The sequence below is a fragment of the Clavelina lepadiformis genome, chromosome 6, assembly GCF_947623445.1.
Source record: "Clavelina lepadiformis chromosome 6, kaClaLepa1.1, whole genome shotgun sequence".
NCBI lineage: Eukaryota > Metazoa > Chordata > Ascidiacea > Aplousobranchia > Clavelinidae > Clavelina > Clavelina lepadiformis.
In genome coordinates this window covers 93,415-144,508 of record NC_135245.1, presented here as the reverse complement: position 1 = coordinate 144,508, position 51,094 = coordinate 93,415, and the positions used below count along the sequence as shown (strand labels likewise).

Sequence of the window (51,094 nt, the reverse complement as noted above, 5' to 3'; positions counted from 1 at the left end):
AACAAGTAGCACGACCACTAAACCTATAATTAGTTAAATCCATAAAACATAAGTTGAAAAAGCAAAAATTAAGCAGACAAGCAGGTGGTGTGTTCAAGCAACTGATGAATGAAAATTGCTTCAATACTGTACATCAGTAGATGGGAAAAGAAACCCACTGTAAAATAAACCCCATCCCGGGCAAGAGCCCAATTTTTGGTTGCCATAGCACTAAGGAAGGGCGTTGTTGATTAGCCCGAGTTTGTACAGCAATGATAAATATTCTTTGGAAGATGTGATAAAAATACTGCTCGTTGCAAGATGGAAAAATCTCTGGTACATCTTCAGTGATGTACGGAAAAAGATGCCAATGCTGTCCAATAGATGGTATTGCTGAAAGAAAACTCCTCCTGGTCCGAAACTAAAGACTTGAGTGGTGCTGGTGGTGACGTTTCAATCCAGTAACTGGTTCCAGTCTTTTATTTTGAAAATATTTAAAAACGATCTGCAGTAATTGCAGTAATTATCCGAAATAGTTGTGTAATAAGTGTTGTAAGTTTACAAGTTAATAAATAAACAGACTGACGTATAAGGTACCTGTACCAATTAAGGCCCACCTAACACTTTTTTGAAAATAACTCAAGAACCACAAATGAGAATAGACTGAAAAATCGTATTCTATTAGTAAGGGTATATGACTACAACATATTGAAACCACAATATCTGACAATCCCCAAAAAATTTTTATAAAGAAATTAAAAATTTCAAAAAATGGGCCTTATTAGGAGCATAGGCTCCTAATAAGGCCCACCAATTTTGTGAGTATTTTGATTCAAAACATAGCTGAAAAATCGTATTAAGCAAATAAAACCACCAATTTGTGTAAGACAACGACCAACAAACGTGGGTTGAAAAAAAAAAAGTAACCGTAACAACTTGCCAACTGATGACTGGAACCACTCTTGAAGTCTGGAAATCAATTAGCCAAGCATCTTGCATGGGCCTTATTAGGCGCATGTGGCATCCACGAAAAAAATGTCACATTTTTATTATCAGAAAAATTTTAGCAAAAAAAAGTGCATTATCCTTTTCAATACTAAGTTGGTTGTTACATGAAAACTTCAACCGGCTGACAACAGTTCATTTAACCGGCCAAATTCTCACTTACTTTTTTTATAAATTAACAAAACCACCTTAACTGCAAATATCAAATTTTTGTTGTGCTCTAGCGAATCGGTTGATCACGTGACAAGGATGAAATCTGGTAAACCATCATGAATTTATATTAGTTTTTATATAGGGTTACAATTTTTCATTTATTTTGCACGGGTTTGCGAAATATGAGCAATGGGCCTTATTTGGGACCGGGCCTTATTAAGCACAGGTACCTTAGTTTTCTTAATCCGATTTAAAATTTCCAATAACATCATCTTGTAATGAAATGGTTGTTTATCGTTACTTATCCTGTAAGGATGACCACTTCAATTACAATGTTTGTCTGTTGAATTGTAGTCCTCGATAATAAATGAGTCTCAGGTCGTTGTTTCGCTTCTCTTAATCTTAGAATCAATTGTACACCTCGACAACTGTATAATCTGGTTATATTGGAGTTTCATTGAACGAACAAATCAAGATAGAACATTGTGACAGCAACAGCACAAAGACATGTTGCGGCGTTGAACGTAAAAACCAAAAGGGACTGAATGAATCAAAATGCACGCACAGTAAGAGGGAAGCATCGATTACGTCACGCAGTGTTATGCTTCGCTGATTCGATAGACGAGAATTCTATGTCGTACACAATTTTATATTATATTAAGTGATATATTTATCACATAACCTTCCGCAAGAAAATTTCGTAAGTTTTGAAAAAACTCACGATATTTTCTGATCATGATAAAAACAATTCTCGGTGAACAATAATTAAAACAATAGTGTTGATAACAAAAGTCAATATAACACGTTAAATGTAGATCACATAACAATAAACGTTGAAACATAGTTACAATACAATTCATATTGGCAGTACATTCGCAAAAAGATAGTAATATGTTTTCTGTAACACATAAGGCAAAATTAGTATACAAAACAAACAATGATGACATTTAGACTATGTCACGACTTTAAACAGAAAACAGAACGCAGGATGTCATTTGACACATCACGCGTATGCTAGCTGCGGTTTCTTTGCGCAGGATAGCAAAATGAGGAAACGTCGGCAAATTTTTCATCTCACATGTCGTGACGCCGATTTCCGTAAGCAACTTATAGTACAAAATTCTCTTATGCTCACGCGATTTCAGCATCTGGTTTTACCAGTATAGCTGTGTGAATATTTCACTTGGAAATACGCGTATTACGAAACATATATATAAAATTAGTCAAATACGTATTGTAATTGACATTCAACATAGTGTATCGGTGTTAGCCTTGGGCATTTGTTTAACCTTCGAAAACAACCGCTATGTTTTAAAGCATAACAAATTAACACAAAGAAAAATTTCTCTCCGGCATTGCTGAACCGTTAGAGAGTATGGCAACTAAGCCACCATCAATTAAGGTAAACTACACAATAACGCTATGATATATACTATATAGAGAAAAAAACAAACAAAAATCATTACTGAATGTCCAAATACCGACAAAGTGTTTTCACTGGAGTGCTTTGTTCGTCGGTCATTCTTGCATTTGAAGTTGGTTGAACAAGTCCAGGCGATTCTTCGTCACCGTCGTTGTAGTTCATTTGTTCGAATGTCATATTGTCGAGATGTCCGTTGGCTGGATCCAATGAGTGTTGCATGGGTTTTAGACGATACATATCTTCGAAACTTCTAGTCTGAGATCACTAGACTTCTCTCAACCTCAAATTTAATTGTTCATAGGTTGCTCAAAAAAGAAAAGCGTAGTTCTCAGCGATTTCGGCTCCACCACACTTGTAATGGAAATGTCTTTTTTTTTATCGTCAATTCGTCCTCACTCGGGGCACCATTTTGTAATGAAAAGTGGTATATTGATCCCTTTGCCTGTAAGGTTTACCCACTTACACTACAAAGTCTGTTTCCTTGTGTATAACTTAACAGTGAACTTTGATAGACTTCAGCAATAATGACACAGGAATGACTACTGTATAATCTGATTATATTTGAAGCTTCTTTGAACGAATACATCAAGATAGAACACTGTGACAGCAACAGCACAAAGACATGTTGCGGCGTTGAACGTAGAAACCAAAAGGGACTGAATGAATCAAAATGCACGCACAGTAAGAGGGAAGCATCGATTACGTCACGCAGTGTTATGCTTCGCTGATTCGATAGACGAGAATTCTATGTCGTACACAATTTTATATTATATTAAGTGATATATTTATCACAATCTTATCAAAGTGCTTTATCGAAAGGTAGCCTACTTGCCGTGCGCATGCTGGATGCTTACTGCCTATGTCTAGAGTTTGGCAGCAACAAATTTTGTGGCATGTGGTTGAGGAAAGCTTTAGGCTAACTATTTTGAAGTTTAAAGAAAAATAAAGCAAGTGAACTGTTTTTAAAAATTCAGTGAAACCTCGTCAATATAATTACAGTTCCAGTATTACTAAATGCTGCCTACACTCAATAACAGAATTTGACTTAAAGCCAATAAACATCCATTAGTGAAATACAATTGAAAATATGTAAATAATAAAGAGAAAAACAAGTGCATAGTGCAATAAAATGTACGAAAGTGCTTGGTGCTGGAGTGCAGATTCACACAGCGCATAATTGCAATTGTCGCATAGTGTCACGCAGTGTGATGATGAAGCAAAATAACTTTTTAATTTTGATAAGAAATTGTCTTATTTTCCAAAAGTTTCGAATCATTAGGCAGAGAAATCCAAAATTTTGTTCCAATATGTCGAATAGTTTGTTGGATTAAGGATTTGCATTACTGGATTATCTAAATAAATTTTGGATATTAAGCTTATTTGTTTTCCGATCGTGAACACGCAAAGTTAACTCATCCTGCTGAAACAAATTAAGTCAAGAAAACATCTTCAACATCAGTTACGACGACAACTTGACCGATCCATAAAATAGTTGTCGTGAACAAAGTAACCGAAATTTGTTTTCTCTTCACTTATTCATTCATATGAAGTTTATAAATATCATTTTAATTTGCAGAGTTGTAACCAAGTCATTTTTTTCTGACTCGAGTCATTTTGAGTTGTGACTCTGTGATAATATTATGAATTAATGTAATATAAAATTGTGTAAAACATAGAATTCTCGTCGTTAAGTGACGTATCAGTAAAGTTTAACTCTACGTCACGACAGTTTCCTGATTGCCGCTGCAACTTATGCGATCATATTTCGTCATGCCTTTTTTCATATGTATTTTGGCCTGCTGTAAAAAGTCGTACAGTTGCATTAAGAATTACCAGCAACCAGTAACTTAATACAGTTGAAAATAGCTGAAGTCTACTAGTCTAAATGCTATACGGTAGTATTAACTGTTGAATGAAATGCTGTTGATGTGCCAATGTTCTGTCAATTTGTAATCGTTTAAACAAGAAACAATATAACCAGTTTATACAATCAACATTCTTGTGCAATCTACTGATGAATACAAATTAAAGAAGTTCAGTGTCAAGTTAGACAACTTTGCTTGTCGGCTTCACAAGACAATCAGCTTTTAGCTGAACAATCGGTCTAGGGTTGATAAAGCAATTAACGACCTTGAGGCTCATTTATCATCGAGCGCCATAAACATTAGGACAAACGAACATTGTATTGGAGTGACTGGAACAGTCAAGTTCAACAACAACAACAACCAATCATTCCTTTACAACTCTAATCAAGTTAAGTCAATGCCTTTAACGTAAAAACTATTTTCACGTCACATTTTGCTTTGCATGAAATTGGTTAATATGACTTCATAAATGTGTACAAACTTATCTGGTAGATAGTTTTTCCAGGGAGTTGCAAGGTTTTAGAAAGATATCCGTTTTTGTTACCGAAAGTTATCCTTCTTGCCGTCACCATTGTCATAACGTAACTAGAGTCATTTTAAGTTGAGTCATCAAAAAATATGAATCGAGTCCAGTCAGTTTCTCGAGTTATTACAACACTGGTGTAGGCTATTAATATTTGATCACGTATAAATTGATTATGACACGTATATACATCTTTTATATGAGCATAACAAGGTTGATGTTTTTTAGTGAAATTCCAGGTAGGCTTATGTGCTGAGCATTTTAGTTTGGTCAGCCATGTTTATTTGCACGTGCACTTATAAGTATTCCTATTTATGCAAATACACATACCTGTCTGCCAAATATACTTTCACATCCTATTCCGTGGTAATTTTATTATTTCTGTTACTGTATGTGCGCAAAGTAAGCCTAAACGCCTATGGCACACTGTGCAATAGAAATAGTCACACCTACTGTAACTCGAAAGAAGGATTCGTTGCTTTTTTCTTTAATCTTATTAATTCTTCAAAAATTTTTACTTTCTTTATAGGCCTACAATTGGTAGGTTTAGCTTGTTAGATTACGAATGTTACCAGCATACATACATGCATGCATGCTTACATTATACGTTTTTTTCAGAGTACACCCGAAGAAGCAAAGTTATGCTTGCGAAAGCTCGTGTTGAGAAATATAAAGTTAACCTTAAGAGCGCCAAACTATATCCTGTTTCATATTTTACTTGAAGCATAACTTTATGATGTAACGCGACACATGCGACTTACTCGCAATACGCGCCAGCATTGGTGACGACACCGACAATTTCCCGCGCCACTAGGCATAAAAATGTGGCGCGTGATAGTAACTGCTGTTAGACTTTCCAGTCGGGCTTCTGCCCCGACAACCCAGCATAGTTCAAAGAATGCTGATCACTCATACATGCTAGTTTTAGTTTGCCTTGTCTGATGATAAAGTGTGGCGCGCACGTGGTTGACGCGTGCCACATTTTCGACCTTGATTGACTGGTCACCCTGTTAAGACTTTATTTCAAAGAATATAGAGGTTGAAGAGAATGTGAACCTTACAACGATTTATCGAATAAAATTGTGATCTTCAGATATTTTGCAACATCTATGACTGTTAACTCTAGGAACCAATTTGTGATTTTTCTAAAATGGGACTTGCAGAATTTCTGAGAGCAGCAGTTCCAATAACTTTGGTTGGTGTAATCTCGTATGCTTATGTTACTCAAGAGTCTGTCCAAAGCCAAATATCTCAAGAAATACTGAAGGGACAGAGATTGTCTTCCAGTGATCTCAAAGATCGCCAGAATCAAACCGACCAGTTTGCTCAACTTATTGGATTTAAAAAAAATAAGTAAAGGCAAAGGAATAAAAAGAAACATCCCAATATTTTGTCAGAATGTCGGAGAGAGCAAATGCTGTAAAATGCCCCATGTGCTTTAAACACTTTTCATCTCCTCTTATTTTCAGTCACGTGCAACATTGCAATGGAACAAAAAGTAATGAGACCAGTAGTGGGCATGCCACTGAGAAAACAAGTGCACCAAATCTTCTTAAAAGATCTTCACCATGGAGCCAATTCCCTAATTCTAGAAAGTTGGGCAAGAAAGAGGAGGCAGAAACATCGAGCAAGAATGCAGGCGTGGGCTGTCATGGTCCGAACACTCTGAACGTTTCAACAACCAGCAAGTTGCAAACCACAGGATTTCCCCGACCTCTGGCTGAGATGGCCCGGCCTGCCACGTTGGAAGAATTTGTAGGTCAGGTCAAGGTGGTTGGAAGAGAGACTTCTCTTTTTCAGTTGATCAACAACAACATCACTCCATCGATGATATTTTGGGGACCTCCAGGATGTGGGAAGACCACGTTGGCAAATATTATTGCCTGCAAAGCTCGCGCTTCACCCAATAAGAATCCTGTTCGGTTTGTGAAGTTGTCTGCCACAAATACAGGCAAAGCTGACGTGCAGGCCATCATTAGAGTGGCAGCAAATGAAAAAAAAATGTTTCAACGTAGAACAATATTGTTCATTGATGAAATCCATAGATTTAATAAGCTTCAACAAGACACATTTTTGCCCCACGTTGAAAATGGGACGATCGTTCTTCTAGGGGCCACCACAGAGAACCCGTCATTTTCCCTCAATTCAGCTCTCCTGAGCAGGTGCAGGGTGGTTGTGCTTAACAAGCTGTCACCATCAGATGTTGAGTCTGTTCTTACAAGAGCAGTCAAAATGCTTCTTCCAAATGCTGATGTGATCTCTCACAAACTTACAACCGACGAGATCGATACGGGGAGCGATAAGGAGATTGTGATTTATCAGTCAGCACTTCAACTACTGGCAAATGTGTGTGACGGTGATGCTCGCACTGCCCTTAATGGACTGCAAATCGCCGTTGAATCCTTGAAATCAAGTGACGGAAAACAAGTCATTGATGATGCTCTCATCAATAAAAGTTTGGAAAGAAGTCACGTGCTTTACGATCGTTCGGGTAGAAGCATGTTGTAACTCTGAATCATATAATTGAGGTGTACAAATAAGAATATTACAGGTGACCAACACTATGAAGTAATATCCGCCCTGCATAAGTCTATCCGTGGCGGTGATGACAACGCGGCTCTGTATTGGCTGACGCGCATGATTGTTGGAGGTGAGGATCCAAAGTTCATTGCCAGGAGGTTGATTCGAATCGCAAGTGAAGACGTTGGTGAGATCATTCACTTCAGCTCCAGGAAAATTTTTTGTCAAACTTATTTTGCTTTTTGTGTTGCAGGGTTGTCATGCTCAATTTGTTTTGTGTATTTTTAATATTACCTTGACTGGTGTTATGTGGTTGCTTTTAATGGCTGGTGTCCTGGCTTGAGATTTTTTGTACCTACATTCCAATAAATATCAAATAATTAATTTCCTTGAAAATATTTTTCAGGTCTTGCTGATTCAAATGCTTTAAACCTGGCAGTCTCTACCTACCATGCAGTCATCTACATAGGGCTTCCTGAATGTGATGTAAGAGCTTAATTTATCCAGTTCTATTTGCAAAGCACACACTAATCACTGGTGTATTGTTTCCATTAACAGGCTTCACTTGCGCAATGTGTTGTTTATCTGTCTCGTGCACCAAAATCAGTCGAAGCATATTTGGCCCTAGAAAAGGCAAAATCATGTATAAAAGATTGCAAGGGAGCTATTCCAAGTGTAAGTGTTCAACGTTTTCTCCTTGATATTCCCGGTAGCATGACATTGATTTCTATGTTAGGTTCCGTTACATTTAAGAAATGCATCAACGAAACTGATGAAGGACCTCGGTTATGGGGCTGGATACAAATATGAATACGACCCCGACCAAACTTATCTTCCCGCTGAACTTAAAGGCGTTAATTTCTTTGTCACTGGATGATTTCTCTTCACAAAATGTCTCCATTCTGACTTGTAATAAAAATTTCCGCTGCGACCATGTATTGACGCAAGGGCTTAGTATTTTGACATGGAGCTTGTTTTCCAGTCAGCTGTGCTTCAACTTTATCAATGATTAATTACAGCCAACTATGTGGTGATGGCATCAACTAAGGAATACTATGATAGAATCTTACCGGCTGTTCTACCTAACGCAACTCATAAACTCAGTTTCCATTATTTAAGAGAATCTAATGTTTTTTCTTTCTATTGTATCTGTATTTACACAAATACATGCATCTGTCTTGAAAATAATATCCTCGAGTAATAATAATATAGTCCTTTATAGTAATAATCTTAATATTGTTGATACTTTATCCTTGCTCTCTTTGTAAAATTGATAATTTTAGCAGACTGCTAAGCATAAGCCAGCTCATAAAAAAATGTACTTGAAATATTTCAATGTTATTACAGAGATGTTTTACTACGCAAAGACGCACATCGTTAAACAATGTTTGGGCAAAATTTAAAATGAAGAAACTGCGGCAGTTTTCTAGCCACAAGAATATCTTTAAACAAATGAACTGGCAATTGCAACCAGTTTAGACATTGATATGGGATGTTTCTTTTTTGGATCGTAACCACGCAACCAAGCCGGGATCGGAACGGTGATTCTTGTTCCCTCAGGATTTCCATCTTTATCCAAAATTATGACATTATTTGAATCCATTCTTGCTTTCAATATTCCCATGCTCTGCCTCTGTCCCACAATGAATGCTCTCTTCATGGCTCCATTCTTGGTGATGAGGCACAAATCACCAACCCCCCCAACGTGTCTTTTTGTCTTCGTGTAGATCTCAATGATCCTAGCGGAACGTATTACCGGCTGTAACGCAGTTGGACCGTTGTCAACAATACGAACTCTGGTCAATTTTTGGAGAGCTCTCGTCTGCAATTTCTTAATGTCTCTGTCACGGTTGCGGATGTTGCTGTGTCCTCGCTTGTACCCAATTTGTACATTGTCGTAAAATGTTTGGTTGTCGTAACGCATGCGGTCTGGAAGCCAACTGCACTGCGTGGTGCTGAATGCAAACCTAGAAATACAATGCAACCTTATTGTTGTAAAATCTTGTTTTGAACAATCAATGCTCAGACTGGAAAGTTTGCAAAGTGTGTGACCAATGTTTATCCTTTTACCTCAATGCATATATCAGATGGATAAACAATTTTATTAGGTTTTTTATTTTATATCTGGTACAGCGAATTGCTCAAATCTGAAACAGTGCTCTAACCATATTGCTACAGAGCCAACAAAGCATGCCAAGTTATAATAAATCCTTCCCAAATTATGGCCACCATTTTTAGTGGCAATTTTTTTTCTATTGTCGATATAAAGTTAACCATAGAAATTATCAACCCACTTAGGTTCTTTTTCAAAATTGCAACTGTTTTGGCGTGGAATTAAAAAGGTTTCACCCAGATGAGTTTCTCTTAGAAAGTTTGTTTTCATTGCGCTAGATGAATATGCCAATAAATCAAATGTAATGCCAAAATTTGTGTCACACAAACACACTGCTAATGTAATAATACATATAGAAAATATTGCAAAATGGCAATTTTGCATCAGGAAATTTGTGCATTTATAAATCAGCTTTCTGTGAAAAACATTTTTCAGTCTTTAAATTGAGTGCACAGAAGTTTTGTCCGAGTCATTAAGTGCAAAATAAAGCAGGAGTGCGGCACTGAAGCTCATAAAAAGTCAAATTGGAAAGTTTGCTGTTTTTGGGTCAGAAATCCTCAGTGCAATCAAAACGAATGAAAAAAGAAATGGTGTGCAGGTTAAACCATGAAAATTTCCACATATTTTAGTGGCATACCATACATGTATATAACATACAGGGGCTTGTTAAAGGATCAAAACCCACACCTTGAAGTGGTTGCGCTCTTACTGTGCATATTTTCTGCACTGAAGATTCTGTCAAAAAAGAAACTTTGTTTTTTTCTAAAAATACAGTCTGGCAAAAAATAAACAAGACGAACGTCGTCAAAATGAGCAACTATTATATCACGCACAATGCAAACTTTGTAGTGTGCGCATCATACAGTATCAATGCAGTCAGTGAAAAACAGAACCTCTGCAAACGAAGGGAACGAGGATGCACGGAAGCAGAGCTGAATAAACAGAAGTTCCTCAACAAAATTTCCATCCTAACCTACGACATAAACCCTGTGATCAAGTCTATGGAAACAGCTGGCGGTAACCGCACCTTCGAATACCTGAGAGTGAGACCTAGCCAAGAAAGTTTACTTTCCAGTTTCGACTATTGCGCTGCACCTACGGCCACGAACAACTCATTCCAGAGAAGCTGGCGTGTGCAAATTGGCCTCACTTAGACATGTGGCGTGTTAGAAAAATACGACGCATAAGAATGTTTGCATCAATCAATCATTTTATTTTTCGTCAAAGGCGCGGTGGGGTCGAAAAAATCAAGCCAGTTGTTACCAGCACGGACCAGTTGTTATTAACAATGAACGGGAAATTTGACAAAACCAAAAAGGCTTAAAATGTGCTCAAAAATAATTAAGGTTATGTTTGCTGGTAACAACTAGCACGGCCACTAACCCATAAATAGTTAAATCTATACAACATAAGTAAAAAAACTTAATTAACAGACGAACAGGTGGTGTGTTTAAGCAATCATTGCCAGAGTTGTAACCAAGTCATTTCTTTCTGACTCGAGTCATTTAGAGTTGTGACTCGACTCATATCGAGTCAATTTAAATTGTGATTCGAGTCAATACCTTGCAACGTAAAAATTATTTTGACGTCACATTATGCGTTGCGTTAAATTGGTTGCTAAAAGGTAATAACTGTCAACAAATTAGTCTGGTTGATATTCTTTACGAAGAGATGTAATATTTTTGAAAATGCTCCATTTTTGATACATAAAGTGTCCTTTCTAGCCGTCACAATCGTCATAACGTGATTCAGGTAATTCTGGACTTTGACTCAATCTAAGTCGAATCATTTAGGACTTTTGACTTGAGTCAAACCGAGTCATCAAAAAACGTGACTCGAGTCATTACAATACTGTTAAATGCTGTACATCAGTGGATGTGAAAAGTATTTGTGTGATTGCTTTACAGTACAGTTTATTTCTATGTTGTGGCGATGGTTGGGATTATATTAATGTTTTTGGACGACACAAAGCCAAAGGCTTTAATTGCTCGTTTAGAACTCCTTTTGTTTATTTTACTTTTGACTCCGTTGCTTATGTTATTTCTTCTTGCTTCTTTAAGTCAGCACAACGTTCAACACAACTCAAAGTCCAAATTATTTTATTCCAAAATGTGGTAGCAATCACGTCAGAAGAAATTATTATGTCATTCCCAAAAACACACTTGTGAAATAGACATTTTCATAAACCCAGATTTTCCCCAAAAAAGAGCTTTTTTTCAGAAGAGAACGATTAAACCAAAGTCAATTCTAGTTATCCTTTTGCTACAGCCAATCAGCTAAGGTCGCCCCTTCTACAAATCGACGTGCTACAAAAAAACTCCTTTCTAACCAGCAACAATTTGACAACACTACTTACGTCACAAAACTATGTCACAAGAACACTTATAACTTCGTAACACTCCAAATGCACTACAAGCACTTGAAAAGCATTTCCCAAAACCATCTATTGATTGAAATACGGAAACTATTTACGTTTTTAAGAATTAGCCTAAATGTTTGAATAAGATGACTAACCAAAGACAGTACAACTTTCTTAATAATATGCACAACTTGTATCATTACAAATGCCACAATGTTATGACTTATGTGACGGTTACCACGATTATGTGGCAATTGTATGTGGCCTTGCTTGTGCCTCAATCGTAACCAGTTTAGTTTGCAAACTCCGAGCACCAAGAAAGAGGACAATAATAAAACATGGTGACAGCCCTTTTTCATTCGCTAAGCTTTTGCGAGCACCAGGCCCAGGGAATACAAAATGGCGGGCAATTTACCGGTTCCTTCACCAATGGTGACGGTAAAGTTGTCTGACGGGAAAAGTTTAGAAAAATTGGACTTGCTTTAAATAGCAGTTGTGGGAAAATTATGAAATTGTATCTGGGTTGAAATAAAAGAAGCTGAAGTTCGAGTAGCAACGTCCGAAACGTCCCTTGAAATTCTCCAATGGTCTCTCAAAAATAGTTTTTTTGCAAATACAGCAGAAAATTAGCAATTACCGCATAAGCTGGAGTATTAGCTCGCCCCTTGTTCCAATTAAAGGCAACCTATTGGTGGTTCGGTGTAATCATTACCTTCGTTTTATCGTGGCTACAACTTACTCTGCCACTGTACGTTAAACTCATCTTTTATTCAGGCATAAAAAGGAAAAGAAAACGGCGATGACGTATGGGAATAGGCAATCTTATCACGCACAGGGTTGTCATATTGATATTTTCCTGCCAAACTCTTCAACGTTGGCATATTTATGACGTTTGGCATACAATGTTTTGGCTAAGCATTTCGACGTTTTTTGGGAAAACGTGTTTCAAACCAACTTTTTATTTGAAAGGAACGCATCGCATGGATGGTGCTGATTTTAAAGGAAAATATTTCAGTTTTAAACTTGCTAACTAAAAATTTGTTATCAGTGAGTTGTGGTTTGGTTTATCTTTAATCGATGTTCGGCGGCGAATTTCACTTTACTAAAAGCCGTTTTGTAAAATGTGCACTGTAAATAAGAAATAATGTATAATTATTAATAAATAATTCGTTTAGGCAGTAATATTTAATTTCAGTTCATTTCCCTAAATTGCATAATATAGAAAGCATAACTACGCTCTCTTAAAACTTTTTAGCGGTCGCCAAAGTGAAACTTTAAAAAACCTGCGTAAACAAATGAATCATTGCTCCAAGTCTTTAATTCCAAATATGCATAAAGGATGTTATCTTGATTCCCACTCTGCACTCGAAGGCCTTAGTTTTGTTTTTATAGCTGTTACACAATGAGTTTTGATCTTTAGTTTCTTTCACTTGTGCCTGTGCTTCATTGCCAGGCCTGGGTCGTTCATCGTAGGCTAACCTTCCCGACACTGAGTTCTTTTTGTACCAATGTGGTTGCGACTTGTTTGTAGGCTGCATTTGTTTCATGTTTGGTCTTTTCTGCATGTTCATAACTTCACTACTGATGCAGGATTTTTATTTTATTTATTAAGTTTGCTTTCTTCGGCTCAATCGCCTGTAATGCCGTTTAATCTCACTTTCTTGCACATTACTTCATCCAGCAATTGATTATTTCCAGTCACTGCGTTTTTTCTCATTTCACTGTGATGACGCCGGTTGCACGAAACAGTTTCCCTTCTCTTCCATCTCTTCCCATCGGTGCTGAAAGTGTTTGAGTGAATCCGACTGCAAGTGTTGGTGAAAAGTCGTTTTGAGATTGTTCTTTCATTCCATTTATTTTGTTCTTCGTTGTAAAATGGTCTCCAACCTGTCATTTGAGGGCGCAGTTGTCCCCTTCACGTGGACAGTAGTTTTATAGCTACAACCAATGTTCGCTCTAAGCTGCGCGCGTGCGCAAATGCGCGCGTGCGCAAATGCGCACTGCTGACACGGTCTCCGCGCACAGAAAATCTGTGCTGCACACAAGAAAAAAATCCAACCTGAATTAAAAATGAAATAAACGCATAATAATGACCACAGTGCGTCTGAGGTTACTCACAGTGGTCCAAGAGACCGCTCAGGGAGTTAGTGTGTTTGCTCAGACTCGTGAAAAATTAGAGGGAACGTTGGCTACAACACATACTTATAGGCTCTTATACCGTATACAATATCTAACTTATCCCGCATTTTAGAGATTTTAGTGAAGCTATTGCCTATTTTTGTGATAGCTTTCAAATATATGAGCAACACTTATTCGTTGACTCTGCTGTTGCTGTTCGCTGTCGGAGAATGATATGATATCTTGGCATCACAGTCTACTGTAGGCCTATAACTTAACCTCATTGATGGTTCTTCACAGCTCCCGATTACCGAGCTGGCGCTGGTGCCAGTTATGATGGTGCCAGTTATGATGGGGAGGCTACAGCTTGAGACATTTTTTTATTTTATTGTGTAAATTATTGACCGAATTTGGAACTGGGTTATTCAGGGCCGCTGAACAAAATCAAGCGCTGCCGATACCTTACGCGACAGTATTACAACGATAGCACCACTAGGAATCGAACCCGGTTTTCATATTTAAGAGTCATGCAATTCCTATAATCGCATTGCTGTTGACCCTTCTTGACACCTGCGTGTTACGCAACATATGAGAAGCACATTTGTTTATGCCTGCACTATAACGGAGATAATGATGTTTCTATGCCTTTCGATCATTTAGTTTTATTTTATTTACTTCTTTTCTTACTAAGGATTCCATAAAGGGGTTGTCCACCAACGCAATATTTGCCGCAAATGCCAACGCAAGTTTCTCACGCAATTTACTTTACAAATTCAGTATTTCTATACTGACGTCATCATTTCAATTTGGAAATTCGTTCAAACTGAAGGATTTTTTTGGGCAACTTGCTGAGCTCAATTTCAGTTGAATTACGCGGTTTAAGGCAGCTGGGTTGGAAGAAAAAAAGAAAAGGAATTAAATTTCGTTTATAGGCCTATTAGTTGAATTATGGTTTGAATATAATTAAGTCATAAACATGGATTAGGTTGAAGTTAGTGTGTGATTAGTTTCAGTTTAAATCAATATTTCCGCGAATACTTTTTGACGCTTCCACGCTCATAACAATATATTGAAGAATAATTTTGACAGAATTTGTTGCTGCATTTTGTTTTCGAATTCTATGATTATTCACTTTTTGTAAACTTTGTATAAAATTAATTTTATCAGAGCCAGAAAATCTTCGATGTCAAAAACCCATGATTATTATAAAATCAATTGTAATTTCTTGCACATGAAGAAAAGTTTGAAACACACAGTTGGTCGAGACCAGAGCAGAGGAAAACATCAAACTTGACCCTCCACAATCCTTGGAATACTGCTGCTGTTGCTCTCCTCCGAAGATTTGCGTTCAAATGTGAACGAGATGCGCTGTAGTGCGTCCCTTATAGTGTTTACTTTCGTTGAAAACTGAAAATCATAAATTAGGTTTGATGAATCGCGGGCATATACTTGTATCTGCAGTGGGAGATTCCCCTCCAGTAGTTTCCCAAAAATATAACTGTGGCATCTTTCTAAGTGAAGTTCACTCGCATGCTTGTACCTTACCTTGATGCTGTAAACTCTCTTCGCTGTTTTTCGAAACCTGCTCCCCAGCAAGGTGTAAATGACGCAGTTGACTAAGCTGTTTCCATACAAGAACACAGAAGCAATAAAGGCAAATGAATTCTGAAACGAGAACACAACAGACCTAATCAACGTCATCGTGTACCCTCGATATTTTAAGCAAATCGTTTTCATTACGAGGTTCTGTCCGCTGTCGTCAGCAGCCCCGTAGAGTTACCTGGAATAACTTTAAAGGAATTGAGTAACGCTCTGCTGAGTAAACGTCGGTTTGATTTGCAAAAATAATGTGAGTGACCAGACTGAGTATGGCCGGGAGAACCCCAATTGTGAAAGCGATCACCATTCGTCGGATTATTCTGGACATTCGTTTCGTCACATCCTCTTCAAAGGTGAAAACATGTTGTCAATTGACCCCGTTTCAAAATTTAAAACTATCCTCACCTTCCATTGCAAGGTTCTTGTTCCTGCTTGCGCCATCTACCGGCACCATAATGGACGGTCTTGGGCTGTTCTCGTTTCTGATCGGACATGTTGGAATTGCCACCGACATGGCGCGGCGTCCGTGGTGGACAGGATGTGGAATTGTCAAAAAATTTCCACTACTCAGCTTTGTAATCACGTGATCTTCAAGTTTTTGGATTCCCGCCTTCCTCTCGTCATCAGCCAGCGCTGATTTGAGACTAGATATCGAGCTGGATGACGTAACACACTGTGATGAACTGATTGTGGCGCCGCTAAGACTCTGACCTCGATTCCTGGGGTCGACCGAGTGGCGTTTGTAAGCGGAAAAATTGTTTTTCTTCTTCTGCCGCTTGAAAGATCGAACGAGGCAGCAGTTGACGATCAGCACAAAGATGAGGGGAACGATCAAGCAGAGGAAATACATGGACAGGATCAAATACATCCCCCGAGAGCTTAACGACGCCCGGAAATGACGAAGGTTGATTGACGTCATTTCCTCTGATGTTAAGTTGTACAGTTGGGTGTAGTTTTCTGGAGTAATTATATAATAGCGACATATAACTAACCTATATGGCATTTGACAGAAGTAGTGATTAGGTTAAAATCATGTTCTCAAAGTCATTATCGTTTCCTTCAAGACGGAAAATCCGATTTAATAATCTTTCATTTTATTTCGACCATTTTACTGTCACGTGGTTGTAACTCACTTTTCATCGTTTCATTGCCATCGACGTCACTCGCTGATGATGTCACATTAAAAAAACCTTTCCACGAAAACGTCGGTACTGACGTCAACGATATTTCAACCTTCTCCGTCGCCAGCACAAAACTTGCTGAATATAAGGGTAATCCCCTTTAGTGAGAAGTTTTTAACATATCAAAAATAATAGCAATTTACCCGAAACAACGCCGTAGGTGGTGGATGATGACGCAATAGGAAAGATGGCAAGTCCTGATGACAACAACCAGATTACCATTATGACGCACAATGCTCTTTTTTTGGTCAGAAGCTTTTTTGCTTCGTAGCTAAATGGTCTCGTGATCGAAAAGTATCTGCAAAACTTTCATTGTTGCGTCACAAAACTTCTTTATGAGAAGAATAGTCCCAGCATCATACCTGTCCAGGCTGGAGGCGACAAGGCAATAAACAGAGTTACTGAGGGTTAGAATTGTAAAGAACCCGATTGTGACGTAAAACGGTTCCCGGCTTTCGTAGACGCTCCTGGAAATTGTTCCGGGCGATCTGAATGGTCTTGGCGCAAAAGTTATCCAATGAAGATGATAGATCAAGGAGGGGACAACCAGCAACCCTGTCAGTTAAGAAATAAAAAAAGCTTCGTGCTTGATAAAGTTTGAAGTAATTACGACGGTTATTAGCGATCTCCTCAAGCAAAATTAGCTGAAAAGATTTGTTTTGCTATTTGTCAGAAAGTAATTTTATAAAACTATTCAACTTTAAAAAATTGCTTTCGACAAAACTTGAAAGATTTCTCGCCCATGTAGGGCGGTGACGCAATTACCATTTTAATGACTCGGTGCGAGGTATTTTCTTGAAATTTCCCAGCCAGCGTCATTTGAAATGTAATTAATGGCGCAGACCTGACAATTTCTCTTGTGACTAATTAATTTATGTGAAATAAACGTGTCAGAAGCGAGACGCGTGAACCAAAAATAAGATCTTAGAGTGTCATAGCCTCGAATCAGCAACCAGAAACCACATCAAAATATAGGAGTCAGATATTTTCTGTCAAGTCATTCGGTCTCTATATAAATATAATGACTATCAGTCAGTTCTTTGTCGTGATTACAATAATTATCTCTGAATCCGAATAAAAATAATGTTGGTAGCAATTATGGTGTCGCATTGCAAATAAAATCACATCAACCACTGATTAAAACGTGCAATCGACGCGTTTAGGAGTTCACGAAGGAGTGCTCTATTCAAAATGATTAATTATTATTATTACGTGCTGATGTGCTAGAGCGCGTGTCGGTGTCGCCCTCAGACGAGCTGACGTCAACACAAAACTCACCAACCAACAAGTCAGCGACGGCAATCGACGCTTTAAAGTATCCGTAGGGTGAGTGAAAGTATTTGTCGCGCCGCACCACCATCAGCACTGTGACGTTGGCGAATACAATCGCAATACAGAGGAAATAAAACAAAGAAATCGCAAAAAGCGTCAAGCTCCTGAAAGATAAAACAAACATTTGAGGCCATGCTGAACAAAAAGTAAAAACCATCACGTGTGAAGGATCGGGCCAAGTAGGTCAAAATCGCCTAATCGCGGATGAATACGGGTCCACAAGGAGGGGGATGGTGGATTGGGATCGGGGTCGGCCAAAGTGGATCCACACAAAGATCAATGCGCGATCGCTACTCACCTACACACGCTCGGCATGTTGTTGTACGGTGACGTCATGGCGGGATCGACATCATAATAACTTTTGCTAGCACCAAACGCGTAAGTTGGGCAAAACGGAGACCAGCCAATCAACCAATCATCGTATTCCACGTCACGGTTATATTGCAAGACTTGCCCACACATACGAGCCACGTCATCAAAATGGGATAAGTCACTTGCATAAAAATAACCGGGTTATACGTCACTGGACATGACAAAAGCTGAGTTGTTAACTAAACTCGAGTATGAGGTCATCAGTGTAAGCGTTGTACCTCTCGGCGTCGTCGCAGATTTGATCGAATTTCGAAGGAGAACAGAATTTGTCGTAAACGAGCCGGTGGTAAGGGGTGATTGCTTGATCACGATCCTCGCATTCTTTGAAAAACTCGGAGCATTCGCAAAATTTCAAACCTGCAGGAAAACATGTCGCGTATTAACGTGACTGCCGTGTCAGGGTGCACAAAACCACCAAGTCACATCGCGATATTTCACGCTTTTCATCGCTGTTTAAATTGTTAAGATTAATTCATTGTCCATCTTACATGTTTCAGCAGCAAAATGCAGTTTTCCATTAAATTTGGCAAATTTAGTTCTAACAAAGTTTCACAACAACAAAAATTAAGCTCACATTGAAATTAAACACTTTCTTGTTTTACCGGGAATCAGCAGAAATAACTGAATAATGAGAAGCGATTTATTCCTGCAAAATAGTTCAGTGATAACGAAACTTACCGTCCAAGTACAGAGGCAGGGGCGTTGAAATGAGGTTGAAGCTATAGGTTATGGCTGAGCAGTTGCACGCACTTATATCGGCCGCTATCATCTCTATACTGTATGTTATTGTATTGTACTGTACACTCTATACCGCTCGAAACCTCAATAAGCGAAAGAAAAGAATAATTCCAGAATACTTTTTTATTCAATTAATTTGAGGAAGCTTGCAATGGCACAATTCCAAAACACTCATAGGCAGGCTGAGGTAAAATGCCATTATGATGTCGAAATCTCCTCCAATCGTCACTTCCTCTATTCTGGCCGCAAAAATAAATGTCGCCGTTGTTTGGTTTCGAAAACTTTCTTTTCATTAACGTCATATAAAGCAACGCGGTCACAATAGCTTAAGACGTCATAAAAAAGAAATAGGAAAAATAATTTCATGCCTAGGAGCTATTTTAAAAGTTCACGTCAAACCGAGCTGATTAATTAAATCGTAAACCGAGCTCGTGTTGACAACAAGATGCGACTCCTGCAGTGTGAAAACGCTCATGCAAAAACCTGTCGGCTACTTAGGGCCGTTTGAGGTCTCCATTCTTGCAATTGCATTTCGCGCATGACCCGTTCGCTATTTTAAAGGCAATTGTAATAATTGCGATTATTAAGCACACGTCACTTGAAATACTGATTCCACCATGATTGAACATTTCGGAGAATGTACGTTGTCGCTAAGTCATTTACTTAACTAAGATTGAAGCTGATGAGAAGCGCCATGCCGTTGAAAGCAAGATAAATAATGACCAATAGACTCATGCTATGTGTGTATTTCTATTCACGAGAAATGCTGCAGGATTGGGATTAGCTCGAATCGTTGGTTTGTTTTAAATTTTACACCAACTCCAAAAGTGATCGCTTTCTATTAAACAATTTCCTTCTCTCGTTCGTCCCACACAGGCAACATATACTATAACTTTGTTTCTTGCTGTTGCATTCATCCATTCATTACCCTTCTTACTGCGGCCAATTGCCAATATGAACTGCAGCTGCTGTTTTCGTGCCAATAGATGCACCCTGGGCTGTAACTGTAAAATGAATTCTTCTTGCCGGGTATTTATTCACTTCTAGAGCATGTTTTGCTAAAAATACTTTGTCAATTGCCAACATTCGTTCACGTTATTTTTATATTTACGTTTTATTGTTTCCACGCCGATTACTCCGTCTATAATAACTCAATATGATCGAGTTGTCCTGAAAAAAACTTCCCATTAGAAATTGCCGCTTTACGGTATCTTAAGGATTGCTCACATTTACATGTTTCACGGGAAAACTTAATTCGAGAAAGGTGTGTGCTGTGGAGAAAACAACTATAATTTCTGGCACGATAAACGCCCTCTTGAGGTTATGTTTGCCAAAGTAAGGCAAAGCCACGTGATGGAGCTCAAGAGCACCGACATCAGGAACTGTATTCACATCATTATTTTAAATCTGTTTTGGTGGTATTGTGCAGTATATTATTGAAGTGAAATAAAAAAGTATTCAAATAATTTTGCGAAAAGTGATTTTTTGTGCCGTTAAATTTGACGCATAATTTGGTCCTTGTCGATGCAAATAAAGGCGAACGGTGGGAACCAAAGACAAAACGGCAATTAGTTTGAATATGAAATGAAAAACAATGCCAGCAAATTAAATTTTTTTAATCTAGATTGGTTGATAAACAGATATCATGAAAACTTTTTTGAATATTTTTTGCGGAAAGTGATTTTTCGAGCCGTTATATTTCATGCATAGTTTTGTCCTTATCGATGCAAGCGACCGTTTGTGAGCTATGAGGACCAAAGTTAAGTCGCTAATTAGTTTGAGTATAAAATGAAAAATAATGCCAGCAAATTTTGTAATTATTTATTTTAGAGCGATAGATGAACAAGCGTGTGGAAATTTTTTTTGTTTTGTCTACGCGGAGTCGTTTTTTATTACCGCTAGCGATTAATTTAGCAACATATTGAAGATACTAGGCCTATACGAAATATTTGTATGGAATTTAAAGATGAACTGGCAAGATAAGCCAAATATTTTTGAATTAGGATGTTTTGTCGTCAACTGATGCATATTTTGCCGTTTTTTTTACTTCCAGCTTTGTTTGAAGTAATTTTGTTACAAGCCACGAATTGTAGACGAGACGATACAAACGAAAAATTCGGGTTGGCTTTACCGTGGTCTTATTAAAGATAGGCGGTTAGGTTAGCAGAAAAGCAATGCAAAAAGTTGATTTTGGCTATTTTAGGTTTTATTGGAGTTAAACTTAGATTAGAAGGTAGATTTAGGTTAGTATGTTATAGTATTTAAGTTAGGTTAACAAAAAACTTTAAAAATTAGCTTTGAGCGCAGGATTTTTGGTGGTGAAATAGTGGTGTCAGCAGTTAGAAATAATTTGTAGTTAACTTTTGAAGTGCTACTTTATTCTACCATTACTTTTATACTGTAATACTGCAAAGGCTTACTGTAGATTTCATGCTTGTTTGCATTTTGCCATTCAGGACTTGCCTGACTGCAAGTCAATCAAATAAAAATTTGACAAGCAAACCACGCACCTACAGACTTTTGGGGTAAACATGCTTACTTTTTATCAACGCGTTTGTATTCAGGTTGACCTGGGGCTGCAACCCCATCAGCCCCCGCCTTAATCATCTATACTGGTTACAAAACTTCCGATTAATAAATTTAAACACCACCTTGTAAGTCCACTTTCAATTTTGTATGCATTGTGTTTGTAAACAAACAAAGACTTATTATGATGTAACTGAGTGCTTTCTAACTTGTGATAATCGATATGATATCATAGGTATGATATCATGGGTATGAATGGAACGCAATGTCTACTTTAAGTGATTTTAAAAGATATCAAGATTAAGAATTGAACCTAGATAACGGGAGTCATGGTGCATACACGAATCCTCTTTTACTTGCTTTTCTTTCGAAAAAATTGCCAATTGTCAACTAAATTTTTTATGCCATTACAGTTACAGACAACCATTTTTTTGTTTATTTGCTATAAATCGACGTGATGAGTAGAATGTGTGGTGTGCATGTTGATCAATCTTGTGTGTGCACTGTGCAGATGCCACACTTTCCACTGTGTTCGTTACCTAACTCTGATCTGTGTAAAAGACCTTTTAAAATGCCTTGCATCCGTTAATTCAATTGTTGCAGCAAAGAGTATATAAGACAATTTATTCTAAAATAAAAAACTAGGAAGCAGCAGACACAAAATACTGGACATTTTTTGACAACATGTGAAGAATTTTTATTATCTTTATGATGAGGCACACACACATCCCAAAGTGGGGGTTGTAACTTCCAAAACCCCCTTCTTGCCTAAGCCACTGGTGGAAAGTGTGGCAGCTGCACGCATGAAATTTATCAACGTCCACACAGAAGTTTTTGTCTTCACGCCGTTTTACAACAAACAAACAAAATATCTTGTTTGAATGCCAATTTCTATTCAATAAACAAAGAATTGAAGCTTCAGTGAATTCCATTACTCCAGAATTTGCTTCTTTTCATGCACAATTTCTCGTCGAGAAATGCTCTACTTGCCAGTGAGGCTCACAATAAATAATAATTATATATCATTGATAATATATTTGTGTAATAATATTTTTTCGGTTGCTACTTTGAGTGACTTATATTAGTTTAAACGTTTTACAACGGAGCCCAAGTTGAAATTAACCTTAACCTAATCAACTTACAAATTGCAAACATATATTTCAGTCTAAATCTACCTACAATTTGTTCCACTAAGTTTTCTTACTGCTCGTAGTGGAAAGTGCGGCACATGCGTGAGTGAACCTCTTCGCCATGTAGCGTGTTAAACTCTTCATGTTCAAACTGATCTGTAATAGACAAATAGGTTAAAGACGATCAGTTGATTGCCAAGTTATCATAAATAAATAGAGAATTGAAGCCTGTATTTCAGCACGCAAAATGTTTAGTTAAAAATGCCATTCATTTCAATCCAGCTCACAGTGGGTTATTGTTTGGTTTATTGTTGGTGAAATTAGGGCTGGGGTAATTACCCGGCAGGCAATAGCTAGTTGCTGAACATTTTATTAGCCGAAAAAAATGTACATGTAGGAAAGAATTTGGAGAAAAAAGTTTGGGTAATCCATGGACTTGTCGAAATATGCTGCTCTGTCAATCATTTTCAGGCTTAAATAGTTTGTTTTTCTGATAAAATTTCAAGGTAGCATGACATATGTTGCCGATACAATACTTTTAATATGCTTCCTTGGATTAAACAGTAGGTTTGTTTGAAATTAACAATGTGGCTTCCGTTTAGTGACTATGACAGTTTACTGCTTTCAATCGCTGCCACTAATGCAATGTGGTAATTGGGTAAATTCCCAGCCCTAGGAGAAATACAGATTGTGTCTGTGAATAATAATAAATTCTGGTTCAACTTAAGTTTGAAAAGTTATAAATGAAATTATAGGCTATAAGTTTAGGGCCGAGCATAGATAATAAAACTTCAGTTGTTTCACCAGGTTGACTCATTTCATTGCTCTCTCTAGTTGTTGTTTATGATGGAGAGTAACGCGCCTTACGTGACCAATCTTGTCAACAGCATCATCGGTGTCAGTGTCCTTGCGATGCCGTTTTGCATGAAGAAATGCGGCTTACTTCTTGGGCTGGGCCTTCTCATCGGAATGTCTTGGCTCACCTATATATCCTGCAACATGTTGGTGCAATCAGCAGTTTATAAAAAAAGACGAACATATGAATATTTGGCGTTTTATACAATTGGTCCGAGTGGAAAGTTTCTTGTTGAATTGAGCATGATTGGACTAATGCTGGGTACTTGTGTTGCCTTTTATGTTATCATTGGTGATTTAGCAACTCAAATTTTGTCCAATTTTGTTGGAGCAAGTGCAATTCAGTTGAGAACATACGCGATTGTGTTCTGTGCTTTATGTGTTGCTCTTCCACTGGGTCTAATGAAGAACTTATCTGTGCTAGGTTTTATTGGATTTTTTTCTCTCATATTTTACTGCATCTTTGTCTGCGTCATGTTCGCCAATTCACTGAGTAGTGGACTTCTTACGTTTGATTGGATCCATAAAATAGAACTTTTCAAGCCATCAGGTGTCTTTCAATGTTTGCCAATATTTGGACTCGCCTATGCCTGCCAGTGCCAGTTATTTGTTGTCTATGATTCACTTGAAAATGTGTCGATAATGAGAATGGAAAATATTGTTGTAACTTCTTTGAAGATTGTTACTTCAGTCTACTGCATGGTTGCTATCCTTGGTTACCAGAGCTTTCTTGACCAGGTTGAAGGAAATGTCTTAAAAAACTTTTCTCCGAATGTCATGCTGGAGTTAATTAAACTTGGTTTTGCTGTTTCAGTTGTGGTCGGGTTTCCTTTAATGATATTTCCATGCAGGCAGAGCATCCATACACTATTCTTCAGCAAACAACCCGGTGATGGAATAGCAACAACCACCTACATCGAACCATTCACATTTAAAGCCATCACCCTTTGCATCGTCTTGTCTACTATGATGGTGGCAGTTTTTATTCCAAATGTGGAAACTATCTTGGGCTTGACAGGTGCAACAATGGGATCTTTTATTTGTTTTATATTTCCTGGGATAATTTTCTCAAAAGCTTCCCCGAAAGGTGACACGAATATATCAAAGTTTGTTCTCGGAATAGGATGTATCCTGCTAGTAGTTTGCACCTACTCAAACGTATACTCAGCCATAAATCAATCGTACCTCGCTCCCAAGCAAAATCTTCCTGTGAAAGGAGATGTTGTCATCGTTCCGCATGAGCAGTTTCTGAAGGAAGCTGGAGAGAAGGTTGATGAAATTATTCCAGAACCAACGAAACCTCCGTTGGCAGAAGTTGTGGATAATGAGCATCGACATGAGCCGGCAAATCCTCTTCCTCCTGATCTGGAAGAATTGAAAGATGGAAAAGAAGTCGCTCAGGAGGTTGCAAATGATGGTGCAAATGATAAACCTGACTCCATCGCAATGAAACCTGCACAGGAGGAAAGAGATTTTGCTGAGGATAGAAATGACCCTAAACAACATAATAGCATAGAGGACAAGGAAGATGACCCTGATGACAAGAAAGATCTGGAACGTGATGTTCCGGATACAATGGATCAAGAAGTGCAAAACATATTGCCTGAAAAAGATTTGCAATCTGATAATATAAATCCCAATCAGGTGGAAACTGCAGAAGAAAACGTTGAAGAGAACGATTCTCGTGGAAATATGGACCATGCAGAAGAACTTGCCGTGAAGAAGGAAGATGTTCGGAAGACTGACAATAGTGTTGATGAAAATGAACTGCTGGATAAGATCAGAGAGCAGCAGAAGAAGCAGCACGAGCTTTTGGAGAAGCAGGAGAAGTTAATTAAAGCTCTTGAGGATCAACACCGAAAAGATCCCGCTAAAACTGCAGAGGAAGGCGGAGGTAAGTTGGAAGGTGACTTGAAAGCTGAAGAGGAAGCTGCTGATCCCGTGGAAAAAGCAAGAAAGCCTGCGGAAACGGATTTGGCATCAGATCTAACATTGCAGGATGAAAAACGAAAAGAGCCCTCCTCCGATGTAGATGTGCGGAAGGATGTTCATAAAGAAGAACCTGCCAAGCAGGTTGATGTTTTGCCACCAGATGACGAGAATAAAGTTAAAAGATCAAAAGAGAAGCTGAAAGAAGATCAGGCCCTTAAAGTTGCTGAGCCAGTGCATGGTGGAAAAGCAGCAGAAGAAGATCGACGTGATCCCAGAGATCTTAAAGGTCCTGATGAGGAAAACAAGGTGTTTATATTTTGTAATATCAACTCGTTTGTTGTCTGCGTCTGTCCATGACTTGGTTTATTGTTTGCATTTCAACAATGGTATTTCTTGTCACAGGTTGCAAGAGGTGATGGGGAAGAAGATACAAAAGATGAAGATCCTAAGAAGAAAGAAAACCTTGAAGATGTTGGAGTAGATTTAAAGAATGTTGATATTCAAGGAGACGAAGATAAAAGGAAGAAGGATGCTGAAGATAATGATCTCAACCTTGAAAAAAAGCCAAAAGCTCGGGATCTGAAATCTTTGGATGTTGATGCAATCGAGGCTCAACTAACCTAAATCTTCAGAAGGATCTTTCATCATAATTTTGTCAATTTTCAGCTGCACGGCGCAAATCGGTGTTTCAAGAAGAAAAATGAATCATAGTTGGCTTTGATTTGTCGGACAGGCTTGGATCGTAAAGAGTGAAATTTTCCAGTTTTGTCAACACTCCTGTCATAGCATTGTGGGGATCTTGTCATAAGATATCAATATTTTAAGAGTGTATTTTATTTTGTTGTGTCATTATTTAGTGACAGTGAGCATTCTTATGCAAGAATTCTGTATATTTGCATTTACAAAATTTTATGTGCTTACATCTAATACTAATACAATAGAATCTGCTTAGTAAATCCACCTTGGGATCAGCCAGCTTTGAATTTTTTTAAGCAAACTACAAAACCGTCGTCAAAAATGCCAAAAATTTAGCCAAAATTTGTGGTGAGTCAGTAAATAGTTCCAATCATGAATATTGTCTGGCTTACACTTCATGATCTTGACCAGGTCTTGACTTGGCCAAACGTGGACAACCAGACATAACATGAGTTCTCAGATTAATTTCTTTTAGACTTGCCCTGAGAAATTTGTGCTAAATTCACTTCAATGATTTTGTAAGCAACATTGAGCTGTAATAATGATGACGATGATTGAAAAATGTGGTTGTTTTTTGATGAAATGTGTATTTCATTGGGAAATCTCTTCGCTTATTTGGTTTAACTAAACAGCTTTTCCATTTTACTAAACATCAAACTTCTTCAAAATTATTCTGTGTTGTGGCTTGGTTCGCTTGTCACAAAGTGAAAGTTGAATTTTCTGCTTATTTTATCTTGTTTCGTTGCGTTGCTGCTTGCCAATATAATTTGGGTAAAATCGTGGAGTTTTTTCGCCCAATTCAGATTTTTTGTTCCTATATTGTCGGGTGATGGAAATATTCATGAAAATGCAGTTTGAGTTTTTTTAATTATGTTTTACTTCAAGGTGATTTGCTAATTTAGTAAAAATGTGGCACGAAGCTCGAAAACAAGAGAAGGTGCTTCGGAAAGTGATCGTTGATTATCGGCGTCGTGCCGAGAGAAGACACGAGTATTATGACAAAATAAAGCAGGACCCAACTAAATTTATGCAGGTGATGATTTACGCTTTAATGTTTCTATTTAATTAAAGAAATATTTTCTGAACCATAAACTCATTTGACACATCACCAGGTCCATGGTAAGAGATGCAAGTTATTCATAGACGAAACCAACCAATCAAGTGACAGTTGTCACATGATGCCATGGCAGGGAGACAAGTCTAATATGATTGACAGGTGTCTAAATATTTTTATGATTGATTTGTGTCAAGGAGTAACTAAACTGTGTGTTAGGTTTGACGTGAGAGCCCATCTTGATTTCATAAATGAACCAAAACCTTCCAATCAGACAAAATCGCTCAACGACAAAGAAGAAAGAAGATTGAATTACGAAAGATATCGGATCCTGGTTTATAACAAACACAAGTAAGATTCAGGCTCAAATGATAAAAAATAAATATTCATTTTGATGGAAAGATTCACCGAGTGACCCAGTTGAATGTATGTGATATTAGATTTGGCATTCAGAATGTGGTAAATCAGGTTATTTGGGTCACAAAATATGAATAATCAACTATTTATAGCATTTGCATAATCTTTTTGTTGAATATAGACATGTAAAAGCAATTGTTGTACTTCAACCAAAACTTGCTAAACCCCCTGAAGTTAGTTTGAAGCAACTTGTTTTGACTTTTATGTCTGCCGCAAAATGTTTTTTGAAGGAATGTCAGCGAGTCCCAACATCTTCATAAGATTCACGTCAACGAGAGCTATCCTGACCTCAATGCACAAAAGCTCGAGTCTGAAGCAAAGAAGCAGCAACTTGCCACAACGAAAGCTTCCATCGGGTTTGATTACGGAGCGGACGTGGTTGGAGGAGCAGCGGAAGTTGAGGAGGAAGGTGAGACTGCTGCTCTATTGACGAAGATTTTAAAAATGTCATGCTCGGTGTTACATGATCAGATTCAAGTGATTCAGACGAGGACTTCATGTTTGACCTTGAGGACATTCCGCCTCTGAGAGAGCTGAATCCTGATGATCTGGAGGACATAGAGAAGTTCTCTTTGGATTTCGGGATGGGTTACACAGACTTTGTCCGCTCCATGGACCAAGACCAGGAGATGCAGGAGAGGATTGATAAAGCGAGGGAAGTAGAATCGGAGAAACAAAAGATGGCCGGGAAAAAGTCGAGGAGAGAAAGGAGAATGCTCCGGGATGAAAGACTAAAGGTGGGTCGAGTAAATTGATCTTTCAAAATCTCATCACTAATCTGTTCATGTTTATCACAGGATCGCGTGATAGGTCCACTCAGTTACATGCAGAAGGGAAGTGGGAATGAGTCAGGTGAGTTTGGGAACCAACTTCACCACAAACTCTTTACAGGAATGAAAACGATGGTTCTTTGCAGAGACTGAGTCTGAGTCTTCGGATGAAGAGCATCCAAGTTGTGAAGGAAAGATAGAATTTATCACTAGTTTCGGAGCTGACAAGTCGGTGGAGTTTTTATTTTCTGCTGCCACTTTGATTAAATTCGGATCCCAGGATGCAGCGATTTTAAACATTAGAAGTTTACTTTCTTGTCCCTTCAAGGGACTGTGGATAATTTCAATTAGTTTGTGTGTAATGGATAACCCAGCTGGTGTACGCCTTGCTGCTAACGGCTGTTCTTGAATGCTCACTGACAAGACCTTGCATGTATTTTTCAGTGGGAATGCCCCTGATCGAGCTTGTGCCGCGCCACCTACAGATAAACCGAACAAATCAGCCCCTGCCAGGCATAAGTTAAACTCACACAGTCGCAGATCAAGGTCACGGGGTCGTAGAAGTAGGTCAAGATCTCGAGGGCGCAGGTCAAGGTCACGCTCTCGTAGGTCTCGGTCACGGGGTCGTAGAAGTCGGTCAAGGTCAAATGATCGGTACTGGTTTTGGCGTCTTTGTTGTATATCTTGGATACAAATCAGTGTTTATTATGTAACCACTCCTCCAATTGCAGTGGAAGATCGTGGTCACGTGATAAAATAAGGTCACGAGAATCCTATTCAAGAGGTCATAGGTCAAGGTCAAGAGAAAAAAGCCCACATTTTGTAGATCGCAGGTCACATGCTGTCACAAGGTGTGTTGGCTTGTTACATCATAAAGCCAGTTATTTCTTCCACGACAACCTTGAAGTTTGTAAACATTTTCTTCAAATGAATCAGGAAGGATCTGACAAATATGAAGCCGGCTCCAGGTTCAAGTGCAGTTGACTTGAAGAAACTAACACCTCAAGAAAAATTAAAGATTAGGATGCAGCGGGCTCTAAAGAAACAGGTCGGTTAATTTGTTAAGAGACTTGTTTGCAGTGAACGTAATTATCCTTAAAATTCTTCGCAGTTGAAAGCAGACCACGCTGCGATGGAGGACAAAAGAGCTCAGGTCTACAACGAGCAGATGGAACGGGAGGAAGATTTAAGGGAAATGACGAGGAAGATGCGAAGACAAGAGGAGGATAGATACAACAGGTTCTGATTATTTCATCACAATCTACTTGACGTTTTATGGAACAAATTTGCATTCTGATTTAGGGATTCCCCACATGGTTACCACAGATGAGTGGTGTAAACCACTTGCTTAAGATTTAAGCACGAGTTGGTGAATTGAAACGGCATGTGCTGTTGTTCTACTATGACTTTCTAAGACAATCCGTTTCATCTTTTCAGTTTAGTACGTTTATTAAACATATTACCAAGTACTGTACTGCAATAAAGTTTTGGCGATGAATTGATGATATGATAATGGCAGATACGGGAGATAATAAGTGCATGGCCATGATGGCAATGATTAGGCGGTGAACACTGGATTTGCCAGGATGAGTTAAATGTTGGTGAATGTGGCATCCGGGGATGCAGCCGCCTTTCCAATATCTTCGGTTTGCAACATCACTGCGTTCCACGCTCGCTAAATAAATTTAACATGTTATCACGATACGTTAAATCTGGTGAATTTTATAAACTCTTTTGTCTCACATTGAAAGCTAAACCATCTGGGATTGAATGATTTCTTGAGAAGTTTAAATTGACTTTTGAGCCTTGAACTCCAATTGGACTTTTCTTGGCAATCAGCTCAGCCATTTGCAAGGCCTCTTCCCATAATGCATCAGAATCCTTTGAGACTTTGCTTCATGAACACAAGCAAATGTTACGGACGTTACGTACCTAAATTTTTATATAATCTAGGGGTGGAAGTCAAGTTGTATACTGTATAGTTAATTGCACGTGATTGTTTTACTCAAGAATCAGGATGAAAAGTACGCAGCATGCGACTCCAAATAAATTATTCATTAAACTGAGTAGTGCTTGTCTGTAGGCAAATGGCCTTTCAATTTCAGAGCCACCAAGAGCTTAAGTGCATAATTACTTCAAACCCCATATAAATGGCAAATATATATCATTAGTAGGTGCATTATTTAGACTAATTCTATGCATTTCGACAAATTTACCAATTTTAAGCTGAAGTTATCAACCTGTACCACTTGAGCTCTCTCTAAAAGCTTGTGTGATTTCAGCAGCATGCATAGAATATGTTATTAGTTGGATAATATAATATCGCTCTCCTTTACATTACCTTACTTGACGGAAATGTTACTTCTGGCCAATTTCGATTTGTTGTGAAAACTTGCTATGAAATGTTTTTATGCTGAGACATTTCTTGGTCTTTAACCCACTCATGATCTCACCTCACCAATCCACAAGCAAGCGCCTCTGATGAAGTAAAATCCCTCCCAGTGAAACAAAGCTCCCGGACCAGACTATCGTTTGCTACAACCTTAGGAAGTCTCTGCAGGGTTCCCATATCTTGTGCAATGGCCACATCCAGCTCCTGCACAGGTTATGACTTAGAACCTTTTCATGTTGAACATTCCCAGTGGAAACAAGCTGACTTGCCTTCACTGCAAAAACTGCATCCGCTACACACAGTCTGATATCACACGCTGTGATTACATCAAGTCCACCTCCATAGCAGGCTCCATTCACTGCTGCAATCACTGGTTTCACACACTGTATAATGAAGAAAGACTTATTTCTCATGTTGGCTCCTTACAAATGAATTAACTCACCTTTTCGATGGCGTTTGTACATTCCTGTGCAATGCCAACGATATCGTAAATTTTAAAGCCACTTCTAGCTGCGTCGTGACCTGGCTTCGGTGCCAAAGCTGCTGCAGCTTCCTCCAGATCAAGACCTTAATTAGAAAAATGATTGAAAACATTAAATTCTGCAAAAATAGTGCAGTGTTGATTAATGCAAATAAACCATTTGTAAAAGTATCTCCTGCCCCAGACAAAATGACAACTCTGACAGTTTCATCATTCGAGGCTTGATTGAAGCAGGCAGACATTTCCTTCCACATCTGAAAGTTCATCAAGTTCCCTTTGCTGAAGTATAAGATGACTTATTTAGAACTAACAAATAACTATAACAACATGGCAACTGCATGCCGGGGAGAATATTTCAATCGCTTTGCACAAGGCTACCAGTGGCAAATGGAAAACAATAATTTATTGTAATACTTCACCTGACCATTTTGACAATCAGCAAGTATGGTATGGGTGATGAAACTTGTAATGTATCATACTTGTATGATTCGACGGAAACTTTTTCAGCCATTTTACGATATTTGAGCTATGAACTGACACTGCAAAAACAATAACATTTTAGTACTGATATTTGATTCCACTTACCGCTCCGTATGAAAAGAAACCATTGTGCACTAGACATGTCCAGTAGCCCTATATCTGTTGCACACACTGGTGCACAAAATTGGTCAAAAAGTTACTTTTAATTTAATTACTAAGCTCTAATTTACATTTGTGCTGGGACTCTTATGATTTTGCACTCCGGCATGAATGGGAAGGAGTATGAGGTAATAGGACAAGATATAACTTGACCTAATTCTTCAATACTCGATGCCGGAGTGGAAATGTGACATCTACAAACGCTACATGCACAAGATTTGGGTCTCGTATACAAGTGGACAACCATGGATGACACAATTTTAGTAGCTGGGGTCTAGTGTAAAAAGGTATCCTGTGGTTGTGCACTTCTGTACTAGATCCCAAGATTCATCAACATGTACGCCTAATTTTTTGTCTTTATTCCGATTTATAATAAACGAAGAAAAGCTGGTTGCCTGAGCGCCAAATTATAATAAAGAAACATAGAATTGAGGCTTCAATGCACACCAAAATCTGCATACTTGCACGCCGAAATCGTGCGTACACAGACAAAAAAACAGGCGTGCACAGCTCAGAAATTTAGGCATGTAAGCGGGCAGTAAGAAACATTTTCAAACCTGCAAGAAGACCGTTTTATATGAATTAGTATCCTAGGTGAGGCTGAAATTAGTCCTTACACTGACCAAAGAACACGTCATGGACAGCCTTTAGTTTTTTTTGTTGTTTTGAAGCAGGTAACCTATTAGCGATATTCTGCAAATCAAAAACACGGCAGGCAAAACCCCCATTTATTATAATGAAATCTTAATTTGTTTTTTCTTTTTGCTGAACATCTCTCGGATTTTTCAGTGTCTTTCATCAAATGTTCAAATAGCTCTATCGATGGTTTACAGTTTTTAAACTTGGTGCGATATATAGGCCTAGTACAACGCTGCTAACAATACGAAGTTAACAAGTCCAAAAGATAGTGTCAGTTCAGGAATGTCGATTAGTAAGTTGTTATACTGAGGGCTATGAGGCCACCTCAAGCGCACAGCAATCCAGTTACATACATTTTCCCAGAACAATATCAAAAATGAGCTGTAACGGAAAGTGGGTAAATGGCACCTGAACTTGAGAGGTTGACCCAATTTACTACAATAATTCCTTGTTGAAATGATTATTGTGGGTGATGATATATGAGTCTCATAAGGTCGTTGTCTGCTTTTCTCACCCTCAAATTTAATTGTTCACCTCGACGGCTTATTGTCGTGTGAAGATGACAACAAAGTGGTCTATCTTTACACTGAACTTCTTCAAATTGATTTCAACAATGGTTAGACAGGAATGAAAACTGTATATACTGATTATATTGAATTTTCTTTGAACAAATAAATTTTGACAAATCATTGGCACAGCAATAGCATAAAGACGTCCATGTTACAGCTATTTTCTTAGTAGTGTGACAACCAAACCACAACCACGTGATTATATGTTACGTCATAAGTCTGCGTGTGGAAAACATCTGCATTGGAAATGATCATGTGAAGACTGCGTGATCAGAAGCGAAGAAAAAGATCTTACCTCGATTGAACTGGTGCAACGATTGGTAAATACACACGTGGGAATTGAGAGGCCAAAATTAGCCAAGATGGTGGAAATTTCGAAGTCAACAACAATGAACAGAAGAAGGATTTATGCATCACAAACAATTTACGTCATCATATAAATAAGCGATGAATTTCATTTTTTAGGGATATAGAGAGAGAGAGACAGATAGAGGAGAAATGAAAAGTTATTTTTTATACTGTAAAACGAATGTATTAAAAGCAAACGTCATTACTACGATCGGGCGACTGGAAGTTATAAATAAAAAGTGTATTCTGTTTGCTGCTGTTGTATATATTTCCTTGCAGGCGATTAAATCAATGAGTAAGTGTGCGCTAAATTGCATTTATTTATTGATGTAAGCGGAACCACCAAACTTCACGGTTAGAAGGGAAAGAGACTCATCAGTAGACAAAAAGATAGCTAAATCCACGACAGCTATCTATTGTGACGTTTAATGGACTTTGCTTAAGTCGTAACGAGTCACAGTGACGTCATAATTACGTCAAATACGACTAGGCAACAAATCAAAGCGTCATAAGTGGTGCCCCGATAACTCGGACCCAAGACCTTCACCGTGAGAGTGTTGTATGCAATACTTTAACAACGTGGGACTTCAGCGGACTTTCGTCATACATTTATCAAGATTTCTACAGCTGTTAAATTTTTTCGGAACTTCTCCCTTGCTACTTTTACCGGTACAGTGTTTTTATTGTATATTATCATTGATGGTTAATGGCTCTATGATAAACTTTTCTTATGTTTTCTAAATTGAATTTTCTTAACACATTAAAACACGTTATTGATAGTCATTTTTTCCCTGAAAATTACCGCAATTGAGCGTTATGTCCACAAGTGTTCCAATAACCATGAGCGATATTGCCACTGATAATAACCTAGTAACCTCAGTAACTTTAACCCCTTCCTCGAGCACATCGCCAGTCTCGGAAAGTGTTAAAACTGACTCTTTTATGAATGGCATTGGACCGTCTCGAACGTCTCGAGTAAAATTTGGCACTGATTATCCTACTAGCAGTCGAAATCCTGATTTCAATTTCTTCCAATCGACTCTAGATTATTATCCTCCTCGCGTTGGAATTAAAGTTTCTTTACCGCCGTTTTGGTCAGACGCCCCGCGCGTATGGTTTCAATCAGCAGATGGAGTCTTTAGACAGAACGGAATAATTTCTGAGTATGAAAAATATGATCTTGTGCTTTGTGCGCTAGATTCAAGACATATGACTCGTGTTGAACATATTATTTGTCATAAACCACAAGATAAGCCATATACTGCGTTGAAGGAAGCGTTATTAAAGGAATTCGAACTTGATGAATCTCAGAGGTTAAATCAGTTATTGTATAATGTCCAATTGGGTGACTTAAAACCTACCGAACTTTTATTTCAAATGAAAAAGTTACTTGGAAACTTTTCTGATGACAATCCAGTTGTTACGTCTTTGTTGAAAAAGTTATTTCTTGACAAATTGCCATTACATTGCCGTCAAATTCTTGCTGGCTCTTTAGAGGCTGATTTAGATGTCCTTGCTTGGCGCGCGGACGAAATTATGTCGCATTCTGATAAAACTCACCCAGCAGAGGTCAGAGTCCCAAATGTCAATTCAAATCTTTCTTCCATGAATGCAGTTCTTACCAAACGTGTGGACATGTTAGAAACCGAACTCGCAAGGCTGCGAATGCAACGTCATGTTAGCAATAATAGGCCTGATACAAACCAACGCTCGTTCGCCCGACCCAGCCGGTCGAGTCGATCACCCCAGCGTGACCGCTTTTACAGCAATCAATTTCGGCCGAACTTTTCTCCTAGCAGCCGAGGTGCTGAATATTCAGGCAGAGCTTTTAACGATGAAAGACCATGCTTCTTTCCTGGCTCTATAGATTCGGCTCAAAGACCTAGGCGCAATTTTAATCCGCCTAACCGCAAATTAAATGCTCCCAATTTGTGCTTTTATCATAGCAGGTATGGCCGAAATGCTTTAAAATGTCAATCACCTTGTGGTTGGAGGCGTGATTCATTGGCAAAAAACGCCTAGCGCCGCCGACAGGTCCTTTCGAAGTTATCGGCGGCGTAAAATCAAATTCTTTGATGTACATATATGATAATAACACTAAGCTTGATTTCATGATTGATACCGGATCGCCTAAATCTTTTGTGTGTGCAAGACATTGCTCTGATTTTACAAAAGGAAGTTATTACAATTTTCAAGCAATAAATGGCTCTACTATTAGAGTTGTTGGAAAGAAATCCTTAACTATTTCTTTGGGTTTAAAGGATGATTTCACTTGGGAATTTTTAGTAGCCGAAAACATTACGTCCAATCTAATTGGCTGTGATTTCTTGGCGTCCAATCGTTTGCTTGTGGATGTATGTCTTAAGCGTTTGATGAAGGCCTCAAACACGGCTTATTCTACACCAGACTGCTCTTTTTCACAAACCCCGCATTTTTATGCAGATGCTGAACAGAGCCAACCGAGTACCGAGTTTGACTTTGTTTACCAGAAATATTCTAAAGTATTTGACGTCACTAAATTTTCTCAACGTGCAATACCAGGCGTAACTCACCATATTGTTACCGATCCTCAAGCAGCACCAATCAAGCAGAAAATGTTTCGTTTCTCGCCAGAAAAAGAAGCCATTATTCGTAAGGAATTGGACCGGATGTTAGAATTGGGTGTAATAATTCCCAGCTCAAGCCCATTTCGTTCAAATATTGTGTTAGTACAGAAGTCAACCCCAGGGGAATTCCGACTTTGTATTGATTATCGTTTTTTGAACGCTATCACATCACCGGATACTTACTCTACCCCGTTTTTGTCTGATTTTGTTAACCACATGGCTGGGAGTTGTATTTATTCCCGCCTTGATTTGAAAAGTGCTTATTGGCTAATTAAAGTAGCTCCAGAAGATATCCCCAAAACTGCTTTTAGTTTTAAGGGAGCTACTTATTGCTTCCAACGAATGCCATTTGGACTTCGAAATTCTATGGCCACTTTCCAACGAGCAATAGACCATGTGTTACAAGGTTTATCTAACTGTTTTGTATATTGTGATGACATCATTATTTTTTCCAGTTCAGCCAAAGATCACAAAGCCCATCTCACAGCAGTTTTTGATAGGCTTTTGCAGTTTGATATGATCGTGAATAAAGATAAGTGCGTATTGGGTGCTGATTCTTTAACATTTCTTGGTCACAGACTTTCTAAACATGGAGTTCAGCCTCTGGAATCGAAGGTCAAGGCTATTATTGATTTTACAAAACCAACCAATATGAGAGATCTTCGCCGATTCTTGGGAATGGTTAATTTTTATCGCAAGTTTATTCCTAAGTGCTCAACTCTTTTAGCACCATTGAATAAGATGATCAAACCCAGTCAAAGAGGAAAAAAGCCCATCGATTGGACAACAGAAGCCAATGAAGCCTTCGACAAAGTGAAGGATGTGGTTGCAAACACGGTGACCTTGGATTTTCCTGTCAGGAATGCAACAACACGCCTGTACACTGACGCCTCACTTCATGCAGCAGGCGGTTTACTGACACAGATCGTTGACGACACTGAGCGGCCACTTGCATTTTTCTCAAAGAATTTTAACCAATGCCAATCGAAATACAGCACTATTGAGAGGGAAGCTTTGGCAGCTTCAATGGCTGTGCGTCATTTCCGCTATTATTTAGAGGGAAGAAACTTTGTTCTTTTGACTGACCACAAGCCCTTAGTTTCTATGGTTAAGCGTGACTTGTCATCGGTATCCCCACGTTTGTATAGATACTTATCATTTGTTTTAGAATTCACAGCGGACTTCCAATACATACCTGGAGATCAGAACCTAACTGCAGATCTCTTGTCACGTTCGCCCGTGACTGATCCAGCTCAAGATGCCTCTCCTGTTTCAGACGACAAACAGAACCAACAATCTGAAGAACACTACCAAACTATTGCTGGGATTGTCGAAGATTCTCCGACGCTTGATTTTAAGCGAATGGCGGCTGAACAATTCACAGACCCCACACTACAGGATTTGATTTCAGGTGATACGTCATTACAACTTTGTCAGATACCAATGACTAATCAGAATATTTCAATCTTATGTGATGTCAGTACAGGTCAGCTTAGGCCCCTTCTGCCGCAGTCGTTTCGTCGACAGGTATTTGATAAAATCCACGGACTTTCTCATGGTGGTATAAAAGCAACGCAAAAATTAATTTCCAAACGATATGTGTGGCCTCAACTTCTTCTGGATTGTAGAGATTGGGTTCGAAGATGCATAGCTTGTCAACAATCTAAAATACATAGACATGCCGTAACCCCTTTGCAGAAATTCAAGAAGCCGGATGGTAGATTTTCCCACATTCATGTTGATATACTTGGCCCTTTACCGCCCAGTAACGGTTACTCTTATATTCTGATGATCACTGATAGATTTACCAGGTTTATGGTTGCAGCTCCATTACGAGATATCACTGCTAAAGAGGTTGCCAATGCATTGATTTTAAATTGGGCCTCGTACTTTGGTGTTCCTATGAAATTAACAACTGATCGCGGTTCCCAATTTACCTCCGTACTTTTTCGCGATCTAGCGGCTTTCATGGGTACTCATCTGATTCATACAACAGCTTATCATGCGAGTAGTGACGGCGCTGTTGAAAGAAAAATACAAACACTGAAGAGAGCCCTTAGAGCTCACACACAAGATTCTGATTGGATAAACAACCTTGGTTGGGTTGTACTCGGCTTACACGCAACGATGAAAGCTGATATACAAACTTCTCCTGCCGAATTAACTTTTGGAACCACTATTCGTCTCCCAGGAGAATTCTTTGAACCACCTGACGAAGATTACCTTCCCCTGTCTAGGTATGTCACTACCCTCAGCAAAGACATGGAAAAACTTAGATACATTCCTCCGCGTGAGCCCTACCCCATTAAAACGTACGTTCACAAAGACCTTTGGACTTGTTCTCACGTTTTTGTGAGACACGATGCGCATAGGAAGCCCCTTTCACGCTTTTATGATGGTCCATTCCTTGTATTAGATCGATCAGACAAATATTTCACTCTATTAATTAAGAACAAACCTGAAAATGTTTCTTTGGATCGTTTAAAGCAAGCTTATTTACCAGGCCTAGATTTCGCTGATCATAATACTGAAGAAGAGGAGCAAATGCCTTCCTCTCTCAATGACAACTTACAATCCAATCTTCCATTTCAGCTCACTGACTTTATCGATATCTCAGAGTCAGACACAGAAGAGGATATTCCTAGTAGTGATATTCCTCAAGACATTGATGAATTACCGGCAGATACCTACACTACTAGACGAGGCAGAATAATCCGCAAACCACACCGATATCGTTAATCATGCATTTTATTTCATATGTGATTCTCATGACATTACCAGGAGCAATATTATCCCTTTCTCTGAACCTCTGTCACCGCAATGTTATTATCAATGAGTATTTTATGAAGAAACCTTCCCACACCCCATACTGTACACATCCCGATATACAAGTGTTGTTACCTTGTCAGCAGCACGGTTAAGACTGTCTTTTACTTTTTTGGAGCGAAAACCCATCATGCGCAAACGCGTATAGATCCTGCGCCCAGTCCCGCTGCATGTGCAGAATGGGCAAGACCAAAACACGCAGCTGGCTGCGGACCACTAGCGACGACCGATGGCATTACTTGGACGACTTCTACCAGAAACGTCATAACTTACAAATGGCCTACCGAATCTTCCAATACTGTATACAACGTCATTCTTATTAAATCCTTAGCTATTTATGATCATGCGAGAGGTAAAATGAGCAGTCCAATCGGATCGATGTCCTCTTGCAAAATCACTCAAGGCTCCTGTGTTTCGGGCACAAGTTGCTACATATGGGACTACATAAGTAGCAAAATAAATTGCCGATACAAACGCATAGGGCACGACAATGAGACACTTTTATTGCATTTCAATAAGCGCAATGAACTTTTTTTGTCTTGAAATTAAGTCACTAGGTGTGTCAATCCACAAACGGGTGACACGTCCTCTACCGGTAAGGATATGCCTCCATGACACAGCAAAATGCACACCTGGTGGTCTTACACTTGTCCCTTTTCAATTGCAATCGCATCAACACATTGCAAGTTGCTCGGGATTCTTCAAAAACTGCAATTCCTTTACATTGTTTTATGTTTTATGTTTTATGTTTACATGTACGCTGCAGAAGCTTATTTGTTGAATGAAGCAACAGATCTCACTAAAGAAACAATTCATCACCTGACGAGTGATATCCATTACTTAGAATGCCAAATCCAATCATTTCTGGCTGACATTTTCTATGTCGTAGGCCCTTTGTTCCCTAGTGAAGTCCTCAGCCATCTACTTGGACGTCCAGCATGCGCAATTTGAATTTGTACACAAAGATGTGCGTTTTGTTGAAAATTATATTCCTGGAAAAACAGTTTCTTTTGTTATTGATGGAAATTTCTATGTATACGACAGCTACACCCTGACCAGACGTCACAATGACCCTCACTCCATTACTCCATCCTTGGTGAATACCGGAGTTCCAATGCCCACCCATGATTTCTCTTCGCTCATTACCTTGTTTCCTGGCAACATTGGTGGACATGATGATCTCAGTGGCATCCTGGAAGCAGTCAGTTAACCTCGCCTCATACGGGATAAGCTTTACACTTTTCTTGGCGGCACACCCCAAGCTAATTCCCAAGCCGATTTATGCTATATTCAGAATACTGTCTCTAATACCTTTAAAAACACCTTTCTACAAATGATCTCTAGTATTACATCCCCAGTCATCAGTGGTATTTTGTCAATCTTGCTTATTTTATCACTTGTTTGGACCTTTATTTGGACTGTCTGGCTTTTCACAATTGCCATTCCATTTTTGGTGAAATTGACATATACTGTACTAAGTTTTCTCGTTTTCAACGAACTCCCCAATCTAGCTATAATATTGTTTCTGAAGAGGAGCAAAGCTCTCTACATCAAGAGAATATTGATATTGATCGTACTGAAAATACAAACCAGAACTTGTCCAACAATTTAATGTAATGAACAAACTTTTGCTTATGCTTGTATATTGCTGTGATCTCAGCTCACGTTACTCGACAAATATGTATCATGTCGTGTCTTATTACTTTAAACATATTCCACTTATGTATTATACCTATAATTATCTGCTTGTGCTTGTGATATTATTAATCGATATGCTTTTGAGTTTCAGACATTGTATCCTAAATGTTCGCCTACATCGTGAAGGAATCCTGATTCCAGAGCGATGTTTCTTCTCTTGTGCCATTCATTGTTTCTTTCGACTTTTTGCTTCGGTCGCCCGCTCCCTCTGCAAAAACGTTCCTACGTCACGTTCCGGTCTCGGGTGGAGAGTTATGTGACAACCAAACCACAACCACGTGATTATATGTTACGTCATAAGTCTACGTGTGGAAAACATCTGCATTGGAAATGATCATGTGAAGACTGCGTGATCAGAAGCGAAGAAAAAGATCTTACCTCGATTGAACTGGTGCAACGATTGGTAAATACACACGTGGGAATTGAGAGGCCAAAATTAGCCAAGATGGTGGAAATTTCGAAGTCAACAACAATGAACAGAAGAAGGATTTATGCATCACAAACAATTTACGTCATCATATAAATAAGCGATGAATTTCATTTTTTAGGGATATAGAGAGAGAGAGACAGATAGAGGAGAAATGAAAAGTTATTTTTTATACTGTAAAACGAATGTATTAAAAGCAAACGTCATTACTACGATCGGGCGACTGGAAGTTATAAATAAAAAGTGTATTCTGTTTGCTGCTGTTGTATATATTTCCTTGCAGGCGATTAAATCAATGAGTAAGTGTGCGCTAAATTGCATTTATTTATTGATGTAAGCGGAACCACCAAACTTCACGGTTAGAAGGGAAAGAGACTCATCAGTAGACAAAAAGATAGCTAAATCCACGACAGCTATCTATTGTGACGTTTAATGGACTTTGCTTAAGTCGTAACGAGTCACAGTGACGTCATAATTACGTCAAATACGACTAGGCAACAAATCAAAGCGTCATAGTAGACTGTATGCATTGAACAACTGTGAATAATAATACACGCAGGAAACACATGTTCGACATTTATGCCACGATTTAAAACGGAAAACAGGAAGTCATTTGCACGCAATGCAATGCCTCGCAAAGCAGATTTCCGAAAACGGAATTCTACACAGCATTCGATCTGTATACTATAATATGCCCTTATTATCACAGAGCATTTAATAAATATGCGTAGTACAGTTTCAACATTATTTGTACAGAAAATGCATAGCTCAGAGTCTAATGCTCCAAACGCAAACAGCGCCTGGTTGGAAACAATGGCTTTAAGGTTAACTTTAATTTGAAATGAACGTAATTTTTCTCAATTGTTGAGTTGTAATGGACTTGTGATAATATTATGAATTAATGTAATATAAGATTGTGTACGACATAGAATTCTCGTCTATCGAATCAGCGAAGCATAACACTGCGTGACGTAATCGATTGCTTCGTGCTTACTGTGTGTGCTTTAAGAGTTATTAGTCTCTTTTTGCTATTACGTTCAACGCCGCAACATGTCTTTATGCTGTTGCTGTCACAATGTTTTATCTTGATTTATTCGTTCAAAGAAGCTTCAATATAATCAGAATATATACTTGTCGAGGTGTACAATTAATTCTAAGATTAAGAAAAGCAGACAACGACCTTGAGACTCATTTACATCGAGGACATTAAACAATTCAACAGACAAACATTGTAGTGATTTGGTCGCCCTTACAGGATAAGGTACGACATACAACCATTTCATTACAGACTCAGTATAACTCTTTCCATGTTGTCTCGGGTATGTCAATTCCTATTTCTTTTTCCCATTGTTTTTGTATAATATTGACAATCGTAGCTTTTCGCTGAAAAATATACTCGTAGCTGCGTTTTAATGTTTTATCATGGAGGACAACGCATTGTTTTCAAGATTCTAACGGGTTTTGATGTGGTCGTTTTGTCGCGAAGTTTCGTCCCACTCATCTGGGATTGCAGATTTAAGTTTGACGTATTCGACGAATAGTTGATTGTTAGGTACAATGTGACGGTCAATCATAAGCTTGTCAAAATTTACATAATCACCGTTTATGTCAATTAGTTGGTAGTATCCTGTGATACCTTCATGAGCCATAGTGGAAACGTAGCATGACTTCTTTTTATACTTAACTAGTTTATTGAAGAAAAGCGGTTTGGTTTGTGGGTTGAGCAACTTTATTTCTTCTGACGCAAATGCACGCCATGCGCTTACCAAAGGCTTCAAAGAGCGTTGTGACAAAACAGTTTTAGGCAACTTCGTTTCCATGTTAACCGTGGACCGTAGGAGGCATGAAAGCAACGAGTCTCTGAAAAAAGGTTTTTAAGTTTTTTCCATGAAGACTGGTAACTAGAGTCAATTAGTAGCTTAATCCATTTTATTTCTAATGCGTTTATATATGCATCGATTCTAATCGATATCAATCGTGTTTGCACCGCCTTCAGCATAACTAGTGCACAGAGTTTCGCGTTTGATTCGTTACCATTTGTAACCCTAGATAAAGCGGTACAACAAGGCTTTAACTTTCTTCATAAAGTTGGCCGGAAGATTAATAAGAAGTGCACTTGCTTTGTAAGTTAAAGTTGGAATTACCAATGTTTAAAGAATAATAATTTTCCCTATCAACGTCAAGCCCCTACATGACCAAAGGTTTAGTAAGGTAGACATTTTGTTTAAACTAGTCTGAAAATTCATAATAAACAGTTTTTGGTTGTTTGGCGATACCTATAGAACTTTCTTAACTCTTGTAATATAATACTTTAGTCGGTTAAAATGTTTCCATCAGAGTTTAGAAAAGTTATCTTATTTTCGTCTGCATGACGCTTCTCTAAGTTTAAAAAATATTTCCTATTTTTCCTCGAATTCAGACCACTAGCTTGACCTCACTTCGAACTATCGCAGCATTGGGACACCGTTCCAACAGAGCGTCTAGTTGTTGTTACTTTATGGTAACTTGTTGTAAGATGGAATCTTTATTACCCTCTGGTTAGAGAAATTCTTTATCGAGAGTCTTTAAGTCTCTCTCCAGGCGGATTTGAGCTTGTGAAATACATTTCTTTTTGCGAGAACTGTATTGAGTCGTAACTCCACGAATTACACATTTTAAAGTATCCCACAAAACGTGTGGATCGATTTCTCCTGTGGCATCGTCTTCATTAAAGTTTGTTATTTCCTTTTTCAAAAATTCCACGTACGATTGGTCTTGTAAAAGTGAACTGTTCATTTTCCAGTGACCATTACCTCTAGGTACTGGCTCCATAGCGATGTATCACGTCACGACGCGATGATCGATTTAACGCCTGGTACAACGTCAGTTATTGTGACTTTTGGCAGCAGGTGCTGCAGATCAAAAAAATCTGACCTTGTTGATGTGTTCGGTCGTTTTTGTAATTTTTTTTAATTTGGGGTTTTAGCCCTGAAAGCATCACAAAGCAACAAAGATTGCATGTGGTTGACCACGCATACCTGCGCTGGTTTATTCGGATGGCGACCGCCCCGTCTTTATCTGGTTCATCGCTTAAAATCACCGCCTATTACGCAATTGTTTAAACTTATACCATTTAATTGTGCAAACAGTTCTTCATACAACTCAGGTACATTGTTATTTGATCCGTAAACATTAAACAAAATAATTTAGATATCGTCAATACTTACTTCCAAAATTTTGTATCTTCCGAAGTTATCTGATAGAATCTCAACGCACGTGTAAGAAAGATCTTTAGAGAACATTGAACACATTCGTTTGGAGTTGGTCAGCCCACGCGCCCAGAACATTTTGCCGATCCTTTCTAGTTTCCAGAGCTATTCATTGTCAACTAAGCTATGTGTTTCTTGCAATAATATGATATTATGCTTCCTGCATTTCAAAAAATGAAACATAGATTTTCTTTTGGATGGACATTGCAGTCTGCAAACATTAAAGGAAGCAATTTTGAAGGAAGCCATTTGTGATCTATATGATGACTAAAATATAGCTATGACTTTTTAATTCCAATGTCTATGTTAAAGTAAAATTCCATTCCACAAGGACAAGAGTATTTGTTATTTCTAGCAAAGGACTGGACACACACAGTTTCACAGTCGCAATTCATGATTTTACATGCGTAAAAAGTTTTCCTTTTGCACACTTTTCTTGCGTAACGTACTCCAATAGCGGCCAACAAAAAATTATCATTTTGTCACTGGTTGGCGCTCTGAAATTGTTTGCGTTTTGTGTAAAAACTACATATTTTAGCTGCTGTGTGAACGTTTACTATTTGTTCTAACTTTCTACTATTCCACGTTTTGAGCTCTCGAGGCATTAGTCTCCAATAAATCACAGATGGGCTTACGTATTAATTAATATATAAGCAAGGATTTTAACACCAGCCTTTGGAGTCAGGAGTGATATATAGGCCTACCTCAATCTATCTATAACAAGCAAGGAACATAACCTCGCCATGCTCCTGCCGCTACCTGTCCAAGAATTTGATAATATCAGCTCTCGCTGCACCATCAAGCACTAGCATAAAAAGCGTGGTTTGTTTTACTGCTTAGTAGCGATTTTCTTCAACATATAAGGATGATAGGGGAGACTCTACTATATGTTGCAATTGTTATTATGTTGTTCATTTTTTGCGTTTGATGCTAAAGTATATAGTGCATAAGCAAAGTAAATTAGTCAAGTATATAGTGTCAAGTATAAGCTAAACTTGTAGCAGGATATGACGTGCTTACAACAACCGACGAACGAGAGACCCTGCGTTGAACTTTAGCAGAGCCATCAAAAATCAAACCCAGATGGAATGCCCGGTTTTTGGAAAACCACAGTTGACACAAAACAAAACCACGTGTTTTATATCTTGCGAAATTCTTTTAGTAAAAAATAATAAAAAACAGGAAAAATACTAATAAATATTTATCTTAACTTCTGTAAATCCTGCATCATAACTTACGCAGTATTTATTGTTCAGCGATGGATTTCGAAAATTGGAGGCAGACTCAAGCTAAATGTTTAATCAACTTGTACTCGATTGCGTGTATTTTCATCAAAAACCCATTACAGCATCGATACAAAACACGGACCATTCAATACTCTTTTTAATTGGGCTACACTTTATAATTTTAAGAATTATTTTGTGCAATTAAAACTACCGTCATCAACGTGCATTGATAATGATGGCGACCACACATTTCTCGTAAAAGAAAATGTTTTCTCTTTTCTGCTTGAAAATAACAAGTTCTTTTGTGGTTGCCATCTTCAACGATTCACTGGGAAGGGCGGCACTACAAATCCTGCTTTGATTGAAGCAAAAATATTATCTTATAATTAACAATGGTCCACCGCGTTATCACGAAAACTTCAACTCTGCACGCAATGTCTTCCATTGCAATGTATAATATCCTGACAAATTGTTCCGGAAAAACGTTGGCACTAAGCAACTGATTGAACCCGCCTAACACGATCATTAATCCATTATTACAGCGCAAGCTTTGTAACTCGCAATTGTTAAATTATGACTAATTAATTGTAGCTGCGCTGTGGGCAGCTACGACTGTATTTTAATGATGATTTCTGCCACTATTTCACCGGGGAAAAATCTTTCTTTCGAAACTGTTTTTTACTGTCTCTTACTTGTTAACCCAACTTAAATTTTATAACTTATAGTAACCTAACCTTAACCTAAATCTACCTTCTAATCTAAATCTAACTCCAATAAAACCTTAAATAGGTAAAATAATTTTTTTGCACACTAATTATCCTAACCTATAACCGCGTACCTTTAACGAAAGACTGCATGATCAAAATAAGGCGAAATAACAACTTAGTAATCACTTAAATAAACGTTTAGTGATTGCGTGTGTGCGCACGCACACAGGTTAATAACTCTTCAGCGACAGTTCAGCTGTCAAAGTTAACAAGCTTTATACTCAAGGGCAGTGCTTTTCCACCTTTTTGATGACGATTCGCGCACTTTAATATCACGAAAATCTCATCAGCACGTGATATACAGCCCAAGTTGTTTGTGGCTGGGGATTTAGTCATTTGTTCTCATTTAGTTGGTAGCTTACAAACTTTTTGAAAGTAAACCTTTTATGAAACAATCTGTACCAGAGTCCATATTCGTTTATGTGTAAGCATTTGTAACCCCAATTATGAAAAAAATATGACACGTTTAGCAATCTTGAAATGTCACGTGAAAGTTCAACTTTTCCTTTCTAGCGCAAGTTACGTAAGATTTAAACTAGCAAAGATCAAATGCGAAGCCAGTTTTATTTCCAGTTGCGTTACTATGGCAACTTCAATTTCATTTTCTCTTCTTGCTGAGGTTTAGACAATTTCGCTATTGTAAACACCATTTGCAAGTACCGCATCGTTGTTTGTTGATCCTTGAAATATGAAGGCAAAGTGTTAGCTGCACAAAAATTTTCCTGACATAGCTTGCAATGTGTGAGTACGTAAAGTAGGACACCTTTTTAGTGCTCTTATGACGCTTTGAGTTTGTTGCCTAGTCGTATTTGACGTAATTATGACGTCACCGTGACTCGTTACGACTTAAGCAAAGTCCATTAAACGTCACAATAGATAGCTGTCGTGGATTTAGCTATCCTTTTTGTCGACTGATGAGTCTCTTTCTCTTCTAACCGTGAAGTTTGGTGGTTCCGCTTACATCAATATGTAAATATAATTTAGCGCACACTTACTCATTGATTTAATCGCCTGCAAGGAAATATATACAACAGCAGCAAACAGAATACACTTTTTATTTATAACTTCCAGTCGCCCGATCGTAATAATGACGTTTGCTTTGAATACATTTGTTTTACGGTATGAAATTAACGTTTCATTTCTCCTCTATCTGTCTGTCTTGAGAATGGAATGCCTCGTTTATATGGTGACGTAACTTCTTTGTGATACATAAATCCTTCTTCTGTTCATCGTGTTGTTGACTTCAAACGTATGTGTTTACCAATCATTGTACCAGTTCAATCGAGGTAAGATCTTTTCTCTCTGTTTCTGATCACGCGGTCTTCACATGATCATTTCCGATGCATATGTGTTCCACACGTAGGCTTCTGTCGTAACATAAAATCACGTGGTTGCGATTCGGTTGTCACACTCTGACTAACGGCTTATGCTTGGATTATCACTGCATTCATGATCCTTTGAAGTCCAAGTTAATTTTGAAGATAATGATGTACAAGTCGAAAGTGGTCGGAGTAAAAGTAGGTCTATTGAAGAGCAGCCAAGTTTAAACATCGAATTTATTAATACACTTTAAATGCTGGAGTTGACACTACACCACAATATCGTTATGCTAGTAGTTATATGTATTTAAAGGATGTCTATGTATACATTACGCTGACCGAATTTGTTCGCTTGGTTATTTCAGGTGTGGCACAAACCAGATTCCAGGGATTCGTATTTCGTTCCGCAGCGAGGAAGACCATAACTGGTACCGTAGTTTTCCAGCCAGCGAATGTAGGCCTAGCGCATATTGTAATGCAGACAAAGACTATACCCTGCGTACTTTCTTTCTATTGAAGTTGGTCAAGTGGTCCTTGTTTATGCTGCAGATAGCCTCTGAGGTCATTTTTTTGTTGTGGACTTAAGTGTTAACCAGACTACAGAGTAGGCTATAGAACATTTTTCCATCCACTGATGTACAGAACTGAAGCTATTTTCATTCATCAGTTGCTTGAACACACCACCTGCTCGTTTGCTCGATTTTCGCTTTTTCAACTTATGTTTTATGGATTTAACTAATTACAGCAAATATCAACGTTACTTCCGTTGAACACATTTTAAGCCTTTTCGGCTTTGCCACTTTTTCCTGTTCATTGGCGCGTGCTAGTAAAAACTGACTTGATTTTTCGTCCCCGCCGTGCTTTTGGCGAAAAATAAAATGATTGAAATGATTAATGGAAAAAGCACAATCGAGGTTTTTTTCTAGTACGGCACCGCACACCAGGGCAAACCGGTGTATGCAATAAAAATGATGCAACATTTTGCTGCAATTTGTACTGCAAAACTAGGCTAGTGCTGGAAACCGTTGTCTCTAAAACAAGGCAGCGTCTAGTTCACTGACAACCGGTTACTGAATTTGGGTAAAGCTACTTCTGTAAACGGCTAGCTAGTCTCCGGTTACACAGTTTGTGTTTTCTTACTTTGGTAAATGGCGACCAGTGAAGAAAGCACTTATTTTACTGGCGCCGTTTACCAAAGTAGGCTACGAAAATTACGTTAGGATTACGTTAGTCAGTGAATTGAGATGTATGCTAATTTCAATTTAGAACCGCGTAAGCCTACTAATTTTTCCAAAGCGTAAATTAACCTAAAACTTATCCCCCCTGACCTAAACTCTCACTTCTTTTGATTAAATTACTAAGCCAGCAGTGTAAGGATTGAAATAAAGCCTATTTTTCAACTAAAGAATACATTTTTTCCAAAGTATAAATGCGGACGACTAAGTCTGAGTAGGATGAGTAGCAAACGAGAAAGTGATCGGTGTGACGAGAAGTTGCGGGATACTTTAAAAAGCCGAACAAAATAATGGAAATTCGATAGGATATAATTAAAAAACAATGCTACATGCAAGCTGACTTGACGAGCATGCTTTCTCTGCCTGCTTCCATACCGACCACTAAGATTTATTCTAAATGAAAAAGATCGTCATCACAACACTTGCATGTCGTCTCAATTATGTTTCAATGCAACTATGGGTTAGTAAGATCAGTGAAGTAAATGTGCTTGTAAAATATTTTATTTTGTTATATATATATATATATATATATGTGATTTCAATTGTTATGTAAATATTTTAAAGTAGCCGGTATCGTAGCATACTTTTCCATAGACGTTGAGCAATGTTGATTTGCTATTGATAACAATGCATTTTGCTATATATACTTGATTCTTTTCATACACTGCCTTCGCTAAAAAATTCAAATCCAAACAGAGAAAAGTAGTTACATACAGAAAAGATAGCTCTGCGAATATTGAAGGAGGAATTGATGCACGATTGTGCGAAAAGGTTCTCTAGTTCGTTTCTTTCGTGAGACATTACAGTTTTTGTGCTGGACATCCAAATTTCGTCGCACACTGATGCAAAATGCGAAGCTGTTTGAAATGTTATTGTTTTAAAGTATGTTGTTGAGAATGAGATTACGCTTATAATCATGTAAAAGCCTTTGTTGTACGATCTGTAAAATTTATTTTGTTGAAGTTTTAATTGACCTCAAAGAAAGTTTTTCACATATTGTCTAGTCTACCCTATGATTATTAGAGCCTTCTTTAGGCCACTGTAAGCGATCTGATTGTGTGTGTGCATTGGTTCTTGCTCTACTTAGTCCCAAAGCTACTTAGTTTAGCTTTTATTTCGCTCAAATTACAAAGCTATTTCTCAATTCTATCAGGAAGCAAAGCATTGATGAGAGTTGATTTGCAAAGGTTTGATATTTGGTTACTTTATTAATAATTATTGTATATTTATTTATTTTAAGTTATTAGTTCTTGCCATCACAAAAAAATTTGCTTCTTGGCACGCACACTTTCTTTTCGAAAACTCCCGTACTTTCCAGTCGGAAATCTTTAGCTGCTCCACTCCTGGTTACTCGGTTTTGGGTTAGGGTTAGGGACTTAGGGTTCCTGCATTTTGTTCAGCCAGGGTGCATTCTATGCATTTGCTCCATGCCACTCCGAGGTCAAACGAAATTTACACCGCTTGACTGTGGGTCACGCTGTAGCTCACACGTAACGCACCCTGGTTTTTCAGTGGGTCCACTTAACTGTGAAAATTTTTGACCCACTGTCCCACCGCAGTTGCTTTTAAATTCTCTTGTAAATTGCAAGCCAGGCTTTGGTCAGACTGGAAAATAGGACAATTTTCTACGAGAAATCGTGGATGTTAAGTCGTAAATTATGTCTGATGCCGTGCACCAAAGCTTCAATTAACGGTTTATTTGTAATGAATCAGCTTGAATATAAAAGAATTGGTGTGACCTTTGATGAGTGATGTGTGTGTTGCACCACACTCTCCACTATAGGGCATTGTATTGTAAAAATTTTACTTGAGTGAGTAGCATTAATTTCTAGCGAATTTAGCGAAAAATATTGAAAAAATTTCATTCAGCTTTGATTTTATTTATGGCACACAATTACCGAAGCATTCAACATAAATTGCGTAAGAGTTTGCGTGGTACCCACGGCGATGTTATTCTGATTGCAATTATTGCCCACAAATGTCTTGATTTATTTTGTATACCTTTTATGATCTT

At 38.3% G+C, this 51,094-nt stretch overlaps 7 protein-coding genes and 1 long non-coding RNA gene across 11 annotated transcripts; 5 read left to right on the top strand and 3 right to left on the bottom strand.

The window, feature by feature from the left end:
- Nucleotides 1-5,860: 5,860 nt before the first annotated feature.
- LOC143461849 (ATPase WRNIP1-like) lies at nucleotides 5,861-8,404 on the top strand. Its single transcript, XM_076959753.1, has 5 exons — nucleotides 5,861-7,439; nucleotides 7,500-7,655; nucleotides 7,875-7,954; nucleotides 8,027-8,143; nucleotides 8,205-8,404. Exons 1-5 carry the CDS (start codon nucleotides 6,347-6,349, stop codon nucleotides 8,343-8,345), a joined length of 1,587 nt encoding a protein of 528 aa, XP_076815868.1. The 5' UTR covers nucleotides 5,861-6,346; the 3' UTR covers nucleotides 8,346-8,404.
- Nucleotides 8,405-8,771: 367 nt separating this feature from the next.
- Nucleotides 8,772-10,708, bottom strand: LOC143461854 (large ribosomal subunit protein uL14m-like). Of its 2 annotated transcripts, none has more exons than XM_076959759.1 (2): nucleotides 10,475-10,708; nucleotides 8,772-9,435 (listed from the first exon to the last, which is right to left on the bottom strand). In XM_076959759.1, the coding sequence occupies exons 1-2, from the start codon at nucleotides 10,546-10,548 to the stop codon at nucleotides 8,913-8,915; spliced, it is 597 nt and encodes a 198-aa protein (XP_076815874.1). In that variant the 5' UTR covers nucleotides 10,549-10,708; the 3' UTR covers nucleotides 8,772-8,912. The 2 variants fall into 2 exon arrangements, with proteins under 2 accessions (XP_076815874.1, XP_076815875.1); XM_076959760.1 differs by lacking the exon at nucleotides 10,475-10,708 and adding an exon at nucleotides 10,269-10,465.
- A 4,492-nt stretch (nucleotides 10,709-15,200) lies between these two features.
- LOC143461848 (uncharacterized) lies at nucleotides 15,201-20,515 on the bottom strand. The gene is made up of 11 exons (XM_076959752.1): nucleotides 19,221-20,515; nucleotides 18,761-18,899; nucleotides 18,469-18,663; nucleotides 18,117-18,274; nucleotides 17,201-17,393; nucleotides 16,982-17,136; nucleotides 16,791-16,916; nucleotides 16,063-16,614; nucleotides 15,839-16,002; nucleotides 15,604-15,723; nucleotides 15,201-15,465 (listed from the first exon to the last, which is right to left on the bottom strand). Exons 1-11 carry the CDS (start codon nucleotides 19,309-19,311, stop codon nucleotides 15,343-15,345), a joined length of 2,016 nt encoding a protein of 671 aa, XP_076815867.1. The 5' UTR covers nucleotides 19,312-20,515; the 3' UTR covers nucleotides 15,201-15,342.
- A 686-nt stretch (nucleotides 20,516-21,201) lies between these two features.
- LOC143461847 (uncharacterized) lies at nucleotides 21,202-27,304 on the top strand. The gene is made up of 2 exons (XM_076959751.1): nucleotides 21,202-26,029; nucleotides 26,126-27,304. The coding sequence occupies exons 1-2, from the start codon at nucleotides 23,780-23,782 to the stop codon at nucleotides 26,345-26,347; spliced, it is 2,472 nt and encodes an 823-aa protein (XP_076815866.1). The 5' UTR covers nucleotides 21,202-23,779; the 3' UTR covers nucleotides 26,348-27,304.
- A 13-nt stretch (nucleotides 27,305-27,317) lies between these two features.
- LOC143461850 (CLK4-associating serine/arginine rich protein-like) lies at nucleotides 27,318-30,158 on the top strand. The gene is made up of 12 exons (XM_076959754.1): nucleotides 27,318-27,452; nucleotides 27,532-27,635; nucleotides 27,693-27,824; nucleotides 28,121-28,299; nucleotides 28,362-28,627; nucleotides 28,688-28,742; nucleotides 28,807-28,888; nucleotides 29,105-29,314; nucleotides 29,392-29,511; nucleotides 29,597-29,708; nucleotides 29,772-29,899; nucleotides 29,963-30,158. The coding sequence occupies exons 1-12, from the start codon at nucleotides 27,327-27,329 to the stop codon at nucleotides 29,988-29,990; spliced, it is 1,542 nt and encodes a 513-aa protein (XP_076815869.1). The 5' UTR covers nucleotides 27,318-27,326; the 3' UTR covers nucleotides 29,991-30,158.
- LOC143461852 (delta(3,5)-Delta(2,4)-dienoyl-CoA isomerase, mitochondrial-like) lies at nucleotides 30,084-33,522 on the bottom strand. 3 transcript variants are annotated; one of them, XM_076959756.1, is made up of 8 exons: nucleotides 33,220-33,522; nucleotides 31,953-32,072; nucleotides 31,691-31,812; nucleotides 31,495-31,619; nucleotides 31,322-31,435; nucleotides 31,114-31,256; nucleotides 30,404-30,554; nucleotides 30,084-30,335 (listed from the first exon to the last, which is right to left on the bottom strand). In XM_076959756.1, the coding sequence occupies exons 2-8, from the start codon at nucleotides 32,042-32,044 to the stop codon at nucleotides 30,252-30,254; spliced, it is 831 nt and encodes a 276-aa protein (XP_076815871.1). In that variant the 5' UTR covers nucleotides 32,045-32,072; nucleotides 33,220-33,522; the 3' UTR covers nucleotides 30,084-30,251. The 3 variants fall into 3 exon arrangements, with proteins under 3 accessions (XP_076815871.1, XP_076815873.1, XP_076815872.1); XM_076959758.1 differs by having other exon boundaries at nucleotides 33,326-33,522; XM_076959757.1 differs by having other exon boundaries at nucleotides 32,730-33,244.
- A 23-nt stretch (nucleotides 33,523-33,545) lies between these two features.
- On the top strand, nucleotides 33,546-41,540 carry LOC143461855 (uncharacterized). Its single transcript, XR_013118097.1, has 2 exons — nucleotides 33,546-34,397; nucleotides 40,950-41,540. It is a non-coding gene; the product is annotated as an uncharacterized LOC143461855 (long non-coding RNA).
- On the top strand, nucleotides 34,434-35,764 carry LOC143461851 (uncharacterized). Its single transcript, XM_076959755.1, has one exon. It carries the CDS (start codon nucleotides 34,545-34,547, stop codon nucleotides 35,748-35,750), a length of 1,206 nt encoding a protein of 401 aa, XP_076815870.1. The 5' UTR covers nucleotides 34,434-34,544; the 3' UTR covers nucleotides 35,751-35,764.
- Nucleotides 41,541-51,094: the final 9,554 nt, after the last annotated feature.

Excerpts from the sequence above, each read along its gene's own strand:
- LOC143461849 (XM_076959753.1), top strand. The coding sequence starts at position 6,347 with ATGTCGGAGAGAGCAAATGCTGTAAAATGCCCCATGTGCTTTAAACAC. Across the intron at positions 7,440-7,499 it reads CGTGCTTTACGATCGTTCGG|GTGACCAACACTATGAAGTA; the intron begins GTAGAAGCATGT and ends AGAATATTACAG. Across the intron at positions 7,955-8,026 it reads TAGGGCTTCCTGAATGTGAT|GCTTCACTTGCGCAATGTGT; the intron begins GTAAGAGCTTAA and ends TTCCATTAACAG.
- LOC143461854 (XM_076959759.1), bottom strand. The coding sequence starts at position 10,548 with ATGGAAATTTTGTTGAGGAACTTCTGTTTATTCAGCTCTGCTTCCGTG. Across the intron at positions 9,436-10,474 it reads CGTTCCCTTCGTTTGCAGAG|GTTTGCATTCAGCACCACGC; the intron begins GTTCTGTTTTTC and ends TTGTATTTCTAG.
- LOC143461848 (XM_076959752.1), bottom strand. The coding sequence starts at position 19,311 with ATGATAGCGGCCGATATAAGTGCGTGCAACTGCTCAGCCATAACCTAT. Across the intron at positions 17,394-18,116 it reads CGTCGCTGACTTGTTGGTTG|GGTTGCTGGTTGTCCCCTCC; the intron begins GTGAGTTTTGTG and ends CTTAACTGACAG. Across the intron at positions 15,466-15,603 it reads AGAGAGTTTACAGCATCAAG|TTTTCAACGAAAGTAAACAC; the intron begins GTAAGGTACAAG and ends TATGATTTTCAG.
- LOC143461847 (XM_076959751.1), top strand. The coding sequence starts at position 23,780 with ATGATGGAGAGTAACGCGCCTTACGTGACCAATCTTGTCAACAGCATC. Across the intron at positions 26,030-26,125 it reads GTCCTGATGAGGAAAACAAG|GTTGCAAGAGGTGATGGGGA; the intron begins GTGTTTATATTT and ends TTCTTGTCACAG.
- LOC143461850 (XM_076959754.1), top strand. The coding sequence starts at position 27,327 with ATGTGGCACGAAGCTCGAAAACAAGAGAAGGTGCTTCGGAAAGTGATC. Across the intron at positions 27,453-27,531 it reads ACCCAACTAAATTTATGCAG|GTCCATGGTAAGAGATGCAA; the intron begins GTGATGATTTAC and ends ACACATCACCAG. Across the intron at positions 28,628-28,687 it reads TCCGGGATGAAAGACTAAAG|GATCGCGTGATAGGTCCACT; the intron begins GTGGGTCGAGTA and ends TGTTTATCACAG.
- LOC143461852 (XM_076959756.1), bottom strand. The coding sequence starts at position 32,044 with ATGGCTGAAAAAGTTTCCGTCGAATCATACAAGTATGATACATTACAA. Across the intron at positions 30,555-31,113 it reads CTTGCTTGTGGATTGGTGAG|CAAAGTCTCAAAGGATTCTG; the intron begins GTGAGATCATGA and ends GTGTTCATGAAG. Across the intron at positions 30,336-30,403 it reads CAGATGGTTTAGCTTTCAAT|CGAGCGTGGAACGCAGTGAT; the intron begins GTGAGACAAAAG and ends AAATTTATTTAG.
- LOC143461851 (XM_076959755.1), top strand. The coding sequence starts at position 34,545 with ATGTCCACAAGTGTTCCAATAACCATGAGCGATATTGCCACTGATAAT.